This window comes from Adiantum capillus-veneris, chromosome 7 (genome assembly GCF_014529385.1).
Source record: "Adiantum capillus-veneris isolate H3 chromosome 7, ASM1452938v2, whole genome shotgun sequence".
Lineage (NCBI taxonomy): Eukaryota > Viridiplantae > Streptophyta > Polypodiopsida > Polypodiales > Pteridaceae > Adiantum > Adiantum capillus-veneris.
In genome coordinates, this window is record NC_140937.1 from 127,780,736 (window position 1) to 127,852,824 (window position 72,089).

Consider the following 72,089-nt stretch of genomic DNA (forward strand, 5'->3'; position numbering starts at 1 on the left):
ACATTTCCCTTTTGCGTATTTGATCATTCGAGACCCATCAAATACATCTCTTGGGATTGTTTCTTCTTTTCTTTTGTTGGGAGTTATATTCTACCTATACTCTTTCTTCTGTTGGGAGTTATATTCTTTTCTTTTGTTTGGAAATATTCTACCTCTCTTCTAGAACCGGTCTTGAGAGTTCAAAACCGGATCGGGACCCGCGTCTGTGAAAACCTCTCTCTCTCTCTCTCTCTCTCTCGCGCGCGCGCGCGCGCTCGGAAAGAAATGGGTTCAAGTTGAGCAGAAAGAAACAGAAAGAAAGCAGTCTGATGGTGCTCCAGCTTTTACCTCTGGGGTTTTTGGCGTGAGGGTACAGTCTGCGTCAAAGATGTCATCCACAAAGGAGCTTCAGCAACAGTTGGAACTTCGTGCTTCCGCTCTCAACAAGCTTCAGAAAGGTCTTGTACATATCCGAGTTTGAAGTTTGAAGGAAAACAAGCATGATGACAGAAGAAGCTTGTTTAGGTCATGTCAACCATTAGTCTCCCTTTAATTACTTGTTCCCACTTTTTGCAAACTGCAGACATAGCTAAAAATCATCAAGTAAGACGCCAATATACGATCCAACAGGGGGAAAATGAAATGGTGCAGAAGGTACATCCTGTTCCCTTTCATTCTGAAATGAATTGTCTCAGAGAGTGGATGCATTGATCTCGTCCTTTTGTATTAGGAGCTCGAGTTGCTTGATGAAGACACAAATGTTTTTAAGCTTATTGGCCCAGTGCTTGTGAAACAAGACTTGGTGGAAGCCAAGGCAAATGTCAACAAGCGCATTGATTACATCACTGGAGAGTTGTATGTCCAATCTTTTCTCACATTCATGAAAGCTTTAACTCTTCGAATGCTGGTCAACTTTGTCTTTTATATAGTGATGGAAGGTTGAGCTTCATCATGAAGATATCCATGCCTGCAGTCCGCATGCACTGAGTGAATATTTTTGCATGCCTGTGAGTGTGGACAAATATGGTTTTGGAAACAAAGAAGCATGTTGATCTTTATCAGGATGTTCGTATTTTATGTTTCAGGTTTTCTATAAAAAGTTGAGAGTGTCGCATATAGCATCCAACATCTTAGTTTTTTTTTTGAACTCCTTAGATTGTTTAGGTAGAAGGTAATGCCTTCAGATCTTGAGTTACAACATCTTCAGACACTTGGTATTTGGTATGTAGCCAGAGGTCTGGGCTCCAATGTTTCTCTTTGAAGTTAGAGTGGAAGGGGTGATGTTGACACCAGATGGTCTACTACTTTTACACTCGGTTCAGGAGTGGTCTCTTGGAGCAATAAGTGGCTGCTCTCTTTCATTGAGGCGGAAGATTGTACTTCTTGTTAGTGAAACTTGCGAGCTGGTTGACAAGACTTTGAAGTCTTGTTTTCCCATAGTAGACTTTGATTCTCTAATTCGAACGACCGGAGTTGTGTAGCTATTGTAAGCAATCTGGTGTTCGGTTCTAGGATCAAGCATATTAGAGATGCAACATGATTTTGTTTAAAAGGTGGTGTTGGATGGTACTTGTTTCGATGTTGTAGTTCACTTCGATCATAAGGTCTTGTTGGATTGCGATGAATGAGTTGAAACCCCCACATCCTCAGCTCTTGGGTGACGTATTAATCCAAGAGAGCTGAAATAAGCGCAATGCAACTATTGAGGAAGAGGTGTACTGAGAAGTCTGCAACATAGTCTGAAATCAGAAAGCACATATCCAAACAAGTAGAGTATATGTTGAGAAATGCCATGACCAGATGATGGTATCCTAGGTTGCATTTCATGGTTGTTGTAAGCTAGATTGGTCTTGCATACGCAAATTAACCCATTTTGGTCCACTATTATTGTACAGGACCTTTATTAGTCAATTGACCATTCTTTGGTCAAGTTACCCAATTTTTAGATGGGGTAGCACATTTAACATTTGTCATGCCACGCCATTATTTTGATGATGTGCGAGCTATATGAGCCGACATCGGCCTTTAACTGAGTGCTCCTTGCTAGTGGATTCTAGGTCATTCATTTTAGTATACAAGTGATCCTTGCCCCCTCATTCCCATTCATCCAATTCTATGAGCATTCTCAAAAGTTATTGAGTTATTTGATCTTGTCTCTCTCTCTCTCTCTCTCTCTCACACACACACACACACACACACACACACAGGTGCAGTGGAATTGAAATGGTGAAGATTTAGGTTTTACACTTCCACAAATCCTTTACTTCATTTCCTTGCATTAGCGATTCCTTTTAGCTTGAATGGTGGTTCCTTTTACTTTTCCCTAAAGAGAGGGAATGAGAGTGCGGTGGAGATGTGTAGAGGAAGAGAGAAAGAGAGAGAAGAGGAGAATGGCATTCGATGGGGTCCCAACCAACCCTCTCAAGGCCCTCGACACCGTTGCCGATGTGGTATTTGCTTAAGATTGCGTAAATATAATGTACACAATGCATTATGCAATACCTCAAGTGCAGAATCTACTTACTCAAATTGGGAGTGTTGCTGCGGTAACTCCTCAAGACGAGGCACCTCTGGGGCTGATTTGATGCACCTTTGGATCCTTCTCGATGTGAGATTGCAGATGGCCACGAAGGGTAAGATCTGGGGCTAAATTGCTCTCTCGATGTGAGAGGAATGAAGGGCTGAAAACGCAGATCTCTATTGTGCCATATTGCTGTCCACCAAGCCCAACAAAATAAATCATAAATACTTTATTAATGAATTGGACCAAGTGGTCAATTTCTGGGTGAAATTGTCGCACATCTGCCACCCGGGGATCCGATCGACGCGGGAAATGGCTCATTGGATTCCTCCAACCTAAAACTACATGTACGTCATGCCTGATGCCCATCGGAAGAGTAATAACATCTATCAAAACGCGTGTACAAACAATTTATGCAGGAGGGTTTCAAAACTGGAAAACCTTATCTAATGTACTCGTCCGGACACGCAAGTTCTGGGAATAGGCTCACAAAATCGTCGGTCTTAATCCTCCTAGGATTCTAGACACTCGTATCTAGGAAGAAGGGAAAATTGGCTCTGGAAGTCGATAAAGCATGTCCATGTGGCACAGAGAGCCATATGCACGTAACGTCCCTTACTGCTTAAGGTGTGGTACGGGTATCGAGCTGCATGGCCTCCTTGTATGAGGCTAGCAAATCCGAGTAGTGGGCTAACAATTTCTGGTCCACCCAAGCGGCATCATGTGTCCCTCGATCCTTGAATTTGAGGAAATGCTGCTTTACTTCCTTCTTATTGCCAAACTGAAATTGAAGCATTGGAAAATGCTTCGGCTTGATGACTTTGATTGGAACAATGATCTCCGGTGGGTCTTCTTTTGGATTGGTCCTTGTGGCGGCAGCTCGTCAGGTCCACTTTGAAAACTCGCTGTGCCTTTTGTAGATGCTCCAAAGGAACGGCCACGTGATGTCTCGGCTTTCGGAATTTGACCAATTTGGGTGAAACTGTCGCACATCTGATCGATGCAGGGAATGGCTCGTTGGATTCCTCTAACCTAAAACTAGATGCACGTCATGCCAGATGCCAACGGTAGTGTAATAACATTTGTCAAAATGTGTGTACAAACCATTTATGCAAGAGGGTTCCAAAACTGGAAAACCTAATGTAATGGACTCGTCCGACATGCAGGTCGTGCGAACAGGCTCACAAAATTGCCGGTCCTAATCCTCCCAGGATTCTAGACACACCTATCTGGGAAGAAGGGGAAAACTAGCTCTGGAAGTCGATGAAGCATGTCCACGTGGCACACAGAGCTATGTGCACGTGACACTCTCTCTCTGAGTGTTTATCTGTTCTCTCTCCATTTCTTCATGGAAGAAGACCGAGGATTGCTTGGAGATCCTACAACCCTCTTCGGGAGGCTTGTAGGAGAGGTTTCATCACGGCAAGCCCTTAGTTTCAAGGGATTTTTCTAGGGCAACAATGTGAATTCATAGAAACTAGCACGTCTTAAAGATACAAGGTTTTTATGAGCTAAGAGTGAATGTCTGCAACATTCTCTCTATGTGGAACCATGCGTATATGTCATTTGATTGATGCAGTAGTTGCAATGATGGTCAATATGCTTTCTTGAGTTCTGTTTGACAGGTATAAGCAAGATTACTCTTCTCTAAGAGGGACAAGGCCTCTAGTCCAAAATGCAATTGAAACAGAGTGTGTTGGGTTGTTGCTTTGAATGCTGTGCGATAAGCACAAGTAGTTCCTAGGATAGCACAAACCCAAGATGTGGGGTGCAGATGACACTTTTCACAAAATGATGATGTGGCATGTCCAACTGATGGATATGATGGATGGATAAAATGACTTTTTATAAGCTGTCCCAACTTATGGGGGTTTCGTTTGATGGGGATACAATGAAATAAAAAAAAGAAGGTGAGGACGTAGAAGAGATTTTTGTAAATTCCGTTGATGTGGCAGGCTGTTTGGATGGCCCACGAATCGCGCTGACAGTAGTTGACGTGGCAGCGTACGGATTTTCCGTGAATTGCGTTGGCTGCTGGGAGGGCTAGCTTTTGGGCCTGGTTGCTTTTAGAACTGAAGCTTTTCATGTACTGCTTTTGGAAGGCCATGGGTCTATAAATATGTAACTAGGGTCTCTTCCTCTCTCAGATTTGCCTAGGAGCATTGAGCAGAGAGACTTTGTACTTTGCTCAAGCATTAATATAAAAATACATATCAAAAGGGGTGCCAGACTCTGGGGCCAATACATCTGGGCATGGAACTACGCGGGCGGTGTTGTCTCTCTATTGAATTGTGATAAAGTGTGTGAAGTGTTTTAAAGTAGTTTGTCAAGTGTCGTGCCAGATTCTCGACTTGGGGTGTCGAAGTTCGTTGCAGTGGTATCAAAACTCAATCGATTTTCCTTCTACGAAGAATTCGATCCCTTCTATCGTGATACACATGGATTCAGTCGACGAATCCCGCAAGGAGCAAACTGTTGCACCTGACCAATCAGGTTCACGAGACAACAGGAAGAAGATTTAAATGGACGACGACCACCTTCTGTTGGTTCAGAAGGAGAGTATGGGCCACCTCGTCCCACGAAGCATGAACGAATGGAGATGCAGCGTTAACAGCAGGTTGATGACTGTGCTCGACAGATGCTCCAGTATTTTAAAAATCCCTAGTTCACGACATTTCTGACCAAGCACCCGATTGTGGCGTACAACCATCGACTCACCTTTGGAGCCCGCTCTAAAGAAAACACCTGCTCCACGGGTGTACACTGAAAATAAACTTGACGACGTAGTCGAGAGACGAGTCAACTGGCTCTTGAAGACCGAGACCAAGAAGCCCTAATCTTCTTTGATGGAGGAGCCAAGGCCAACTTTATTTCACTAGAATTGGCGGCAAGACTTGGAATTACGCCCAAGGAAATGGAGCCACAGGCCGAGACTGTTCTAGCGGCACCTGGACGGGATGTTGCCATTACACCTGTCATTGGCAAACTTTGTTTGCACATAATGTTCAGGCATGTTCAAAACAACACTCAATGTAAGTTATCATGCATGATTTACTTTGTGTGTGCGCGCTACACGTGTGCCTTAGGTAGATTCCATCCGTTCCATACACTAGTATCCATCTATATGTTTCTTCGCAAAAAGGTAAGGGAATATACTCCTTTATGCCTTTCAAGCATGTCAATGGCCATTCATACTTCCCCCCTTAGGGATAGAAGTATGTCTAGTCATCATGGTTTCGTAAACACAAGAACACGTGTCCCGTTATGTAATTATTAAATCGGAAAGACAACATAGGTAATCTTTCATAGATTTCTTGATTTGTGTACAAAAGCTAATGACGCTCTACCCAAGACTTTGACAAATAAGTAAAATAAATACCTAAAGCCAAAATAAATATTGGGATGACATTGGGGTAGTCACTTGAGATGTTGTAACTTTAACGCCCTCTCTGCTCATCGTGGACTCATGGAGGAAGGCCAAGTCGATGAAGAAGCTACCATGGACACCCCAACAGAAGGCCTTGGACTCTTGGATACACCTCGGTTATGCTACCCCCAACTTTTTACCTTAGAAGAATGCCATCTTGACCACTGTTTGCCTCTTAGAAAATTGAACGGTAGAGCACACTATGTTCATAATCCCCATTCGTGGACTGTGAAACATCATGCCCAAAATTGCCTAGACAATGGATGTTGAAACACACCTTGTACATAATCCGACCAATAACAATGGATTGGTGTACACATCTACAGTGTTTTTATACGTCGCGTTGGTTCCTTTCCAGATGCATGTGCCTTGAACTCCGACCCACGAGTTCAAACACCGACAACTTGAACTCCAAAACGTGGGTCCAAATTATTTGTAAGGAGCTTCATTTTCCGCTCACAAGCCTCTCCCTGGCTGAAGCTAGTTGCGGCAACTGCCACCTGACTAGAAAGTTGGTGTCGTCGCCACTATGGTGGCCACCACGTGTACCATGCCGATCTTCTTTGTCAAATCTTGATCACTGTATCTTTGTCAAGCTTGCCTCTGCCTTTGTCCTCTTGTGAGTTCTTGTTTTGCCTTTGGCTTCTGTAACAAACTTGGACACTCCAAGTCAAGATTCTACCGCGACGCAGCAGAGATCCACTTCAAAATAGTTCACAGTTCACAATTGATTCGACACGGCCCGACGGAGTTTTGTGCCTAGAGATGTTGGCCCCAAAGAGTGGCGCCCCTTTCGGTGTTTCTTTTTATATTAATCTTTGAGCAAAGTACAACTCCCGCGGGTGCTCTTTCTCAAACTCTGCGTCTAGATGCTCTGCCGAGGGAGCCCCCCTTGGGTTTCTTATAAAGGTTACAAGGGTTGCTAAAAGCAGAGCCCCAAAAGCTTCAAAATCAAAAGCTTCCACTTAAAAGCATTTAAAAATAAAGCAAATCCTCTCACAAGCCTAATAAAGCAACTCAAAGTTAAAGCAATTTTCCCCAAAAGTAGCCTGGTGTAGAATTTCCAGCATGCCTTGCGTAGAAACAGCAAGCCGTACAGCTCTCGAGATTTGTGCCGTAAAACGCGGAATTCTGTACAGCATGACACGTCAATACTTGGTGTCCATACACTGCTGCCACGTGTCACGTGACACATCCAACCCTATGTGTCCGTGGACAAGCTACAGTATGACCAGGTTTCAGTCAGTCAAGTCAGTCTAGAATAGGAAGTGCTTTGGCACTTTTGTGAGTCTGTTCGCAGACCGTGCATGTCCAGTCACTTAGATTAGATGCATATCCTTCGGTTGCACACAGCATGATCATCAGCATTCCCATCAAAATCCATCAAGGAAATTTTCCAGTGCATTAAACCTATTTCCCCTATTTTTGACATTTTTCACTTATTATTTTTAAGTGACTTTTGTTGGAAAGTAGGTAGGGCAATTTTGCTAAGATAATTTAAAAGCAAACCAGAGTTAGCACTTTTTGGCAGAAGAGGCAGCAGGAGCACTCGCTCAACAGGCAACTTCTCAACAGAACCCCCAAGAGGCCTAGCATTTTTGCATCATAGCAGAAGGCTAGCATTTTTGGACCAGATCAGCTAGCGTTTTTGCTCTTGCAGATTGTTGGCGATGCAAACCAAGCAGAAAACCCCAGCGTTAGTAGATTCTCCACAGCCTGACCATTTTCAGCCCTAGCGTTGTTGCATCTGCAAGGCACTTCAGCGTTTTTGCAGATCTTCGCGACGGAATCCCCACAAGCATCAGCGTTTTCAGTTTTCAGCTGTCAAACTCCACAGTAGAACCCCCGAACCTCGAAGATCTCACCTTCCCGCAGCAGTTCCTCGCCACACGGTCATATTCCACAAGGTTTATAGATTCAGCCCGGAAAACGCAGATTTCAGCATCTGCGTTTTCAGCGCGTCGTCGTCGTATCGTCATCATCGACATCGTCACCGACATAGAGTCATAATTCAGCAGATAAAGATTTGCAGATTCCAGCCATTAGCATTTTCAGATTTCAACCCGTCTCGTCATCGTTCTCATCGTCGCCGACATCGTCGGCAAGTCCAAGCATTGTAGAGATTGTGCAATCAATAGTAGACCTCTCTCGCCATAGAGAGTAGGGCCTTCGGAGGAGGGTTTGACAACATTCTGGTGTCGTATTCTTCTCTCTCTATCTCTTAGTCTCATACACCTTCACGCACAGTGTCCATTCACTTTGTTTGTCCATTGCACTCTCTTATTAAAGAACGGAAGGCTCTCCCTTCCCTAAGTAAAAGGAACCTTGAGCACAGTTCGGAGCACTCATCTTGAGCAAAGTTCATCATTCCTTCCGCAACACCTTACACCACGTCAGTCCTTTTGCAAGAATTCCGGGACTGCTAGAGTGTGAATGTGTGTACTGTTGGCTGCCCCGTCATTGGTTTGTGACATACCCCCCTCTTGAAAGCATTTTAATCGCCCTCGATTACGCCAACAAAACAGACAAAGGCCATAAACTGTCTTAGTAGACACTGACTGTTAGTACCGACGCACTAGGAACAACACATCTAGCACATGTACCAATCGACAGTCACATCACAGGACATCACTTGACATCACAGGACATCACATGACAAATCACATCCAAAATTCATTCGGATCTCAGACCATGATTAATCGGCAACGTATTTAGTAATCGCATCTAGATCCACTCGGGACCTCATAGATGCCCTATTAACTAATCCTTATTGCAATCACGTTATCGAGATCTTTTAGATCGAAATGCTGCAGTCATTTCGTCTATCGGTCCTGCATTTCAACAAGTCAATAACAAGTCAGTATCGGGAATTCCAATTCATAAAGCTATATAGCAGAATACTGTCAGCTCACAGTATCCCTGAAACTCAAAAGAGACATCAGTGACTTTAGTATCCAAAATCGGGGCAATTTGTTGACAAAGGAGTGGAGCAAATCCCCTCTTGTGCATACCCACTGCACCAAATTCCGCCCAGCTGAGTTTGGGGTTCCATTTATAATAGACTATGCTGAACCAAATGCTTCAAGGTAAAGATTCACAATCTGAGGAGTATCTGCCAGGTCCTCCTTCTCCATTCACTTCGCATCCAATGCGGAGTAGGTCTTGAATTTAACAAAGAACCGTCTTATCGCTTTACCTTCTATCTTTTTGTGCCAATATCTGTTCTGGAACAAGTATTTGCTCGTCTTTGTCCACTTCGGGTCGCTCATCTTGCTTCCCATCGTCGGGCACATCGCCTTTTAAAAGGCTTCAAGAGACTCGCATGAAAACATTGTGAAGTCTCCTAGTGTCAGACACCTTCCCTTTTCCTGAGATTTCTGCAAAGCCTTCCGGACCAAGTCCAAGTCCCTCGTGTTCAAAGAAAAATCTTATCTTTCGTGCTAAGGAAGGGTGGAACCTTTGTAGCAAATTCAATAATCTTAAATGGCACCTTCCCTATCAAAGGGTTAATCGTGTTTCTGTAGGCATATTCCACCAAAGGTAAAAACCCTTTTCCCATGAAGTCTTTAGACTTCAACAAATCCAGTACCACTGAATTAGCAACCTCTGATTTCCCGTCAGTCTGCGGGTGGAACGATGACGAGAACTGCAACCGCGTGCCAATGTTCTCCCAAATAGCCTTCCAAAACAAACTCGTGAATTTGGGGTCTCTGTCGGAGACAATCGTCTCAAGCATGCCATGTAATCTGAATATCTGGGCAATAAACAATCGTGCCCATGCTGTTTTTTTTTGGGAGTCAAAAATGAAATCCATTGCAATACTTTTGCGGGTGGGTATGGGTAAAGGCTGTAACAATCCCTGTGCTTTATGCCTGTCAAAACTTGACCTTCTGCGTACAAAATCGTCCACGTCCTTCTTGAGTCTCGGCCAAACAAAAGTATCTCTCCACACCTTTCAAGGTGGTAACAATGCCGCGGTGACCCGTAATAGGTGGACAATGGCATTCGGTTTAGAACCTTTTCCTTCAACGGATGTGTAACGCACAACATCGTTTTCTTCATCAAGTAGCCATTCTGAATGGAATATTTCGCTACTACCTCCCCATTCTGTATTCAACTGAATACATCTACAAAACTCTGTATCTGTGGCATATTGACCGACCATATCCTCGAAGCTTCTATGATGTATCGCGGAAATAGCCAGAACCAACGGCTTCCGGGACAAAGTATCTGCCACCAATTTCTTCTGTCCCTGCACATGGACAATCCGGAAGTAAAAGTGTGACCAGATGTTTGCCCACGCATTTGCTTTTCCGATAGCTGCTTCTATGACAAGTAGCGTAAACTCCAACCATCTGTGAAAACCGTAAAATCGGCTCCGAGTAGGTATTGTCGCCACTGAGTAAGAGCATGGATAATTACCAAAAGCTCTCTCTAGATCTATACTGTCAATTCCGGCTTTGAAAACAATCGGCTCTCATAGGCAATGACATGGCCTTCATGCATTAAGACTGCATCCAGACTACGACCACAAGTATCACAATATACTTCAAACGACTTCTCTGTGGGTGTCACCAGCGTGTGACTACTATCTATCCTTTTTGTTGATTTCTTTCTTATTATTTATTTACTTTCACTTTTTGGAAACACCCCTCGGGAAATCTAACTGCCCTGCATTGCATAGCTAGTGTGGAACTGTCCAGAGGGAGTCCAGGCCTGAGGGCAAGAGAGCACTAAGGTTGGACAAGGACTATGGTTAGCCAAGTGGGGTCATTGACTAGCCAAAGTGGAATCCTTTGCTACAGAGGCTACATTTCAATTCTGGGTGTGGCCACAGTGTACAAAGAGGGTCGGATGACCTAGAAAGATACAATGGCAGCATCTCCTAAAATTTAGGGAACTGCTATTTTGGGACCTGAAAATGTGTTGATGTCATTACCTCCGGAATGACAAGGGGAACATTTTCTTACTCTGCCATGAAGTCAACTGGGCAACCGGTTGGGATATTTTTAGACGGCAACCCCGAAACGGGAAAATGCTTATAAATGTGCCAAGTGGCACCTTCGGGTGCACTTGCCTCATGCAACAAGAAGTGGCGCTGAATTTAGGAGGGGGAGAGCCTCATTTTCAGTTTTTGTCACAGGTTAAGAGCTATGGAGTGCTTGCTTTCCCTCTTATGCACAGTGCGGTGCCAGGAGTGATGCCCTGCATGCTACGCACTGCCCTCTCTCTCCCCTTTGGCAGTATGTTATGCCCCTCTAGTGGGCTCTTCATTTGACCAATGTATAGTTGTGTGGGTTCATGCGCGATTGCCGAGGCAAGAGCCTCTTGCACAGGTACTGGATTAGCTAGCGGCTAATCCCCCCGCAGGTACAGGTGAATTTGGAGAGGTTTCACGCCAGAAATCTCGTCCGATTCAAAGGGCAAGTAGCCCTACAGGTGCGGGAGCTCGAGGACTTGCTACGGATGCAACCGGCACGCAAAACGGAGCCCGAAACAGTAAATTACAGCCTGCTGTGTATTTTTGCAGGTTTAGGGTTTTGGCCCTAAACGGACCCTAATACCCCCAGGAGGTTCGGGGACGCAAGGGGACCGCTGTTTAGGTGATCTGGCGCATTTTCAGGGCTGAAAACAGAGAATTCAGCGTGCTGCAGATTCTCGCCAAGTTTTGCAAAGTGCCCGCATGCGTCGGGAAAGTCATTCAATGCGTGGGAATACTGACTGTGAAGTGTCCTAGTACAGTTATGTTGCCGAAATCGGGCTGGAACAGTGGAAATTCAGCCGAGTTTGTGCGGGGCAGCTTGTAGGGAACCACAGCGTTTATTCCCTCTTTTGAACAATAAAGAAATACCGAAAGGGGCGCCTAAGTTAGGGGCCAATCTGGTGTCTGTCTACTCATACAGGTGCAATCTAGCAGCCTGTATCCCTCTCCCCTTTGTTGTGTCTTGAAAGTACAGGTAAAATAGACGACTAATAATGGGTGAAAGCTAAATCAAGGTTTGAAGTAAAGTGTACCGCCCTTTTGGATTGAACAGGCCGGTTACAGTGGGTCCCCACGAGAAAGGGACTCCTTTCTGTGTCAACATAGGCAAAGGGGTAAGCAACCTCTGCAAACTTTCTGATGAACCGCCGGTGGTAAGAACATAAGCCCAAGAAGCTTCGAACTTCATGGACATTCTTCAAATCGGGCCAATCATTAACAATGCAATGCTTAAAATGAACATATTGATCATAAAACTTAATGACTCAAGACTCAATACTCAATGATAAAACCAATGACCATAAATCATAAAACCAAGTAACAACTACAAACATCATGTCCATGGCATCAGCCAGAAGTCGGCATATACCATACAAAGCGAATCAAGATCCAAAACAAAGTACTGTGAAATACTACAATGCCATAATAACAATAAAAGTCTGTTGCAGCCTGTCCTCCAAAGCATGCACTAAGACATGCAGCCTCAAAAGTCTGTGTCAGATGCGGAAGATGAATCGTCGGTAGAGAGCAAGCCCCCATCATCAAGGACATTGCCCTCCTCATCAAACTCAGGGTCAGGCTCAACATATGTCAAACTCTGGTACAAGCACCTCTGCACCGCAAGCCTCCTCAGGCATGTCAGCAATCTCTGCATGGATGAGCCGGACAGCTTCATTCGCTCGCGTGTGATTGGAGCGAATAGGAAGCTTCCCCTTGCGAATACTCTCTCGTCTCACAGTGTCTGGATCTGGAGTCACCGTGCGTAGAGGAAGGCTAAGAGCTTGTGCACGTGATCTAGTCACACGACGATCTACGCTCTCAAGCTCTCTATGCAGCTCTCTGAGAATCTACTCCTGCTCGTCTCTGATCTGTCGGTCGACCTCCTCTGGTCTAGGATCATCTACCATTTTCAGCTCTGTTGCATCCACTTGTTGAGGAGTAAAATAAAGTGTAAATGGCTTATTTATGGCATATGCTTGCAGCTTGAGTCTAAAGTGGCCAACATCGAGATAATTTACCTGTTTGGGTTGCCCCAAAGAATGGTAACTCCGCACGAGCCTCATGTTAACTCTGCAATACACCAACTTCTCCAACTGAGAAGTGCTAAGGCGATTTCAAATCTTCATGTGTATGAGAGAGTAAGCACTCCAATTGTACTCACATGCTCCAGCAGAGCAATCCTGCTCAGTGCTCAACTGTGTGACATAAAAACACGTTTCATGCAGATGAAACCCCGAAACCACGAAACCTATGAAACGTTTTGCCGAAACGCATGAAACGGACATGCATTTTTTTATGAAAAGTTTAAAATTGGGGCTTTTTTTTCCATTTTTTTGAGGTCTAGCTTTAGTTAACAGATGATTGTGGTCCCTAAAACTTATGGTTTGTACTTTGCTAAATGAATCAATGATGCATCAGTTATGATTCATGAAACTAGTGGCTGTGTTTTAACTTTCATCAATACTGAACATCTCTTTGATCGTGCTCGCTTGAAGTCGCTTCTAAGCAGTGAGCAGTGAGCACGTCTCTCTCTCTCTCTTTCTTGTGGACATTAAAGTCTAGAGTCACGTGTGCTACATTGTAACGAAACGTTTCATGTCACACTGGTGCTCAAGCAAGAGCGCAATCATCAATGCACACAAAATTAGGAGAGTTAAAAGTAATATAAAGATGAAGTTGTTAAAAGTAGTATATACAATGGAATCATTAATTGTAGGATGCTAACCTGAGAAAGGTTATGAAGAGCAAGGCGTGAGAGGTTGGGAAGACCAACTCTCCCATACGAGTGCCACCACGTCAAAGGATACTTTGTGGCTTCCTTCCTCAAAGAAACTGCTCTCGTGAAAGAAGCGCCGATGCGCTGATGCCATTCATGTAGTTGGTGAATTCCTTGTCTATCCCAACCTGATCATCCTCAAAAACATGAGCCCAACATACCCTGATTGTTTTGTGCTGAGCAAGGTCTCACTCCATAGCTTTGGCGACCTGTAGAGAGGATGAAGCATGGCAGCCATCGCATGTATGGGACGGCTCATGAAAGTCCAGCGGCTCTCAACACATCCCAATAAATCTAGCGGCTCTCAACACATCCCAATAAATCTGATCGGCTGAAATATCAAAACAACTTGTCAATACAAGTTAGACTTGATGATTAAAACAGATAACCATTAGAACATGAGGAACCCCTTACCGATCAAGAGTCAACAGGGAGCATTTGGAAATGTGGTCTTTCATCTGCATAAACAGATGATAGACTAGTCCCAAGGTCGATCCCTCCATATGCGTCAATCGAAGGAGGACGTAGACTGGCTTGAGTGCCACTGAAAGAGCGTGCACTTCCTGCCAAAAGCTCTCATCAAGGATCTGTCTCTGCAAGTATTTTCTGATTCATCCCGCGGTCTTGACATGTCTCGCCATTTTGGATCCACCACTGTCTGGAGTAGTGGATCTCTAAGTTTGTAGAGCCTTTGTAAAACCAAGTAAATGTAGGCAAACCTAGTTTTTGAAGGTCGCACCATATCCAAAGTGCTATGGTTGCGGAAGATAGCACGAGCCTGATGTTTCTTGCGAAAGAATGTGGTGACCTTGACTACACCTGCAACTATGGGCTGCACCCATGAAAGTTTGCCAATATCCTCCATGAGCAAATCCAAACAATGTGCAGCACATGGAGTCCACACTATGCCAAGAAACTGTTGCTCGACCATAAATCCCATTGCCTTGCAATTAGCTGCATTATCTGTCACCACTTGCACAACATTCTCCTTGCCAACCTCCTCTATGGTTGTTTTGATGTGACCAAATATAAACTCAGCCGTGATCTTTTCCCTTGCTTTCCCTGCATCCACAGCACGCAAGAAATAGGTGCCCAAAGTAGAAGACACTAGGATATTGATTATGTGTCATCTGCGTATGTCGGCCCAACCATTTGAGATAATGGTGCATCCAAACTCCTTCCATCTAGCTTTCACAGGCGTAAGTGCCTTGTCAATTAAGGCCTTCTGTTCACCTAACATAGTGGTGCGCATCTTGGTGTAATCAAGACCTGTCCATGTCTCAGTAGGCCCAACCTGTGCAATGGCTTTTACCATTCTTTTCCACTGATCTGTGCGCAAAACATTGAAAGATATGTTGCACTCAATAAGAGTGCGACATATCTCCATCTCTGCCACCCTCTTTGAGCCAAGCTTGAGAAGAGATGCGACTAGGCAAAGTGGTCTGCGTTGGTGTTTCGGATGTACCTTTTTCACGTGGCAAGGAATCCTCATCTTCACCGCCAACACGTGCCCTCTTCCTGGAAGTAGGGGGTTGCATGGAGGCCGAACCTCCTCCCACCCCTGTCTCCGTACCTAAAGTCTTCATCTCTCCAACAAAAGCATCATGTAAAGCATCCTGTGTACTGGGAGCACCTCTCAAACCAGGAGCACCAACAGGAAAATACTCTTCAATAAGCTGCTCCCTCAAAGGTGGTGGTATTTTCTCACATGCACCAATCTGATCAGTGCCGATGCCCGTCAAGTGCTTTTTGACTCGCGTAATAGTGCTGGTGTACTGGTCCCCACAATACTTGCATTGCCATAAGCGTGTGCCGGAACCTTGCTGAGAAGTGGTCGTGATGATGCTCAACACATTGGTGTGGAGCGACGAGTTGGGGTTGGTTTTACGCGGCATAATGAATTCTGCACATTGCAAATGCAAAAGAGTGCACACACGAGGAGTATGGAGTGCATGGTGGCAGAAGCAGTACCTTTTCACGAGCGTAGCTCGGCTCTGTAGGTCTCTGTGCACTTCTCTGTAACACAACAGAGAGTCTTTGATAATACTGGCCGATTAAAAAAGCCTAAGGCTCTCTCCCCTTCACCCTATTATTGCAATCTGAAAGCGCCTCTAGCGTGAGTGGTCCGTGGAGAAAACGCCCATTTTTTTTTCTTGCCGTACTGTACCGTACGGAACGTACTGTATCGTACGGAAACGTTGAGTATGTACGTACGAATTCCACCTTGTGCCACGTTCCTCAGTTGCTTTCGAACTCTTTGGCCTTTCTTCATCCTGTTCTTTTGGTGCCTTTTTAGGGCACTTCGCGGAGATATGCCCAGTTTCCCCGCATTCAAAACACTTCCCCTTTTTGATGTAGCTGATCCTCTCTTGAAGAGTGAGCTGGGGTCGTGCATCCTTTTCTTTCTTTTCTAAGGTGCTCTTCTTCTTTCTACTTTTATTTTTAGAAGTCTGTTCAGTTCTCCGTGTCATGATCTCATCTGTGGGGTAAGTCAAATTGTCTGAATGAATGGCAAAACCCCGTTTCGCATGACTCATCAGTTCTTGGATAGAATCTAACTTTTGTTCTAAGCAGTGATCCCGGATCTCTGTAGGAAGTCCTAAGGTAAACCGCTCAATCTGTTCTTTAAACGAGATCTTCTTAAATGAAGAAGTTGGTAGAAAAGAGCTCCAGAATCTCTCGCGATATGCGTCCAATGTATCTTTCTTGGTCATCCGAAGATGGTTCCAAGCAGTTCGTATGTCGCGCTCGTACTCTCGAGTCAGCCATGAAGAAATAAAAAGTCTTTTAAATTTCAGCCATTTAAGTGGCGCTTTCTTGTTAAATAGAAGAGTAGACCATCAAGTAAGAGGTAGCTCTCCGAATCTTGGAGTGCTCTCAGTAATGTGCTCCAGAGAAAGCTATGTTAAACTAATTCTCGGACTTTCTTGCTTTTATCTTTCAGAAAGTCATACTGGTTGGCTTTATAAAAATTCTTCTTCCTTGCATAAAATCTGCTGTCGTCGGAGTCCGAACTATCCGAAGACGAGTCCTCTATAGAATTGTCCGAAACTAGGCGAGATTTATACTTCTTTGCCTTTTTCTTGCCCTTTCCGAAGCGTTGCTTTTTGCTTCGCTTTTTCCCTTTTTTTGTCTTCTTCGCTCGAGTCAGAAGAGCTAGAAGAATTGCAAAAGAAGAAGAAGAAGAAAAAGAAGAACTGGATACTCCTTCAAATCGCACACGCTTCTTCTGCTTTCTTGCTGAGGCAAAAGTAGATTGACGACCCAAATAACCCGGGAAGTCAGTTCCTTTCTTCTGCTTTTTGTCGTGCTTTTTGCTTTTGTTTTACGCGTCAAAAAGCTGGTTAATCCGTGTATCAACCACCTCGTCTAATTCTTGCTCTGTAAACGATAAAGCAACTCAAAGTTAAAGCAATTTTCCCCAAAAGCAGCCTGGCATAGAATTTCCAGCATGCCTTGCGTAGAAAAAAAGCAGGCCGTACAGCTCCCGGGATTTGCGCCGCAAAACGCGGAATTCTGTACAACATGACACGTCAGCACTTGGTGTCCGTACATTGTTGCCATGTCAGCCCTTCTGTGGGAATTCCGGGACTGCGAGAGTGTGAGTGTGTGTATTGTTGGCTGCCACGTCACTGGTTTGTGACAGTTTCGCATTCTTGAGCCAAATGAAATGTCTTCGCGTATTTATAAGAACGGCTCTTGGACCTTGTGGGTACTGAGGCAGCTAAATGAGCACTCGCCCAACGGTTCTCATCAAGCTTGCCTTGGACTTTCTTTTGTTTGAGATTCGAACCTTGCCTTGGGTGTTACAATTCTGAGGCAAATGCCTTGAAAACCTAGTACATGCGGAGGCGGCTAAGTTAATACTAGTCAATCCACTTTCCATAACCTTCAGTTGGTGTTGGTCGTAGTTGATGCCAAAGTTATAGGGAAACGAGCCCTTGCTTATGCCTTTACATTGTTTCAATAGGCACTGCATAGTAGCTCCAAAATGGCCCTCTACACCTTGCATAGCAGCCGTGTGTGTCCTCAACAATAGGCCGAAACCCTAGCCTTCAAGACGCTCTAAAAAACGTTGGCCAAAATTGTGGCATGTGGAGACCCTTACAACTTGCGTTTCAAAACTCCTTTGCTGCATTTCAATCCGGAATCGTGTGTCTCAAAATGTTGTCGATCGCAGATTCTTTTCATCGAGCTTTGATATTGTGTGAAAGTTGACGATACTGAAGCGTAGAGCAATGGGCAAAATACACTAGTGAGAGAAAAGAGCGTGTGACAAGTCAGTGACGTGGCACCACCAAATTCAGACCAATGGAATAGATCTCGGGTGAGGGACCTAAAGCCTAGTAAAGAGGAAGAAATAGAAGAATTCCCAACTTATGAAGTCATGCTGAGAGGCCCAAATTAGGATTAATAATCCTAACCTTCAACCAACTTATAGAACCTTGGCCGAGGGGCATTCTATTCTATTGCGAGGAGAAGTAGAGAAGGTCCCCTCGACTTGTACATTTGCGAATTAATAATAAAGACATTTCGAAAGGTGCGCGAGTCTTTGGGGCAAGTGTCGTCTAGGGGTGGACCTCCGCCAGTCAATGTCCCGCGTGGATTCTCTCTCTCTCTCTCTCTCTGTCTCTCTACAATATTTTTGAAGCACTAAAAGTGTTGCCAAGTGTGTAGATTGCAGTTATCTCTGTGTTTCCGTCGGATCCGCTTCACAAAGGTACAACTCCATTAGGGTCCAACCCTCTTGAGACTCTGCGTCCAGGTGCTCTCTGAGAGTGGCCCTTTTGGCACTTATAAACAATACAAGGGATCCATTCACGTGCACATGGCTGTGTGTGCCACGTGGACATGCTACATCGACCTCTAGAGCCAATTTTCCCCTTCTTCCTAGATAAGAGTGTCTAGAATCCTAGGAGAAATAGTACTGGCAATTTTGTGAGCCTGTTTGTAGGACCTGCATGTCTGGACGAGTCCATTAGATTAGGTTTCCAGTTTTGGAACCCTCTTGCATAAATGGTTTGTACACGTGTTTTGATAGATGTTATTACACTACGGTGGGCATCTGACATGACGTGCATATAGTTTTAGGTTAGAGGAATCCAACGAGCCATTCCCGGCGTCGATCGGATTCGCGGGTGGGCAGATGTGCGATAGTTTCACGAAATTGGAACCCCGGCCTCATTTAGTAAAAATCCTTTCTATGAATTATTTGTTGGGTTTGGTGGACAGTTTGCCTTACCTGGCCCTTAGCAGATTTGTATGTCAAAAACTGGGCCTATAAAGGGAGCATTGAGCCTAGCCTTGTGAAGCAAAGGAGAGCAACCAGCCCAGCGTTTTTGCTCAGAGCTGCAACCAGCAATCAGCCTGAGCATTTTGCCTAAAAACGTCAGACCAGCATAGCACTTGCAGATTTTCAGGAGATCAGCGAGCGTTTTCAGATTTCAGCCCTGTTTTGTGGCGGGAAACGGCGTGGATCTGCATTTGCTCTCTTCCCGTTGCGGTCCGGTACATGGAGCCTGTCACAAACTGGTGACGTGGCTGCCCGGTACACACATCCTCCCCGCAATGTACAGGCCGGAAATGATCCGAAATGCTGACGTGGCTGGCTGTACGGCAGCCCGGGAAATTGCGGCGCCAATTGCGGAAAAGCTGACACTTGGCAGGCTGTATGGACATCCGCTTTTTGCGGCGCTTTTGGTGGACAATTCTACGGCAGCTTTTGGGGCAGATTTAAGCTACGCAAGTTGCAAGAGAGAAAAAAAGCTTTTGCTTTATTTTACCAATAAGCCTTGTGAGAGGAAAATTGGAGTTGCTTTAAATTTTAAAAGAACTTTTGATTTTCAGCTTTTGGGCTCTGCTTTTAGCATCCCTTGTAAACCTTTATATTGGTAGCTTGGGCTCTCACTTCTCAGAGCATCTGGACGCAGAGTCTGAGAGTGAGTCCCGACTACTCGCTTGTACTTTGAGTTGCAGATTAATACAAAAAGAAATACTGAAAGGAATGCCAGTCTTTGGGGCCAATATCTCTAGGCACGGAACTCCACCGAGCCAGTGTCGAATCAATTGTAAACTGTGAACTGTTTTGAAGTGATTATTTGTGGTGTCGCGGTGGAAATCCGATCCTTTTTTTCGCGGCACTTATGGCTTCAGGCAAAGATCAATCGACTTCCTCTGCATCTGGAGATGCGGGAAGAGATCACAACGAAGATTCACGCGAGGAGTATGGCCCGCCTCGGCCTACTCAGGCGGAGCTCGAAGAGATGGAGCGTCAACAATTGATCGGCGATGCAACAAAGATGATGCTTAATTTTGCGAAGGACCCAAAATTTGCAAAATATATGAGCGAGACCTCTTTCGATGAGGTGCACTCACAATGGCGGCAGACCACAGAGCCACCCCTCAAACCGGGTCTCAAGAAACCTCCTACTCCTAGGATGTACACAGAGCAAGAATTAGAAGAGGTTGTTGATGCACGAATTGCTCAGCTTTTTGACGCGCAGAACAAAGCTAAAAAGCACGACAAAAAGCAAAAAAAAGGCACCGACTTCTCGGGTTATTTGGGTCGTCTCAGTCTACATTTGAATCGGCAAAAGCAGAAAAAGCGTGTTCGATTTGAAGGAGTACCCAATTCTTCTTCTTCTGACAGTTCTTCTAGCTCATCTGACTCGAGCGAAGAAGACAGAAAATGCAAAAAGCGAAGCAAAAAGCAAAGGTTCGGAAAGGGCAAGAAAAAGGCAAAGAAGTCTAAATCTCGCCCCGTGGTTGACAGTTCTACAGAGGACTCGTCTTCAGATAGTTCGGACTCTGACGACAATAGCTTTTATGCAAAGAAGAAGAATTTTTATAAAGCCAACCAGTATGACTTTCTGGAAGACAAAAGCAAGAATGTAAGAGAGTTGAAGGAAGGTGGACAGTCAATAAAATTTGACACATTTTTTGGTTATAGAGATGCTTCGAAGGCTTTGTCTTTTATACAGCAGTTTGACATCGCTTTCTCTGGAGGGCGTTACTCAGAGCACTCTAAGATTCGGAGAGCTGCCTCTTACTATAAGGGGAATGCTCGAACTTGGTGGTCCACCCTTCTATTAAACAAGACAAGGCCAGTTAAATGGTTGAAATTCAAGAGGCTTTTTATTTCTTCTTGGCTGACTCGAGAGTATGAACGCGACATACGAACTGCTTGGAACCATCTTCGGATGATAAAGAAGGATACAATGGACGCTTATTGCAGAGATTCTGGAGCTCTTTTCTACCCGTCTCTTCATTTAAGAAGATCTCGTTCAAGGAACAGATTGAGCGGTTCACCTTGGGTCTTCCTACAGAGATCTGAGATCATTGCTTAGAACAAAAGTCAGCTTCCATTCAGGAGTTTATGAGTCATGCGAAACGGGGTTTTGCCATTCACTCGGGCAGTTTGACCTACCCCACATATGAAATCATGACGCAAAGAGACTTCGACAAATGAAAGTAGAAAGAGGAAGAGCAATCCGGAAAAGAAAGAAAAGGATGCACGACCCAAACTCACTCTTCAAGAGAGGGCTCGCTACATCAAGGAGGGGAGGTGCTTTGGATGCGGGGAAACTGGGCATATCTCCGCGAAGTGCCCTAAAAAGGCACAAAAAGAACAGAACGACAAGGATGACGAAAGGTCTGAGAGTTCGAGAGCAGCTGAGGACCGTGGCAAAAAAAGCAAGATGAAAACAGGACTGGTTTTAGATTGCGTGGGTACTGATCCCAGCTGAAATCTAGTCTTTTCAGCTAGTCTGTTTGTTTACTCGATCTTTTTGAAAGAGTTGATCATGAGGATAGGACAAATATGTTTGAACTTGATAAAGAACGCTAAGATTTTCTCCACACTCATGTCGATTGCTTCTCAGAGGGCCTGCCAGGCGAGCTACCACTGGCTTGTCCTGAAGATCATACCATTGATCCGATACCTGGAAGCACACCACCGAACCGGCCACCTTATCGTGTGAGCTGAGCCCAAAACGAAGAGATTATGAACCAAGTGAAAGACCTCTTGGAAAAGGGTCTTGTCCAGCCTAGTACTTCACCTACTGCTCTCCAGTGTTGTTGGTTTTGAAGAAAGACGTATCTTGGAGAATGTGCATCGATTATAGAGCTCTCAACAAAATCACCATCAAGATCATATTTTCGATTCCTAGAATCGATGATATACTTGACCGACTTTAGAGATCCTCGTGCTTTAGCAGGATCGACTCGAAAAGTGGATATCAGCAGATCCGAATCGCGTCAAGAGACGTCTACAAGACAGCCTTTCGGACGACTTTTGGGTTATTTGAGTTTTTGGTGATGCCTTTTGGCCTAACCAATGCTCCTGCGACATTTAATTGGATAATGGACAGAATTTTTCGAGAGTATAGACTATTTGTTGGCACTTTCTTTGCCGATATCATTGTTTTCTCCAAGGATGAGGCGGAACATAGAGGACATCTGCTTCAGTTCTTTCAGGCGTTACGAGATCACAAGTTAGTGATTAATGCAAAGAAAAGTGAATTTTTCCTACCAGAGATACACTTTTTGGGACACATTGTGTCAGTAGCAGGAGTGTAGATGGATCCGGCCAAGATAGAGACTATCCGTGATTGGCCCGATTTGAAGAATGTCCATGAAGTTAGAAGCTTCTTGGGATTGTGTTCGTACTACAGGCGGTTCATTAGGAAGTTTGCAGAGGTTGCTTCCCCTTTGCATATCTTGACACAAAAAGGAGTCCCTTTCTCGTGGGGACCCACAGAGGTGACTGCCTTTCAGACAATGAAAGAGAAATTGACTACGGGACCAGTTTGGCTTTGCCGTACTTGCAGAAGTCCTTTGAAGTATATTGTGATGCTTGTGGTCGTAGTTTGGGTGCGGTCTGCAAGAAGGCCATGTCATTGCCTACGAGAGCCGATTGTTCTCAAGGCTGGAATTGACAGCACTGATTTATGAGAAAGAGCTTTTGGCGGTTATCCATGCTCTTACTCAGTGGCGGCATTACCTACTCGGAGCGGATTGTACTGTCTTCACAGACCATCAGAGTTTACGCTATTTCTTGTCACAGAAGCAGCTATCGGAAAAGCAGATGCGGTGGGCGAACATCTTGTCACAATTTCACTTCCAGATTGTCCATGTGCAGGGACATAAGAATATGGTGGCAGATGCTTTGTCTCGGAAGTTGTTGGTTCTGGTTATTTCTGTGATACACCATAGGAGCTTCGAGGATATGGTCGATCAGTATGCCACAGATACAAATTTTGTAGACATTTTCACACAGATACGGGATGGGGAGACATTAGCGGGATATTCCATTCGGGATGGCTACTTGATGAGGAAAACATGTTGTGCGTTACATAGCCATTGAGGGAAAAGGTTATGACCGAATGCCACTGTCCGCCTTTTACGGGTCACCGCGGCATTGCTACCACCTTGAAAGGGGTAGAGAGATACTTCTTTTGGCCGAGACTCAAGAAGGATGTGGACGAGTTTGTGCGCAGTTGCTTGGTATGCCAGAAGGTCAAGTTTGACAAGCATAAAGCATAGGGATTGTTACAGCCTTTGCCCATACCCACCTGCCCCTGGGAAAGTATTGCAATGTATTTCATTTTTGATCTCCCGAGAACACAGAGTAGTCACGATGGTATTTGGACTGTTATTGACAGATTTAGCAAGCATGCTCATTTCATACCAATGAAGAAAACAGTCAAGCCGGATCACTTAGCGAGACTGTTTGTGGCCCAGATCTTTAGATTACATGGCATGCCTGAGACGATTGTCTTCGATAGGAACCCCACATTTACGAGTTTGTTTTGGAAGGCAATTTGGGAGAACATTGGCATGCGGTTGCAGTTCTCGTCATCGTTCCACCCGCAGACTGACGGGCAATCGGAGATTGCCAATTCAGTAGTTTTAGGTTTATTGAAGTCTTATATCTCGGATCAGAAGACTCAATGGGAAAAGTATCTACCTTTGGTGGAATTTGCTTACAATAACACGATACATTCTTCGACGGGGAAGGTGCTATTTGAGATTATTTGAAGGTGTTGCGAAGGTTCCACCCTTCCTAAGCATGAAAGATAAGATTTTTGAAGCCGATGAGTACACGCGCGACTTGGACACGGCTTTTGTCAAGGTCCGCGAGGCTTTGCAGAAATCTCAAGAAAGACAGAAAAAGGCAGCAGATCGCCATCGTCGCGATCTGAAATTGAAGGAGAATGATTGGGTTTTGAGAAGGCGCCTGAGAAAGAAAAAGGGAAAGGAGAGGCTTTTTCCAAAGCTTAGTATGAGATACTACGGACCTTTCCAGATCTCCGAAAAGATAAATGATGTCTCCTTTCGACTGAAACTGCCTGGCACTTGGAGGATTCACAATGCATTTCATGTGAGTCTCTTGAAACCTTTAAAGGTGATGTGCCCGAAGATGGGGAGCCTGATGAGCAACCCGAAGTGAAAGAAAACGAGGAGATCTTTGTTCCTGAACAGATTTTGGCACGTAAGGACAAAAAGAATAAGGGTAAAGTAAGAAGGCGGTTCTTGGTTAAATTCAAGAACTATTCTGCATTGGATGCGAAATGGATGGAGGAGGAGGACCTAGCAGATTCTCCTCAGATTGTGAAACTTTACCTTGAAGCTTTTGGTTTAGCATAGTCTACTCCAAATGGAACCCCGAATTCAGCTTGGCCGGATATCTGGTGGAGTTACTCCACTCCTTTGTCAACAGATGCCTCGATTTTTGAATACTAGAGTCACTGATGTCTCTTTGAGCTTCAGGGATACTGAGAGCTGACAGTATTCTGCTATATGACTTTATGAAATGGAATTCCAGAAAATATGAAACTGACTTGTTCTTGACTTGTTTAAGTGCAGGAACAGATAGACGAAATGACTGCAGCATTTTGGTCTGAATGATCTCAATAGACATGGTTGCAATAGAAATTAGTCAATCGGGCATCTATGAGGTATTGAGTGGATCTAGATGCGATTGCTAATTGCATTGCCGGTAAATCATGGACTGAGATCCGAATGAATGTTGAATGTGATTTGTCATGTGATGTCGTATGATGTCAAGTGATGTCCTGTGACATTGTGTGATGTGACTGTCGATTGGTTCATGTGCTAGATGTGTGTTCCTAGTGCATTGGTACTAACAGTCAGTGTTTGCTAAGATAGTTTATGGCTTGTGTCTGTTTTGCAGGCGTAATCGAGGGCGATTACAATGCTTTCAAGAGGGGGGTATGTCACAAACTGGCGACGTGGTTGCCCGGTACACACACATTCTCCCCGCAATGTACAGGCTGGAAATGATCCCAAATGCTGATGTGGCTGGCTGTACGGCAGCCCCGGAAATTGTGGCGCCATTGCGGAAAAGCTGACACGTGGCAGGCTGTACGGACACCCGCTTTTTGCGGCGCTTTTGGCGGGCAGTTCTACGGCAGCTTTTGGGGCAGATTTAAGCTACGCAAGTTGCAGGAGAGAAAAAAAGCTTTTGCTTTATTTTACCAATAAGCGTGAGAGGAAAATTGGAGTTGCTTTAAATTTTAAAAGAGCTTTTGATTTTCAGCTTTTGGGCTTTGCTTTTAGCATCCCTTGTAAACCTTTATATTGGTAGCTTGGGCTCTCACGTATTAGAGCATCTGGATGCAGAGTCTGAGAGTGAATAATTCTGGCTCCTCGCTTGTACTGTGAGTTGCAGATTAATACAAAAAGAAATATCGAAAGGGGCGCCAGTCTTTGGGGCCAATATCTCTAGGCATGGAACTCCGCCGGGCCAGTGTCGAATCAATTGTGAACTGTGAACACTAAGTGATTATTTGTGGTGTCGCAGTAGATTCTCAACTTGGAGTGTCCAAGTCTGTTACAGAGCCCTTCCCTCGGCCATTCCCTCGTTGGCATCGAGTGTTCACATTGCTGTCCATCATCGGCATCGTCGAGATGTGCATTTTCAGCCCTGCTTTACGTGAGAGATTCGCTGCTTTTTACGCTCCAAATCTGCATTTTTGTAGCCAGCTCTGAACCCTCCAATCCTCTCACATCGGGAGTGCAAATCAGCCCTAGATCTACCCGTTGGTGGCCATCCGCAATCCCACATCGAGAAGGATCCAAAGGTGCATGCAATTGGCCTCGTGGGTGCCACGCCATCCGCAATCCCACATCGAGAAGGATCCAAAGGTGCATGCAATTGGCCTCGGAGGTGCCCCGTCCTTGTGAGTTGCTGCTGCGATAGCCATCAGTCGAGTCAATAGAGTCTGCACTTGAGGTATTGCATGTGTGTACATTCCATTTATGCAATCTAAAGAAAATACCACATAGCAACGGTGTGGGGGCCCTTGAGAGGGTTGGTTGGGACCCCATTGTGTGTCATTCTCCTCTTCTCTCTCTCTCTCTCTCTCTCTCTCTCTCTCTCTCTCCACATCTCTATTGCACTCTCTCATTCCCTCTCTTCGGGGAAAGGTAAAAGGAACCATCATTCAAGCTAAAAGGAATCACTAACGCAAGGAAAGGAAGTAAAGGATTTGTGGAAGTGCAAAACCTAGATCTTCACCATTTCAATTCCGTTGCACCTAACAAATGCTCTGACAGATGTACAAAAGCAGAGCCCCAAAAGCATTACCCCTAAAAGCGTTGGGTCCCAAAAGCATCACCCCCAAAAGCAATGGGTCCCAAAAGCATCTGCTCCCAGAAGCATGCAACAAAGGCTGCCAGGACCAGCTAGCACAAATGGCCAAAAACTGTACAGCAATGCCATGTCAGCATGGTCAACGGAATTTTTGGAAGTCCCAATCGCCCTCATGCTTTTGCTATTTTTTAAGGGTTTAGGCCCCTCGGCTGGTGTTTGTAAGTTGGTTGGGTTAGGTTTTTATTTAAAAACCCTAACCCCTTCTGTTTAGGCCTCTCGGCCACACATTGTGGGTTCAGATCTTCTTGTCCTCTCGGCCAGTTTCTTCTAGTTGGGCACGCCACGTCATCATTTTGTGACAATACATCTTCCTGCTTCTTCAGAGATGAAGCTATGAGTTGATTGAGAATCAATCATAACTACAATGGGTATGTCTCTAAGCTTTCCAAAAGCTTCCATGATTGCCTTACTTTAGCATTAGTACTACATTCAAGAACTTAGATGTCAGTAATAGTAGCCACCTTTGGTTTGGTTGGCTCCTCTGCTTTTGTCTTGTTATTCTTCTTGCACTCCCATGCCATGTGTCCTTTGCCATCGCATTGGAAACACCTTCCTCGGTTCATCTCTCGATTTCTTGCTTGTTGTAGGCTACTCTTTCTTGCTCGGGTTGATCTTTATAACTTGATGGTTTAGAAGATGTTTAAGGCTTCTTTCCTCGAGTCTCATCAGTATTTGCTTTCTTTGATGAACCTTCATTTGTTGAAGAACTCTTTCACTTCAACATCGACTTCATATCATAAGCTTCCGTGTTCAAGGCCGACTCCATTCAATCCTTCAAAGTTACCTTTCGTGAGACATGCATAAGAGGCTTCAAAAGTGGATGTAGACCGCCTTCAAATTTGCGGATAACTTCGTCTTCGTTACATTGAAATATTGGGAAGCCTTGAGATATGTATCTCAAAAGTGGTCATACACATTATTGGTGTACATTCCATTTATGCAATCTAAAGCAAATACCACATCGGTAGCGGTTTGGGGGGTCCTTGAGAGGGTTGGTTGGGGCCCCATTGGTGCATCTCTCTCTCTCTCTCTCTCTCTCTCCCTCATTTCTCTGACTCGTTGAAGTCACTAAATGGAACTATCAATAGAACAAAGTTTTGATTTCTTGATTCTACCTATTCTCTCAATTCAGTTGCAAATGACATGGTGTTAAGACTGTTTTTTAATTCTGGTTGTTCTTTATTTTTGGTTTTTGTTGAGGGTGCATTCTTTTGCTTTACCGTGTGATTAAGGGTCAGTTTACTGCATGCCCTGTTACAGAAGGCGTTTGGACAGCGTTCTGAAAGGTATGGAAGAGCAGCAAAATACCAAGAAAGATGAGGTCTGTATGTCTTCTTTAAGCTGATCACGTTGTCGTTGTTTCTGTTTCTGAAAGTGTTAGGTTTGCCTTGATCAGGTAATCAAGCTTCAGCAGCGAATTCAGGCCCTTCAGCCTGGAAAGGCAAGAGCTTGAGTCTTCCAGTGACGGAGGAGGGAGAGCAGCCTAGGCCCCTCTATAGAAGAGTATTTCTATCATGATCCTTTTGTGAGGATTGCCGATTCTGCAAACGCGTCGTGTGCAGAGTCCGATTGAGAAGAATCGAGAACTATTATGACTATCTTTTTCCAGAGATGTATGTTCTTGGCTTAGATTTTGCATTAAATCATTGTTTAGGGCTGTTTCTTAAAATCCTCTCAACTTGCCTTCCAAAGGCCTTCATGCTTATCTGGTTTAATCATGTATGATTTGGAGTAAGATTTCGGCTTTTTGCACATTATTGGTCATGAATTTCCCCCCCCCTCTCTCTCTCTCTCTCTCTCTCTCTCTCTCTCTCTCTCTCTCTCTCTCTGTGTACTTGCCAGATCTCGGGATTGGTTATGCCATTTCCCTCTTGAATAACAGGTCTTGAGTGCAACTCTCGTCAGATAGATCTTTGAGGTCTCTTGGGGTAGCTTCTTACGATGTTGAAAATTCTTCTCTCTCTCTCTCTCTCTCTCTCTCTCGTTTTCCCACATTTTTTACAGCGAGCTCTCCCTACGCACATTTCTCCCCAAACCACAATGTGGGTCTCAATTGTGACCGTCATTTCCACGATTCTTGGGCATCGAGTCACATACCAGCTCCACATACACCACATGATTTGTTTCTTTTGGTCCCATAGGTCATATTTGACCTCTTAGGATGATATGCAATCTCTCTGTCTGTCTCTCTCTCTCTCAGGTCTCTCAGGGTTGTTATTCTCTCTCTCTCTCTCTCTCTCTCTCTCTCTCTCTCTCACACACACACACACACACACACACACACACACACACATGCACAATGCATTCTGTGCACTAGGATCTTGCTGGGAATTTTTTTGCAAAAGTAAGAATCGAGTCCTTTTGCATGGGAAAGGGCTCTTTTTTGGGTTTCCTTTGTCTTTGACTGAGTAGTACCAATGTATAGTGATGTAGATAATGCTTGGTGGCTTGCTTGTAGATTGTGTGGTGTGGCAGCCTGAGCAACCATGCCCACCACTATAAAGGTTGTGAGGTGAGCCCCCTTTGGAGCTCACTTTCACTTAGTATTTCATGTGTACTTTCGTTTTGTTATTTTGAAGAATTGCATGTCATTAGCAAGTATAACTAAGAGAAGACAAAGGAGCAAAAGTTCAAGGATTTGAACTTGTGGGTTGTGTATTTCTTGGAAGGTTGTGGGTATTCTCATTATGGGACTTGCACACAAATTGCTTTTTTGATATAACCATATTAGGGGCTTGCGTGCTCTATTTATATAGATCATTGTACTTGTGAAATGGTTTGGGTGATTTCTTGTCTGAGGACATGCACAATTTTCTTGATTGTTAAAAGGGGGGAATCCCATGGTGGGGAATTGCGTGTATGCAAGGTGTTTAGACATTACCCAATGGTGTTTAGAAGTTTTCTCTAATTTGGAGGCCTGATTTAAACCTTTGATATTAGCTCGAAATATTATATTTTTCAATATGGTGATTTACCACCATTACATGGTCTGTTGTTTTTTTGATTGTATCACTCGCTATTCATGGCACATAATTGAGACTGATGATATTGTGCTATGATGTTCTCTATTAAAACATCACCGCGGTGTTTTCTTTGTATTATCACCCTGTTGTAGTAATTGCCATATATAAGGCACATGAAAAGGTCTCATTTCTTTATACTGTCCGATGATTCTTGAGCACTAACTTTTTGTTTTGCGGGAGCCAATATGGAACTGATTTGGTGTATAAACTAGATTGTTTAGAACTCACAAGGCTCACTTAGAGTCTTTCTATTGGATGGTCTATTGTTGCTTTTTTAAGCAAAAAGCCCTTTTCCGCTGAGCGGACATTTTTTGATCTTATGTCGATTAAAATAATTGTAAAGTATGCTTGCGATGATGACATTAAATGGGCCCTTGGATGGACATTAAATAGTTGTAAAGCATGCTCGGGATGATGACATTAAATGGGCTCTTGGATAGACTGTTCCAAAACCATACTATTTTTGGAATGCTTCACAAGATATTATTTAAAACTACACTTTGGAGTAGAGATGGTACTGTTGTCCTGAAATTTTGCACTTAGAATCCGTTTTGTTTTGAATTCATGCATGGAAAATATTCCTAAATTGAGAGGAATCTAGTCTAGAAACCCTATTAAAGAATTTTTGAAATAAATAAACAAATTTAAAGATAAGGAAACAATTTTAAATGCATTAAACATGCTTTTTCAAAACAGAGAGCTTAATTTTTTTGAATGGTACAAATCTAGTATTGTGAGTGACATCAACAACAAGTATAGAGTCTGTTGAGCCTTGCAAAATGCATAAAGGACTAATGAACGGTTGTCTTTTGTTTTGTGAATGCATGTTAAGATCTCTCTCTCTCTCTCTCTCTCTCTCTCTCTCTCTCTCTCTCTCTCTCTCTCTCCCCTGGATGGGTGCTATTCAAAAGAAGATCAAAGACCTTCAACTATAGATAATGAATGATTTCATCACTCTTGTACTAAACTATTTGGATTTTAGTACAAACACTTTATTGTTTTATGTCAATTGTCACTCATAACAATTTTTCTATTCCATTGTGACTATTTTATTTTAGATTAAACAAGAGTACACAATATACATAAGGTTTCTGTTTTTGTAGTTTCCATGACGTTTAGACCATTCTTGTTTTTGGATTTTTTAAAGGTTTTATCGCTTTTGGATTTTATTAGCCCTAGGTTTTATAGCCTAAAGAAATCTAAAAAACTTGGGTCTTTTCTTAGGGTCCTTACGTCCTTTATTGGCTTGACCGGTGAAAAAAGTAGAAGATTCAACTATCGTTTCTACATTATGTTTTGATCATAACCTTTGATTTTCTCAGGTTGAAGGAAACTTCAAACAAACTTCTCGCATGTGGAGATTTATGATCCTTTCACTTGGTTATAGTGCAACGATTCAATGTATTATTTCTTTGTGAGGTAGTTCATTTATATTACTTGCACTCCAGTTCTGAATCTATTTTTATATGAAAAAATAAAAATATTTTTATTTTTATTCTGAATCTATGTTTATTGTACTCCAGTTCTGAATCTATTTTTATATGAAAAAATGTTGATGTTGGTTCCCCTTTTGAGCTTAATATTTTGACTTACCTCTTAAATGTTTTGTATCTATTTTCCCTAATTTTAACTGCTTTTTTTTTTTGTTTGGTCTTAAGGCTACTCTATGCACCTTGTTGTCTTAGGTTGGTGCTCCAAGATTGCATACATCAGGTTTTGTTTGTGGGTACTTGAAAGATTTGATCAGCCATGCATTCAACCTAGGAAATTTGATACACTTTGGCACTTTGTTCTAGTTCTTTCTATTGGTATACATCTTGTAAACCAAATGGTTTTCTGGGATTGGTATGCTTATGGTTACCTTTCTTTGAATTGCTACATGGTGAAAATTGGTGTACCCTCATATGCATTCATATTTAGGTATTGTATAAAAAATAGACATATGTGTTGGACAATCTCTTAGCTTCTCATGAGCTTATGATTGGATTTTTATTTATTTTTATGTTTATGGCATGCATGACCTTAGGTTAAAACTAACATTGATCCACAACTTAAACAAAATTTTAACTCTTAGACTTTAATCATTAGCTGATTCTTGGCTTCATAGATTTGGCCCCTCTATACACACATAGTATCCATATCTTAACTCGACGCTATAGACACCTTTTTGAACCACCTAGATTGGTAAGTCCATCGTTTTGCATGGGACTTTTTGACTTAATTTTGATAATGTAATTGTTCCTTTGAGCTACTCGTAGGGAGATGAATAGATTTGGGGCTATAGTGATCATTCATCTTATCATGGTATCATCAATTTACTTCTTAGGACTCATTTAGTATGATTGCATTGCTCCCCTTTTGTGTTGTCATCTTGTAAATTGTCACCTCTAACCTTGCTCAAACTCTAAACTTTGACATAGCTTATGTAAACTGGTACCTGATTCTATAACACATGCTTTGTTGAATTGCTTGGCTTTTAAGCACCATTGCCCTTACATTAATAGGTTGTTTATGGGCCTGTCAATGTACTTATAGAAATTGATTACCTTATTGAAAAAGCTCATTTTTGAATAACATGGTACACTTGACACAAGTTGCCTATAACTTTAGATGGTATCAACATAGTCATGATCGATTTGTTTTGATTAGGATACTGTCCAATACTTCTTAGAAAACCTAGTCCATTATCCATTCTTCTACCACTGGTGGTTGTTACTGCTTTACTTAATGGAAGTGGTGCAATCTCCACACTTATTCCTTTTCAGCAATGATGGGTCGATGATTGATATTGGGCTTGATTTTTTGTGATTGAAGGAAAGCCTAACTTTATTGATTTTAATATGATTGTGAACGTGGGGTGGTGACCCGTTGACTTTGTAAATATAGCTTGGTACATTTCTACCTTTTTGATGAATGGATATGATATGAGTCCCGTTTAGCTTTTGTATATTCCATAGTCACATGAATTTGTAGGTGACATCAATTATAATTGTGGGAGTGCTTTGATGATAAACCATCATAGGATATATTTTAGTAAATTTCTCCATCACTCTCTCCCTCTCTCTCTGTCTCTCTCACATATAAGGCTAAATAGATCGCATACCAAAAATTTCTCTCTCTCCTTCTTTGCACCATAGCTTTGTCACCCTTTTTGAAACTTCTCCTCTACCCACTCTACATCATGGGTGTTTACTGCTTTGCTAATGGGTTCTACCCTTTAGTAGGGTGGCAACTTGGAGTGTTATATTGTCTCGTCCTACTGTAGACTCAAGGTATGGTGTTTTCTCTCGATTTGATGAGAATAGTGTATCTTCTTTCTCATGTTCTTTGACACTATTCCTTGTGAAGCATGAGCCCCAAGGGCGCACTTGTTTGCTGAATCAATGTCTTTCATTATTATTTTCTCATCATGATAATGGTAAGAGTCTGTTGTTGACATAGATGCGATAATGTATCATCTTGTTCTGCTTACAAACATTTATATCATACTAATATGTATATATGAATCTATGCACAGAAAATTGTGTGTATAAATCTATCTATCTAATTAATATGAATATATGCATTTATAAACTATGTATAGATATGTGCATTCATAAATCTATCTATATTTGTGTGTGTGTGTGTGTGTGTGTGTGTGTGTGTGAGAGAGAGAGAGAGAGAGAGAGAGAGAGAGAGAGAGAGAGAGAGAGAGAGAGAGAGAGAGAGAGAGAGAAAGAGAGAGAGACATTTTTGTGTGTGTGTGTGTGAGAGAGAGAGAGAGAGAGAGACATTTATAGTACACACATGCAAATGTATGTATATGTAACCAAAGTTCAAAACATGTGAGATCTTGTCATGATAGCACTAGTTCTAGCTCTAGAAGGTACTTTTGGGTCACTTTACCGCAAGTCGTCAAAAATCACTCTCTAGATCGTAAATTGTTTGGGCTTTGTTGAGATCGTTTTTGAACCAAAAATGATTTTTCAGTTCTATTGTGGGCAAGGTTTTCCAAAGATCCCTCATGACACATATGATGACTTAAACTTGCAATTTGACATTGGGATTTTAGAAATAATATTAGTGTCCTGATGTCTTCGCTCCTACTTTTGAACCCAAATTGAGCCAAGTTTTGGAAACTTTTTAAACAATCTAACCTCCTATGGTTTCTTAAGCTATAAACATCTAGTACATTTGTTGTAGCATGCTTGAGACTTCCTTCTAGGCCTTTGTACCTTAGTTCTGGTGAAATTTTAAGTTGGCATTTATCTGTGTTTAGAAAGGATTTGAGGATTAGGGAAGGTAAACTTGCACTTGATTTCCTTTGTGTAGGAGATGTGCTTGGACTCTATTCAATGTATAAATGCCAACTAAGGGTAAACATGGCAACACATACTGTGCCACAAAACCCTCTGCCACATAGATGCTAATTGAACAAGAGGGGATACATATAACAACTGTAAGAAGTGCTCCAATATAGGTTCACTAAAAGGTCATAAGACAAAATACCCAAAAAATTGGACAAGCTAATTTTTTTTTAGCACTTGCATGATCAAAGTTGAAGCTAGATGCAAAAAGGCAGCTATAAGCTTGTTATGCTCTCTACCTTTTTCATGGGGCACATTTGTTACTACCATTAGGAATGTTGGACCTTTGATGGTACTCTAAACTTTGATGATGGGGTTAGTAGCTCGCGTTTGGATGAGATTAGACTAAGTTCTGTCGAGAAAGGCAACCATAATTTAACTCTCACTAGTGATATAGGCAAAAAGCATCTCAAAGGGAAGTCTCGTGAAAGCCAAAGGTTGACAGTTTTCAAAAAGTGTATTATATCATGTGAGTTAGTTAAGGGAGTGTTAGGGAAATGGCCAAGAGACCAACCGGACAACTTACTAACCCATCCACTTACCATTATTCATTTATCATAATAGGATAAGGGAGTGCAATATATTGTTGTACTAAGATCCATCCAATCTCTATCTTGTCTCCTCCTCCACAACATGCACTATGTGCGTATTCATTAGGAAAAATATGAACCCCAAAGGGTCCTTGTGAGAGAAACCAATCAGATTTCAATCAACAATAGGACATAAAAGGGAGCGGGGGGGGGGGCATGGATAGCCCATACATACATACCTCAAAACTATATCATGTAGAATATCTATGGAAAGAGCTTGACAATGCGTTCCAAATGCACTATTGTCTGACAAATTTGAAGTTAAGATGCTCAAGTTATGACCATTAAAAAAAAAGAAGAAAAAACTGGTGGGATGGTGGCCACAAGCCCATTCTCATTGGTGTAGAGAGTATTCCAAAAGCATCTTTGACCCTAAAGGGTCCTTTTGGGGTTCATATTTTTCCTAATGTATTTAACTATTATCAAAGATTTGAGCTTTGGAGCACCAAGCAGCTACGCAGGTAGCGCTAAAGGTTTTTAATGCTAGCAAGAGAAAGATGTAGCATTGAAAAATATTTAGTGTTAGAATCAACAAGGCAATCAAGAGGCCCACAAAAGTGCATCACACAGAGGTGCTCGACACCTCAGTCTTGCACACTCTCATAGCAGAGCTCTTGTGAGCTCGTGGGCTTAGCACCACATAGCATACTTCATCATATCATGTTGTCAAGGGGATGATAAGCTCGTGTAGCAAAATAGGGCCAATAGCCCGTAGTATAGTGCACCACAACTGGTGAAAAGGGTTGTTGGAGCTTGGAAGCAAAATGCACGAGAGTGAATGTAGAAAGAGAGCCATTTTGGGAGCTCACATAGGAGTCAAGAGAGATCGGAGGTACTCACAGGGGAGCCAAAGAGTGAATAAAGGATACAAAGATTTGATTAGTGTTTTGAACCCCCGACCATGGAGAGAGTTTTTTGGCATCAACAACAGACAGGTGGAGTTCTCAGCATGAGGCTCACAAGGGGGCATCACATCTAACCTCCATGGATAGGCATACACACATCGGCATACAAAAAAATACACACATGCATGTAGGATTGTGTACGTAGGATTGTGTTTTTCTCTATGCTCAAAGATCATTTTTGCAAACATAAGATTTCGGCTTGATGTATACTTATGTGGATTGAGAGACTACATCTCTTGTGATTGTGTTTAGCCATGTATTGTCTTACAGGTCGCTTTTACAGATTTATAGATGCTATTGGATAAAAATTTCATAGCGATATCTTTACAGGGACATGTTACAAGTGCTTGCAATTTTTCTAGAGTTTGCAGCAAGTTTCACATCTTTTGTGGGAGTTTATTTGTATGGTTATGAGTTTGTAGTTTTGATTGCATATGAGCTCTTTTGTAAGCATTTATCCCCATGAGGATTTGGTTTATACTTGCATCTTAATTGGCACTTGTTTATGCACCATTTTACTTCCTACAACAATGATTATAGCGTTACATGTACGTTGAGTTGTGGATATTACCAATATACATCAATTGTGCATCCGGGATATATTGGTATTAGTAGCATTTCGGATAATGTCTAAGACTTGATCAGTAAATGGTCATTGCTGAGCTTGACCTTAGTCATGAGTTTTCGTTGAGCCTTTGGAGGGCTGTGGTAAGGTTTTATCGACTTGTGGGATTCTCGAATGTTGGGATACTTTCAGTGCCAATTAGGAAGAGGGTGGGGTGTAGGAGGGCCTCTTTATTTGCCATGAGCTTATGGAGGTGATTAACAATTTGACGAATAGGTGTATGCCATGTGTGCAAGAATGGTGGGTGTGTAAGAGATGTGTAAGGGTGGTCAAATGATACACTTTTCCCCCCAAAAAGGAGGTGCACAATTTTATGATTTTTGGCCTTCCATAACTTCCACATATGATCTCCAATTTGAGCAGAGATCATAGATAGCAATCTACGTGTCGAGCTCTTTCCATAGATATGCTACATGATATGGTTTTACCCGCTAGATTTTAAATTTTGTTTTGGGGGGGAACTTTAAATTCAAATAAACTAGCCGTTTTGCCTATTTGAATTCAAAAGCTGTCTTTTGATTACTTTCTTAATACTAAAGGTTTGACTTCTTTAAACTGCCAAATAAAGAGGCCCTCCTCGACCCCATTCTCTTCCTAATTCAGAGATAGGTTTTTTGGAGTACCCCTTATACGAGGCCTTACCATATGACATGTATAGAGAGGAATAGGTGCTTTTGACTCCGTGTTGGTAGTTGTTTATGGTTAGAGATTGATCAATGATATGCATTTTCTAGTCAATGGGTACCCTTTATGCGTATATTCAATGTTTTGATTGCTTTCATGCTCATTTTTATTTGAGATTTTACTCATTTTTTTGGGAGAAAACTTCATTGATTTTTCCCCAAAGCTTTGCCATAGTCTTCACACTTGGCAGTTATTGGTTCTAGCTTTGAGAAGGACATTTATAACATTCAAAAGTTCAATGGCACAAACTTCAATATCTAAAGGAGTAGATTCAAGACATTTTGATCCAAAAAGGTCAGTGAGAGCCATTGGTTGAAGGCCAAGAGGGTGATGGTTACACAAATGCCCAGTGGAATCACTTAATGCTAAAGCTAAATCTACTATTCGCTTATATCTTGAAAATTTAATGTATTTCACTATTGTTGGTGGTGAAGCTACTACCCAAGCCTTATGAGAGAAGTCATGTAGTAGCACATATGAGAGCAAGTAATAAAGTTTACCTGATGAAGAAGCTATTTGAGCTTTGTATGAAAGAAGATAGCATTGTTTCCAGACACATGAATGAGTTCAATATTATCTTCAGTCAATTGATGTCAAGGAATCAATTTTGATGAAGAGGCTCAGTCTATCTTCTTTTATGCTCTCTACCTTCCTCATGGGACTGCACCTTAAGGCAAGTTGGTCTATAATGATGTAGTCCATCGTTTTCTCACTCAAAAACCTTGTACAAAATCCTGAGCCTACCAAGAAGGATGATTCTTATGTTGTACAATCTTACAAAGATAAATATTGCACTTATTATCATGCCAAGTCTAAGGATCACAATGTTGGGGTATAGGCGCCTGTGCCTTGCCCGGCCGCCCAGAGTCTGGGCGCCCACTGACTTGTATACCTTATACATAGCATAAGTGTATAGGGGGCTGCTCACTCTTTGAGTCTCCCCACCCACATCGTGTGTGTCTCTCCTTCTCTCTCTCTCACTCTCTGTCTGTGGTGCTCCCCGATCCCCTTCAATTGGTATCAGAGCTATGGTGATCGCGGAGAGCACGACGGCTTTGAGAGCTTCGAAGTGATAGCTCGCTCGCTCTCGACGGTAGAGAGATTAAGAAAGCTTGGAAGCTTTGTGAGAATGCAAAGGGAGCTTGTGAGCTCATTTGAGAGTGATGTATGCTCTTGTGGAAGCTCAGAAAGGAGTGTGGAAGATTGTGTGTAAGTGAAGGTGCTGCCCTAAAACTGTGTGCGTAGTAGCACAATTTTCAGATTCGTTTTTCTCCTTGTAGAATGCAGATCTGAGAATTCTGTCCTTTCAACCCATCCCGTTTCGATGTGGTCTACAACTTTGCAGAAGAAACTTTTTGCAAATTCCTCACCGTTTTGCTGATACTCAACTCAGACTGACTGTATACAAAAATTCCAGATTTTCTGTTGTCGCATTGTGTGCGAGTTTGATGCACTTTTGGAAGCACGGGAGATGCTTGAAGTTGAGTGCATAAATTCTGAGCTGAAGATGCAATTGCAGCTTGTGTTAAGCTTGTGGTTTGAGGGTTTTTTGGTAGACTTGGGCAACGAAGTACGGAGGCGTTTACACACAACCGAAGCGGTCTCTTGAGAGACGCAGGTTTTTGGAGCACACAGGTGGAGCTTCTTTCACTGGTTTTCATAGGATACTTTGGCAGTGATTTTGTGCTTGGATTCATGGTCTTTGCGAATGGTTTGCATATGGTTATGGCGCATGGTTGATGCCCATTATATATGCATTTTGGCGAGCACTTTCAAGTGCCTGTGAGCTCTCTTGAGAGCATTGTTTTCGCATTGATCAAGTTTTCGGATTGCAAATCTTTTGGCGCTTGCTTATGCGCGGTCACTCCGTTGATGTACGTTGAGTGCGGATTGCCATTGTATGTGAAAATGTGGAGCCATTTTGGCATTTCTACTCATTGGCATTGAGTAGTGTTATGGTTTATGGTAGAGATTGTACTTGAGTTTTTTGCTCAGTTTTCATGGGAAATTCTGTCGGATTTTTCCCAGATTCTCGCCATAGTTTGTGATCGAGTGTTTACTCTCACTTTGACAGGTTTTGTCAGTTTGGACACAGTTTTGTGTTTTTGTATCCACTCTCGCAAGAGTGAGGAGTTGTGTATCTTTCTTTGCTTGAGACAGTGGTTTGCTCTCGGGTGGGAGAGTCTTGTGATCTCGAGCATTGTTTGCCATAGTTTTGCAGAGCTTATGCATATATATTGAGTGTAGTTTGATGCGCATTGATTGCTCATTGTATTGAGCTTGCAGGACAATGGTTATTTTTTGTTGATAGCCATTGTGCGTCGAAACTCTGACGAAATTTTCCCTGGAGTTTTATGCGTATCATTTATGTGATCTAGGTAGAGATTGCAGGTTGCACTCAGCATTTGCGTGCGGTGTTCTCTGCAGGTGGGAGATTTGTGCGTATGTATGCATCGATACCGCACAGTGTGGGCTTGGTGATTAGCTCACAGATTGCAGTGTGATACTAGAGCATGCGAGGCTTGTATTGACATTGCGGGAGCTCTATTTTGGAGTGTGTCTCACAGGTTTTACATTGTGTTTCTGGCCATATTTGTAGACAGTTTCCAGGTGTTGTTGGTGAGGTGGTTTTGCTATCTAGCTTGCTACTTGTGCTCATGGTAGAGACAGGTGATCGATCAGATTGTGACCTCTCACAGATGCGCGTGTTTGATGGGTCAGACTTTGCAGCATGGAGAGAGTGTATGCTTGATGCATTGACACAGCGAGGGTTGCATCGACCATTGAGTGGTGATGTAGGTAGACCTTCAAACATGTCTGATGATCAGTGGCAGGAGCTAGAGGAGATGGCACTATCTACACTCTTTTTGCACCTTGCGGAATCTGTATATGCTCTTGTTATGTATGAGACTACTTCGAGAGCACTTTGGCGCAGATTACATGAAATGTATGATAGATCTGAGTCATCATGGACTCGTGTGAGACATGTACATTCACGAGCACGCCGACAGGTGACATGTTGGTATTGTGGTCATTCTAGACACGTTAGACGGCGCTGTTTTCGTCGTATGCGACATCGTAGGAGACATGGCAGTCTCAGAGATGTATGTAGTGATGCCATGGACTCAGTTGCTTTGACAGTTGAGGCACATGTAGTGTCGGAGTATACTAGTGACGGGGATGTCACTTTTATCTCGAGCTATGCACGAGATGTTATACATGTGGATAGTGCACTCCCTTCGCAATGGTTGCTAGACGCAGATGCTATGTTTCATGTCACGCCGCATCGTGCATGGTTTTGTAGCTATTCTAGCGGGATGTTTGGCAGTGTACGTTTGACCGATAGATCGGTGCATGCGATAGCAGGTGCAGGAGATGTGAGACTGTCATTACCGAGTGGTGCATCTTACTTGTTACGACATGTGCGCTATGTACCAGATTTGACAGTGAGTTTGATCTCGATTGGTCAGCTTAGAGATTGTGGATGTCAGATTTCGCTACGAGAGCGAGATTTTGTGATGCATTTGGGTTCGCTAGTGATTGCGAGAGGTGCCATGAGTGGTACAGGTTACCCATTGCATGTGGATCACGTGAGAGACGGTGTTGTCTCTGTGATCATGCAGCCAGGTAGAGAGCGAGAGAGCAGGCGAGTCTCTTTTGCTCATGGGTTGCAGGGTACTTTGCATGGAGTGCAAAGTAGTGAGCTCATTGTGCACACAGTTGGGGCACGACTTGAGCAGTCACACAAAGAGGTGATAGAGTCGGACATGCATGCTTTGCTAGTGACTGAGCAAAGCAGAGAGTCAGTTGTGCAAGATACTTCTATGCAGGATAGACAGGTAGAGCGGTCTTGCTCTAGTGAGTCACGATAGGAGGACGTTGTGCAATAGTCTATGCATACGGAGTTAGAGCATGAGAGCTCTAGTGAGTCACAACAGATTGAGTGGTCATGTTTACAGTGGATGATTGCAGAGGAGGCTGAGATGTCAGCGATTATGCAGTCATTCCTTTCTATGCTCGACAGTGAGCATGGGGATATAGTTGTGCAGGATATGTCTTCCAGCAGACACCTAGAGCAGCTGGTTTGCTCTGACGTTGCACGACAGGGTGATGCGTCTTTTGCGGATAGTCAGGAGATGCATGTGGCTGACACGCCTTGTCAGTCAGAGATGCCTATTGCCAGGGATATATATGTTGATGCATGCTCCGTAGAGCTAGCAAGTCCCGCTAGCATTGCATCGGCATTCGGTGGTCTCATGTATGAGATGTTGATCTTGAGACCGGATATCGCAGCTGCTGTGGGAGCATTTGCAGTTGGGGTTGTCAGTCGTTTGTTGACTGATGATGGCATAGTGCACGAGGGAGATATGCAGGTATTGCGTACATACTTGCAGTACGTGTGCGGTACGTCTGGTGGTGTATGGACTTACACGGGAGCAGGACAGCCGGATGCACACGATCACAGCCAGCCAGTGGGCATCGATTGAGAGTGGTTTTCTCTCGCCTTTTGTAGTCTTTAGACTAGGTTCTCTTGCTTAAAGGCACAATCGCCTTTAAGTGGGAGGTTGTTGGGGTATAGGCGCCTGTGCCTTGCCCGGCCGCCCAGAGTCTGGGCGCCCACTGACTTGTATACCTTATACATAGCATAAGTGTATAGGGGGCTGCTCACTCTTTGAGTCTCCCCACCCACATCGTGTGTGTCTCTCCTTCTCTCTCTCTCTCTCACTCTCCGTCTGTGGTGCTCCCCGATCCCCTTCACACAAGAACTCTCATAGTAAATCTTGTGATTCCATGCATAATGTTGAGTGCTACTATTGTGATAAGAAAGTGCATGTGAAGAAGGATTGTGAGTGCTACTATTGTGATATGAAAGGGCATATGAAGAAGGATTGTCATGCTACACAAAGAGATAATAAGTCTTGAGAGACTAAGAAGTCTAACAATGATGCAAAGAGCAAGGTTAAGCTTGATTAAATCAACGTGGTAGAGTCCTAAGACTCATGATATTTTTGAGATGACTCATACCTCAAACATCTTGGTTTTGACCTTAGATTTCACTTCAAATTCCCTTGTCACACGTGATGCTAGTTATGCACAAAATTGGATGATAGATTCTGGTGCGTGCTACCATGTTGCATTGCATAGAGAGTGATTTTCCTTTTATGCTTTGTGTATGGTCCTTGGACTAGTAATTATTGAGGACTTAGAGTTGATCTACATGGATGTGAAGAAAGGCTTTTTTCATGGTGATCTCCAAGAGGATTTGTAAATGCAACAACCTGAAGGGCTTGTTAAACCAAGCAAAGAAGAGCTTGTATGTAGACATAGAAAGGCACTTTATGTCTTGAAGCACATATCCAAGCAATGCTATCAAAATTTCAATATGGGTTATCCAATCTCATGGATATTAAAGGAGTCAAGAGGATCACTTCTTTACACAAAGAAGCTCAATGATGGATCACTCATTCTTCTTGTGTTATATGTCGTTGACATGCTTCTTACTGGGAAGAACTCTCATGAATTGAAAGAAAATGTTTTTTCATACTTTTGCTATGAAGGATTTGGGATAATCTAGTTACTTTCTTAATATGTGTATCAAGTGTAACAAATCAATTGGCATTCTTGATTTGTCTACAGAATCCTACCGACATAAACTCTTGCATTGTTTCAATTTGCATTAGCAAGGAGGATTCTCCTAAACGCGATGTTGAGACAGAGATGGCTAAGATTCTGTGTTCCTCTATTGTGGACAGTCTCATGTAAGGGATGGTAGCTACAAGGCCAAACATTGTATTAGCAATGGGAGTGGTGAGTCACTACATGGCTAACCCTGGCAAGAAACACTGGGATGCAGTGAAATATATCCTCAAGTACATGAATGTTTAGCAAGCACTTGCTTACACTTTGGAAACAATGATGCATCTATCATTAAATACATAGATTTCGCTTATGCAAGGAATGTAGACAATAGGAGGTCTACATTAGTCTATGTTTTCATATTTATTGGAGGCACTATTTCTTGGAGATCATGTCTTGGAGGAGTTCTCTTGGAGGAGCTATTTCGTGGAGACACGTCTTCAAGATTGCATGTCCTCTTCCACCATATATGCTGAGATGTTGCAACATCAGAGGCCAAGAAAGAGACTTTATGGTTGGCATGTTTAGTGGGAGATCTAGACTAGGGTCATCACATTCTAGTATTGCATTGTGATAGTCGTAGTGCCATTGCTTTGGCAAGGAATTTTGTGTTCCATTTTAAAAAGAAATGCATTGAGGTGAGGTTACACTTTATACAGGATATGTTGACAAATAAGAAAATTGAGCTATCAAAGTCTATACAGATGACAACCTTGTATATTCTTTTATGAAGTGGTTAGACACGATGTGAGTTTCATGCTGCATAGAGTTGATGGTTGTGGAGTAAAGCCACTATAATGCTTCATAGTTGTACATGCTTTGTACATAGTTTTGTTTTGATCCACGTAGGCCACATTGACCAATAAGTGGGAGTTTGTTAGGGTAACACACTGGAAAACCCACTAACCCCTATTTATTTATCCTAATAGAATAAGAGAGTGCAATCCATTGTTGTACTAAGCTCCACCAACTCTCTATTTTGTCTCCTCCTTCTTTATAGCATGCACTATGTGTGCACTCTTTAGGAGGATTAGTTTTGTTTAAAAAATGTATACTTTATGTGTACATAAGAGGAGGATGGGGGTCTTATGAAGACAACCATAGTGTAAGTGTATCATGGACATAGGGATATTTATTAATAATCTCTTGAATGCACATGATATAGGTAACTTTTGATGAGTGATTGCCTCAAATGTGAAAGAAGTAACTCTCCTAGAAAATTGTAGTAGTAAGTCCCATGGTAAGATAGACATTGAGTGCTATAATTGTAAGTAGAAGGGCCAAATTAAAAAGAATTGTTGGAATTAAAATGAGGAAAGGAGTAAGAAGAGAAGAAAGGGCAAAGCTAAGGCTGAAGAGAATAATAAAGAAGGTTCAGGTAGTCAAAATTGTGTCATACATTCTAGCACATCATCTCATGTTACTTGCCTCGAGAGTGGTCCTCTACACATGATAGCAATAACAAAGATGTATGCCTTCACTTGGGCCAACTTTTCTCGTGACATAATTGGTGCAAGAGATATATGTTTGAGGCTTGCCAATGGTATACCGTTTGTTCTCACAAAAGAGAGGCACACACGATATTTTACAAAGAGTCTTATTTCTGTCGTGTAGCATTGCCAATGGTGATTCTCCATTTGTTCTCATGAAAGTGAGGCATGAGCTAGTATCTCACCAAGATTCTTAGTATTGCTAGGTAGTTGGATCATTATGGCTATCATACATGATTTGACAATGGCACATGGAATATTTAGAAAGTAACTTTTGTCTTGGATAGAGAAGATATATGTGGAAAACTTTTAACCGTTACATTGATGTTGGAACGATAATAGTTGTCTCCTCTAGTATGATAGCATGGTGCTAGTCCTCTATTGTGCTCTTAGTAGAAAATAACTTTGGGCTTTTTCTTGGATTTGAGTTTCTTGGGCGTTGTCTTACCTTGATAATATTAGTGTCTTGTGTGCTTGTTCTGATCCCCCCTCTCAATTATTGTATACCTTATGTTTGATGCAAAAGTATCCTCCACTTTGTCTATTCTTTTTTCTTATCTATTGTGTACTAGGATAAAGAAACATAATGCAGAAGAGGTCATTTGAGTAGTACCTAATGCTTTTTGGTTTTTTTGGTGCTGGCAGATGGTAACATAACTATTTGCTATTTTGAATTTCTTATGCGTGTCCTTATTTTTATTGTTGGTTTTATTTTTTCTCATGCAACTGAGGTCTATACCATCGTCATTTTGAGCTTGAAGATGATTATGGAGCTAATGGGAAAGAGATGTGGTTCATGAAGCATAATCACTTGCACGAAGGTTTCAAGTTTGACTCCTCCAACAACATCTTCTTTGCTTTAAGGACTTTGCAAAGAGATATGATTATAATGTCTGACCTTTACCATTCAAAGTTGAACATAGCTGTCATATTTTTCATTAAGGTGGATGAAAGTGAGATTTTCAAGGGGATAAAACTAGAGAGAACATCAATAACCTTTAGGAATATAACTCTTATGATTCAAGGTAACAAGATCCAATGAATTTCAATGTACAATAAAAGAAATGCTATTAATGATTGAATTCATTTGAGGTTGAGTCAATGGTTTGAATTAGGTCTACCATCACACTAGCATGCTTGAATTCATTAGGACACAACAAGCAAGGAAGGGACTAGATGTTGAGGGCTTTGGAAGGGAGAAGTGACACATTGGGTAGAACTAAAGGCATTGAAATATCTATATGATGTGTTAAAGGGAGACATGCCAAAGAGCTCTTGTATTCATTTCAAGGGTGTAGAAAAGGAGTGCAAGTCTATCTAGAATAAGACCATTATAGGGACATTAAAGACACAAATGCTTATGCTATTCTAGGTATCCTTCTCACACATGTATTATGTAGGATTATGAAGAACATAAGATTTGCATATAATTTGAATCCTCTATCAACTAGGGAGGCTACCATTAAAGTATTGAGAATGTTATTTCATACAATGTTCTTCATGGTGGTGGTAATTTTGTAATTGGGAAATACCCAAATATTTCATAGATAGGTCTTCGTGGTAAATTTTGTTTTTGGGACATACCCGAATATGTCTTCTAGTCGATAAATACAACCAATGGAAGACTCTACATAATAATGTGAAGTATTATGGAGATGATGGATCAATAAGAAATATGAAGGCACATGTATGGGAAGCATCTCTCTCTCTCTCTCTCTCTATGATAGGACTTGATGGTCAAAGAATGTCTTTTCCTAATAAAAGAAAGAGATAAAAAAAGTTAAAAATTCCATGGAAGATGCAGGTGGATCTGAGCAATTCAAACATGACATTGTAAGCATTGTTATAATTAATCAAGCTCGTTGCTATATTGACATTGACCCATCTTATCTTATTTTTCCATCTCGGTTCACATTTTTCCAAAGTATATTCTCTATAATCATACTACTACTTGGTGTATCAAGCAATACGGGAGCTTGTCCATATGGTCTACACAAGGTATAAAAAAATCCCACCATAAAGCAAGGATTTAAATTTCTAAGTACTAAGATATGGGGTGGTGTAAACAAAGCAAGTAACTCACTAGAAGTCTTCCAAGGGATTCAGGTGTGGGAATAGGTCACAATAAGCAAGACATATTCAAGATAAACTTAAAAATTGGTACTGCTTTACAAAGAGGCAAACAATAGAGATGAGGCATACAATAAAGCATCTATAAGTAAGAGGTTTCAATGTGGCTTGCCTTTAGAGAGAGACAAGAAAGAAAGTGTAAATGTTACAAATTTTGGCTTTGTTAACTAGACTCGTGCTTTTACTGGGTGGCCTCAAATGTTTTCCACTAAATATTTCCTTTGCACTTCAAAAATTCATCCTTCTTGTAACCTTGCAGTTGTGACTAGGAGAAATATGGACGTTGCATGAGCCATATGAGAATTCCTAATGCTAGGGGATTATAGTTAATCTTGTGAAGGGTTAAGGACACAAGGGTATTCATGAGGTTCTTTTTTAATAGGCTTCCCTAGCATTTTTCTCAGGCCCATGGGATGTGGACCTAGGAAGTCTTTTCCTTGCACTACCTTCTTGAAAGTGAAGGGTAAAAAGGTGATAGGGCATTAGCTAACTCCCTTCTTTCTCTCTCCTATGTCAAATCATAAAATATGTGTATAATTAAAGGCCAAAAAGTGTTTTTTTATTTTTCTTTTACTTTTTGCCTAAAAGTCCCCCCAAACCTATAAGCATACCAAAAAAAGCATTCTTTGACTCCCCCCCTTTTGTTCTTCCATCCATTGATTATTCTCCTTTGCTTCCATAGGATTAGCGGACATGTTGCTCAATGACATCTCAAACTTTGTCCCTCCATCATGTACTCCGCACACCACAAGTGTGCATGTTTGCTTGTCCATAGAGTTTGCACCAAAGGCTAGGCGTGTGTGAGCAAAGATCGTCACAACAACATTATCCTATTGGAGATACTAATGTCAACCTTTGGGTGGATGGTCATTTATACGATATTACCCTACGAGCTGCTTCCATCCAACATTGGATGTACCAATGTTAGGCACTTTAGCACAACACATTGGCATTGCAAGAAAAAAATGTCTTTTTAGAAAAAAACCCTAGGTGCTAGAGAACACAAGCACACATTCATATCCATCGAAGCATTTTATCACGAGGGTGGAGCACACAAATGATCTTGATGGCCACAAGGTGATTTATATTCTTCACTTGCTTTCATGTTTCTACTTCACACTAACCACTCACATTTAACATGTTGCAAGCCGCATACTTCACTCAAGAGGCATGTAGTGGATCGAGCCAAGAAGATGGATGCAACCTTCTCACCAGTTGTCTCAACACATGTGATGTGGTTATCATCTTGCATTCACTTGGTGAGAAGTACATTGATGATGCAATCACCAAAGAGTTGACGTGTAAGTTGGAAAATGTGGTTAGTGAAGGTGACATACAAAATTCTTGCAATGAAGTTTTGATCAACAATACACTACTATTTTTCAACTCCTTAAGCATGTCATACAAGAGCGAGGCATTGTGGAGAATCTGTCTTTGGTTTCTTAGAAGGTCAACCTTGCAAATGAGGCCACAAATGAAGATTTGATTTCTCACATTGAGAAATATCTATACATGGAGGATGCAATGCCTGCTTTGCTCTACGCTGCATGCATGAAAAGTATGAGGAGGGGAAACGCTATGCAAAACTAATTGGGATCTTTAGAGAAGGGGTTCCCTTACACAATGTGGAACAATATATTTGTGGACCTCAAAAGTCTTCAACAAGATATGCTTCATTATTGCAAGAAGGTAAAAAAAATTACTTGAGCATTTAGGTTGCATTTTCTATTCATGGAATATAATGGCTAAGGTATTTTCTCTATATGTTGTGCAATGATTGATACCAAGGCTGCATTTATGCTGAGGGCTTGAGAGGCTCATCACCAATCTAATGAATGAAGTCCTCTTGCAAACAAGAGGATGGGATGTAGTCTCGATGTAGCCAAGCCATCTCCCACACTATCTTTTCGTGTCAAATTGTAGAAGAACATATGGTGGCTGGGTGCTATTGACGTGACCAAAAAGACCAATGTAGTAATTTCATGGATTTTTGAGTGGATTATGGAAGTAATACACTCCTAACTTGTGGATGAGAAGTTTGAGGTCAAATTGTCTACCTAGCTTTGACGTAGAGTGGCACTTGGGTGGGACTTAAAGACCATGAAGCATTTGCTTGTCTGCAAACAAGGGGCATCTTCCCTCTACCCTTGTCCATTTTTCACACAGTGGTACAAGCCAAACTAGCGACACCCACAAAAGGCCTATTCACAAGTTGGTTCAAAAATTCCATTAGAAGTGAACAACGCAAAGAATGGTGAGGATTTTTCCAATGGGGATGATGGTAGGGAATGGGAAGTGTCTATCTTGATATGCCCCATGTGTAATGTGATCCAGATCATGCATTGAAGGATAAGTGTTGGAACCCCATCTTTTCCTTTCCTCCATCCAATGTGTAATTTTCTTACATTGCATGCTTTCATGTACATTTTTGATAGGCTATTGGAGATCCGCATTGCCTATGTATTGACAATGAAGCATGTGCACAACTTTAAGGAGGCCATCACCAAGGTGGAGAAGCTTCATTCGATTGGCTACCATAGTGGAAAGGTTTAAATTGTTGCTACAAAGAAGACATGTGAGGGGCACGAGATTTCCAACAAGTGTCCATAAGTGGTCAAAAAGAAAGATTTTTTTTGAAGAAAGATAATCTAGGAAACCCTCGCCAAATTGATGCGCAAAACAGTGATGACCATAGTGCATATAACCTTTGGGAGCTGTGGAAGGAATTCTACAAATCCAAGCCAACAATGACTCCAACGTAGAGCTTGCAAACAAGCACAAACATGCTTGTACTTGGGAAAACCTTGATAAAATGGTCAAGCAAATGTGTCTTACCAGCACAATACATGCTTGTGCTTCGGAAAACCTTGATAAAATGGTCAAGCAGATGTGTCTTACCAGCACAATACATGAGCAACACCAATTGTTTCAAGTAGTGTTGGTGGAGTTCACAAAGGTCTTCACTCTGGCTTGGGGTGAGAGCAATATCACATATTACATGGCAAGGAACATCACACATTACAAGTATTTTAAGTCGTTTATAAGTTTCATAAATAACATCACTCACTTGTGTGGACATAATGTCTTGTTTGCATATGGAAGATTCTTTATGGATCACGGCATTTTCAACACCCAAGTCATGGAGAAATCCCATTATTGAACTAGGGTGTGTAGTTTAAAAATACTCATCAGGATGGGGGTGTGGCACATTGCAATTAGTTGGAAGAGATATTTAACTGGTTCTTCCTCAAGAGGTTTTCTTGCAAGCTCATCAAGTGTGCACGATAGTCCAACATTGCAAAGGAAGTAAGAAAATTGCATTGTCAAGATTCAAGCCATAAGTGACGAAGATCACAAGGCCCCTCCAACCATACAACATGGTTCTAACAAAGAGCAAAGTAAGGGTCGAGGTCAAATTAGTGCCTTAAGATCCTCCATGTATGTATATATTCCTTCATTGAAATTTAAGTGTAGAAAGCACCCCTTGTAAAAATGAATGTTATAGTGTGAAAGGGCCCTTTTAAATTTAGACCATTATAAATATAGACCACTCATTATTTTCTTGCTTCTTTTCTCATTGTCACAAGTGACCTCCATAGGCAACCCATGGCATGCACAAAGGTACATCCACCGCCAACACACTGCCACAGGAGCAAGCACACCCAAACATGTCAAAGAGACAACGAGTGGTGCGGAGCAATGGAACTTTGAGAATAGCGGAATCAAGAGAATTAGAGTGAGCATTTTTGTGAGATTACTTTGAGAACATAGAGGGTGAACTTAATTGATGGTAGAAACATAAACATAGTACTTAATTAACTTGGCATGAACAGTACTTTTGCAAGATAGAGAGTATTAGATAACATGACAATAGTTTAGGACGGTCCCCCCTCCAAAAGCCGTTTGTATTATAGATTCTCCCATCAAGAGAGACTTGATACAATAAAATATTTGTGTTCCTTGTGACCTAGGTGATGCAATGAAGATGGAAAGCTTCATGCATCACAAGCATAACATAAACTTTGCAAAAAGCATTAACTATTCCAAGCCTCAGTCCCAAGGCCTCAAACACCTTCGAAGGTGGAGAGAGCTAGCGGGGAATGAGGGTAGGGAAGAGGAAAAAGAATCATCCATAGGAGAAAGAAATAGTTCCTCACTTATCATCACTCTTTTTGCTTAGCATAGCATAATAGCATAGTAATGAAGATGAAGAAGATGACAGCTTAACCATTGAAGCATGGCTCTTGGTCGGATTTACATTCCATAGCCAAGAGTGTTGGTGTAAGCTCTCCACTTCTCAACAAGCTTGGAGAAGGAGATGGAGCTCTTGCACTTTGCACTCCACACAATGAGAGAATGTGTGTGTGTGTGTGTGTGTGTGTGGGAGAGTATCCCCCCCCCCCCCCCCCCCCCTCTCTCTCTCTCTCTCTCTCTCTCTTTCATATTATTTAATTATTTCATTTGGACATGTGTCCTCTTTTTCTTCTTTGAGGGAAAAAACTTATTTATTTATTTTTCTGTATCTAAATTCTCATTGGACCCCTTTAAAGCCTATTCAATAGGATTCAAGTACATCTTGAGGGCCAAATGTGGAGGATCATTTGGACATGTGTCTTTTATGCTTCTTAAGATATCATATTTGAATTGAGCACTTCAAGCACCTAGTCAATTAAGCATGGAAACCGTTTATGCCTCTTGAGAGTTTATGTTTGAATTGAACATTTCAAGAACCTTAGTCATTTAAGCATGAGAAGCACCTCAAGCTTGGGCAAGGTTCCCACAAACACTTTAAGCACTTTAGTTAGCAAGTCGACAAGCACCTCATGCTTGGGTAGGGTTCCCACCTCAAGGTCAGCCCTAGCTTGCCTAAGGTCAAAGGACGTTTTAACACTAACTTTTGGAGGTCTTTAATGAAGCTAATCCTACTTAGGTCTTTAAGCTCCATCAGGTAGCATTTCTCTTTAACAGACCATCTCTCATTTAGACCCCTTTAACCTTGGCCCCTTGTTGAGACAGATCCATAAGCACATGTCTATATTCTAACCCTTGTTCCCGTTTATTCTCCCATATTAAATGATCAGTTTAGTATGAGAAAATCATTTGGATTGGTTAGATATTAGATTTTATGACATTACATCTCTCTTTGAAATCATAGTCGTCCTCGACTATGATCTAGAAGAGATAAAGTCTTAGTCATTAGTCTATGTTTCTTAGCGGGTAGAGGATCCCTTTTCACCCTGCGACATCATTTCAGAATGGATGACTAGTCCATTTGGTTCTTGGGAGATGTAGCTGCCATAAGCATGTCTGCTCTTTAGTCCATATCATACTCCCAAAGTAGAGTGACAAATTCTACTTGGTGTTTGAGTGATATCTTCATCACAAACATGATTCTAAGAATGTACTATTTAAATTTGTGCACAAAAGAAGATTAGTCTTATAAGACAAAAAATTATTCATTTAGAAAGCATTTACATTTGCTTACTCTAGAGCAACATTGTAAGCATTGACAAGGTTCAACTATCCTTAAGCTGTATTCCTTGCATCCATCTAGCATCTTCAAAAGGATAATTTTTGAACTTAATAGAATACCATCGGATAATCTTACCATGCCGTAGTACCTTGTCTTCACACCGGAGGATAGCTTCAGGTTGTAGCACCTCTTCTTGGTCTTTGATTTCTGGAGGGTCTCCAATAATTGGTTCTCTTGGTGGCTCTCCTTTGTAGGGCTTAAGTAGGCTCACATGAAAAGCATTGTGTATGAGCCAATGGTGTAACTTAGTTGATAAGCCATGTCATTGATTAGCTTCAAGATTTAAAAAGGAGCATAGTATCTTTTTGTTAATTTAGCATAATACTTTTGATGGCCCGTATGATTTTTGCCCGGTGTTTGTCTCAATTGAGTCTTGGGAAACTTAAGTAAAACCCAATCATTTTCTTTGAATGTTAAAGACCTTTTGTGCTTGTCAGCAACAACTTTTTGCCTTTGTTGAGAGATGTATATAGCCTTCTTAACCTTTTGAAAAAAATGCTTGTAGGTCACGGCTATACTCATCAGCAACAAAGATCTTCCCATGTACTTTAAGTAGCAAGGGACTTTTAGGTCTTACCTCTATGATCTCAAAAGGTGCTTTTTCCATAGTTTTATGGATAGTATTATTGTATGCATACTCTACAAGGGGTAAGTACTTCTTCCATTGTGAGTGTTGATCTACTTCTGTAACATAAATCTTTAATAGATCGAGTATTGTAAGATTGGCTATCTCACTTTGGGCATCCGTTTGTGGGTGATAGGCCGAAGAGAAATTCAATCTTGTACCTAGATTTTCAAAGAGACCTTTCCAAAAATTACTGGTCATTCTAGGATCTCTATTTGACACAATGGATGTTGGTAACCATGGTGTTTGAAAATCTGAGATATGAAGATGGTTGCCATTTGGTGTGCCTTAATAGTCTTTTTGACAGGAATAAAGTGTGCTTGCTTGCTAAACATGTCGACTATTGTCCATATTCTTGTATTCCCATGGATAGACTTGGGTAATCCAAAGATAAAATCCATGGATATACTCTCCTATGGTGACTTAGGGATTGGCAATGGCTGGAGTAATCCAGGTTTCTTCCCTCTATCATACTTAGTCTTTTGGCATACCACATATTTTGAAACATACTCTTGTATGTCCACTTTCATGGTAGGCCAATAGAAGTACGTCTCTACTCCTCGAAGAGTAGGTTGAATGCCTCTATGACCCACATAGGGAGGAACATGGGATTTATACATGACCTTCTCACGAAGGGAGTGGGTAACACATAGCCTATTGCCATGGAGAAGATAACCATCCTGCAAAGTGAATGGTTCCTCTTTCTTCCCCAAAGCAAGGGCTGACATTACATCTTTTAAGTCGGGGTCAATAGGATACTCATCTATCATAGAAGATAGATCATTGTGAGTTGCTATAGACACCACATTGACTTTTGGTCGTCGTGAAAGTGCATTGGCCACTTGATTGTGCTTACCAGCAATGTGAGCAATATGAAAAAAAAATTGCAAAAGAAAATTTGCCCACCTCATTTTTTTGTTGGAAAGCTTGGTTTGCGTCATGAAGTACTTGAGACTTTGGTGGTATGTTCGTAAAATGAATGGAGTCCCCAATAAATAGTGCTTCCATGTGTCTAGAGCATGTAGAACAACTAAAAGATCTTTCTCATAAATGCTCAAGACCCATTCATCTGTATTGAGCCTTCGGCTCTCATATGCTATGGCATGCCCTTCTTGAAGCAAGACTGCTCCAAAGCAATCACCACAAGCATCACATTGGACCTCAAATGGCTTTGAGAGATCCAGAAGCATGAGGACTAGTTGAGAGGTAAGCTTCTCTTTGAGCTTGTCAAAAGCTTTTTGCTCCTAGTAGTCCATGAATACTTAACGTTCTTCTTTGTTAAGTCATGTAATGGTCCTGCTATTTGAGAAAATTTTTCTATGAAGTGTCTATAGTATGCACACATACCAATAAAGCTTCTTAACTCATGTAGATTCGTTAGATTAGGCCATGCTTTTATTACCTCTAACTTCGATGGATCCATACGGATACCATCTTGAGAGATAATATGACCTAAGTATTGAATTTCTTTAAGGAAAAATTCGCTTCTCTTTTGGTTGAGAAAAAGCTTGTTCTCCCTCAAAATCACTTGGAGATGCTGCTTGTGTTCCTCCAAGGACTTGGACTAGATGATGATATCATCAAAGAATATTCCAGTGAACTTGCAGTAGGGTCTAAATATTCTATCCATCAAACAATTGAATGTGGCTGGTGCATTGGTCAGGCCAAAAGGCATGACTAGATATTCATAAAGATCAAACGTTGTACAAAACACGGTTTTTATGATATCTTCATCCACTATCCTTATTTGATGATAGCCACTTTTAAGGTCAATCCTATTGAAGTAGGTAGAGCCTTGTAGCTTATCAAACAGATATTCTACTCGAGGTACGAGAAATTTGTTTTTGATAGTGATATGGTTTAGTACTCGATAGTCCACACACATACGATATGTATTCTTTCTTTTGCACTAAAAGGTCTGGAGAACAAAAGGGAGAGGAGCTAGGCCTCACCATCCCTTTGTCTACCAATACTTGTACTTGCTTAAAGGAGGCTTGTTAGGCGGTGAGTTTCTTGGTAGGAGCTCAATTCGATGGTCATCATCCCCTCGTTTTGGAGGTAAGTCCATAGGGATATCATCGATGAAAACATCTTGGAATCCATTTAGAAAAGTAGACAAGTCTAACTCTTCTTGATTCCTACCATTTTCATTTGATAAATCATTAGCGTCATTAGTGGATTCTTTGACAAAAATCATGTACGCAGAAATCGAGCTTTTCATTGACTTATCAAAAGCTGGTGAATTTACAAGTGGTATAGTACGGCCAAACTCATTAGCATCTATATACATGCTCTTTCCCCTATAAGTGAAATAGATTCTCCTTTCAGGGAACTTCATGTTGGTAGCCATGCTGTTGAACCATGGTGCCCCTAGGATAGCATCCTCATGTTGGAGAGGAGAGATGAAAAAGTCTTCTTTGTCGACATAGCTTTGGACATGAAGTCTCAACTTCCCAATCAAGGGAGTAACGGAGGCTTGCTGTCCCTTGAAAGTTGTGTCAGCAGTTACAATATCTCCCATCTCAAAAGCTTGAATGCCCAACTTGGTGGCCAATTCCATTGATATAAAGTTGTGAGTAGAGTCAGGGTCAAACAAGATGAAGGCATCATGTTCCCTTACCTTTCCCCAAGCATAGGAGAGAGGTGATCCTTTGCAATGAGCATCCTCTTTTGGAGCTTCGGTGGTGGAAGCTCTAGGAGTCTCACTGCGAGCATTTCTTTTGGGGCAAGAACGATAGCCATGTCCTTGCTCCCGACACTTAAAATACTTATGGTCCTTGCAAAAATCTTCAAGCCCTTTGCCAGAGAGTTGGTCTTTACCTTTGTAAACTCCCTTCTCCTTGGACCAAATGTTGTTGTTATGTTATTGGAATTTCCTTGGGAAAGGGTTGGGGTCGGAGAAGATCTTGGCCAAACACCACTAATTTTGTCAAGTTGCATGTTGAATTGCAATCCCCAAGGGCCCAAAAGGGCATAAAGCTGGAAAAAAATGGTGGCCATAAGAGCACACATATTAGCCAAATAAGGAGGTTCAATAAGATTCTAAGTAGAGTTATTATATAATGAGATAACTTACAATATTCTTAACATCCCTCTTTCTAGAAATCCCAAACAGGAAGGAAAAAGTAAAGATGTCAGAAGTCATGATGAGGAGGTGGAATGAACGAAGATGATGGAAATGAAAAGGTAGAGCTGACCTATATATTCAAGAGATAGTATGCGATGATGGGCTAGCAAGATTTGGGTAGAGCAATAGGATTAGAGATAATGTATCTAGAGTAAACCCTTCAATTTAGGCTAACAAGAAACTTCCAAGCTCAAGCACAAGTGAAAATTTGTAATGATGGGCTAGCTAGATTTGGGTAGACCAATAGGATTAGAGCTAACTTATCTAGAGAAAACCCTTCAAGTTACGCTATCAGCCCACTCCCAAGCTCATGCACAAGTAAAAGCTACAAGCACAAGATTTTTAATGAGATCAAAAAATGCTTTTAGACCAACATTAGAAGCAAACATTGTAGAATGACAATAATTGTGTCTATTACTATGTTTGGGTATTTCTTTTCCAATAGTTAGTGTCTCTAGAACCATGCGCTCATCCAAATGTCTAGCTGTAGAAGGTGTTCTCGTGTTTTGAATACTAGTTAGAACTTCTTTTCATGACATTCTTTTGCAATAGATGCCATTTTGTGGGTGGAGTTGACCTTGCTTGATCAAGATTTGAATGATTTTGTTAGGAAATCTACACAACACATCAGTGTATGGTTGTGCTCCATGAGCACTTGGCAATTTCGAAGGTAAGAAATTTGTGCACATTGTAATAGTTGAGGGTGGCTCGATAAAATGAAGATTTTCAATCGTTTGCCTCTTTGAGCTTTCAAATACAAAAAGAAATGAAAAGAAGATTACATCAAAGATGTGGGCATTTTCCATTGGTCAAGCTAAAGCTATCTTTTCGTACACACACTCAAAGTCACACTTTGTTGCCTACAAGAGACTTTGTACATACTCTTTTGATTGGAAAGAGCACCAGTCCAAGATTACAAAATCGTCCACAAAGTGATAGTTTCCATGTAAACCAAAACATAGTTATATTGTAACTAGATATAGCTTGAAACACATGGGAATATGGTATACACTAGCAACAATTTTCCACTATTTTTTCCAAAGACAATTTTCTCAGACAGATTAAAGAATTTGGTATAAGATCAAGCACCAACAGATATTACTTGCAAATCTTTTTAAGTCCTGTCTTATTGTTGGGCTTAGCTTTTCTTTACATTAGTGGATGGATTGAGCTGACATGTAATTTACCACAGTGCCTTGACATGCTTATGATACACATGGGTTTAAACCTGTACCACACGATTGTGAGAACATAAAAAAAGAACACAAGAATTCATCTTTCGGTATACTCGTCTGCAGGTTTGGAACTGCCAAGCCTGAAAGATAAGACAGTACCTGCTCTTTTTGGTGAAGTAAGGAAAGAAAATGCAGCAGAAAAGCGTTTCGAGCGGCCACCGCTTGATTGCCTTTTGGTAGTCGGTGGTGAGACCGATGCCTCCATTTTTTCAGACGACCCAAATTTCGATAGCAAAGATTTGGGAGTTAGGAGAGGCAATCTGAAAGATAACAAGGTTGTCGCTGCATTATCTGATTCATTTTCTGTTGGTTCCTCTGAAGGTGGTTGCACACCAGTTTCTGATGAAGAGATCCTGGATGATGAGCACAGTTGCGCACTCATAACACCATCTTTTGTCGGTGTTATGTAAAGCTCTTTGCTGCATCTGCTGAAATACCCACCTTGTGACATCCTGCAAATAATTTTGTCCAGACGATCCTCGACATGCTTCAAATTGGAAGAAGGCTCTTCTGCTGCTAAAACTCCTGCATCCATACAGTCGTCAATCTTGGGCTTTACTTTGCAGCTCGTTGTCAGACGTCCTATTATAGATTCAAGCCTCTCAACAACCTTGAGAAGGTCCCCATCCAGTGCTTGATTTTCCTGTCAGGACGCATGGATGGTATCATGAAAAGCTTAACTGATAATGCAAGAATGCAATCTACCGATAAAAGATCCTTGTGCCTATGCGCAGTTCGCCAGAAATGAGAAATTCCTACCTGCAAGCCATGATGAACGACCTCTGCTCCACAACCTTCAGGAGAACCTGTGCAGAGACTGCAAGTTGAAGAAGCTCGGTTAAGCATCGAGAACACAAACAGTGGAAGATTAGGTTTTGAGCTATCCTCCTCAAAACACAAGATTATGGACTCCGGATGCACGTGCATAGATGCATGTCCCCCCCCCCCCCCCCCCGCCCCCACACACACACACACACACACACACACACACGCCTCTAAAGTTTATCAAAGCGCAGAGCTTGCAGAAGAATTCTTCAGAAAGAAAAGTACCCTTCTTCAAGAGAACTGAGAGAGAGAGAGGGAGAGAGACCTGCGCTCAGCAGCGAAGTAGCTATGGCGAGGAAGACGACGCAGGCCAAGCGGTAGCTCGCCAGGCAACCTGGGCTCATCTTCATCATAACCAAATGCCATTGGCAACGCAACAATATCATGACTGTTCTGCTATTTGGGCCCAGTAAGTAGTTAACGGTCATTTAAGAGTCTCTCTCTCTCTCTCTCTCTCTCTCTCCTCCTCTACGAGCCTCAGGACTATATGACACGGGCATGGGGGCATGGGATCTATGGTGAGAGCATCGAGCACCGTAGATCTTGTCGGCACCACAAAAAGTAATCTCGGGTATACTTTTTGTACCCGAGATTACTTTTGGTCACATTTGGTATAAGAGTAATCTCACGTCCATACCATCACAATAAACACGCGGGTACTCGTGGATAGGACATGGGACTCGCAAAGGTGAGGTCAAGGGTTCGAGGGTCGGCCGCGAAGTAATCTCTGGTACGCGAGATTACTTTGTCGCGCCTGAGATTACTTTGCCACGATCTACGGCTCTCCTTCATCCCACCGTAGATCCCACCCCTCAATGCCCGTGTTAGATAGTTCCCAGGCTCTACGAGCCTAGCCAGTCGAATTCAACTGTGCAGGTGCGTACGCTGACATGTCAAGCACTTTCCCTGGCCGGTGCATCACTGGCTGGCCCATGTAGCTCAAGCCTCGCCTTTCCTAGCCAGCGCAATGGCCCATTGCTTCATGATGTCCCTGCTCTTCCCACATGCTTCTCACCTACCTAGCATCTTTTGCACCTTTGATCCTCCCACTGTCTCTAATGTTGTGCTCAAGATCACTGCTATCACCGGCATGCCATTTTTTCCAACTGGTCATGCCCCTCGTTGTGCTCTCTCTCTCTCTCTCTCTCTCTCTCTCTCTCTCTCTCTCTCTCTCTCTCTCGTTCAACTCTCCTCGTCGGATAAATCTTTAAGGTCTCTTGGGATAGTTTCTTCAACGTTAAAATTCTCTTCTTCTTCTTGTGGACGGTGGTGCCACATGCACCACTTAGAGCTGATCGTGATGTGGAGATTTCATGGGCGGCCTACCTATATATTGTCTGCATCTTCAATGGTTCAAATCTAAGAACAATCAGCTCTTCGCAAGTTAGAAGAGCCCCAGTGACGTTCATTGTCGTTTGACGACGTTCACTCCATGAATTGGAACCCAACCACACACCTTGCCTTGATCTTAGGTGTGCTGTTCCCGCCATCTTCAATCACCACTCTCAGATTGGGGATGTGCGCAAGTCACAGGTGCAATCAGCCAAATGCACACCTCACCGCGCATGTGCGCAATGTATCTCTCAATGTGTGCACATGCACTCATGCGAATGGCCGCCCAGTTGAGAGTGAACGATCAGCACCTACCGGTAGTTTGTGCACATGTTGCACCTCCAACCATTTTTGATATTCTTGAGACCAAGGTCAACTCCATTTGTGGCTCTATCTGTTGGAATTAGGGTTGCAGAGAAACACACACAACTTGGAGAAGACGAAGGAAGCTCAAGGCACACAATAGAGAGTGTGTTACTTAGTGTGCAATGGAAAGATAGATAGCCCTAGAGTGATGGGCATATATACAATGCACGGGGGAAAAAACCTCCTAAAGAGGGAAAAAATGCCCCCGCGGTCCTAGTGTGTTCACACACATCACTACCACATGTATATGGTAACAAATCCCCCCTGAAGTGATGCGGTGAACGAGAGCTGGCACATGAGTAAAGGGAAGTGCCATGCCCTGAGGACAGAATCAGTCCACAAAGGGGAGTAAGCCCAAAGCTTTGCGGAAAGCTTCAAGCTTCTCACGAGACAATGCCTTTGTGAAAAGATCTGCAAGGTTGTCCTGTGTTGGCACATAAGCCAAGCTAATCGCTCCTGTTGAGAGCCTCTCCCTAACATAGTGGTAATGCACCTCAATGTGCTTTGTGTGAGCATGAAAAACTGGGTTCCTCGCAACTGCCAATGCGCTCTGACTGTCAGTGTAGATAGTGTTGGCAGTGTCCTGTCCAACACCCAAATCAGCCATAAGACATCTGAGCCATACACACTCAACCGTAGCTGTGAAGACTGCCCTGTACTCAGCCTCACAACTCGAAGTGGCCACAGTAGGTTGCTTCTTGCTCAACCATGATATACATGAACTGCCAAGCATGAAACAAAAACCACTTGTGGACACTCGTGTGTCAAAACAATCAGCCCAATCTGAGTCCGAAAAAGAATGTAAGTCTGGCGGCAATGATCCCCCCTTGGGATAAAACAAGCCAAGATGTAAAGTGCCACTAAGGTAGCGGAAAATCCTCTTGACAGCCTGCCAATGCTTAGACCCTGGGCTATGCATAAATCTGTTGACCTGTGAGATTGCAAACTGAATATCCGGCCTCGTGTTGCATACATAAATGAGGCAACCAACAGCACTTTGGTAAAGAGTGACATCAGCACGATCACCAGCATCATGTAGACTCAACTTCAAACCTGTTTCCATGGGAGTGGCAATAGGTTTGCAATCCTCGAGTCCAAACTTACATAGCAATGTCTCTATGTAACTTTTCTGACACAAGGCAATACCATCATCACACTGCTTAAACTGTATACCCAAATAATGATGCAACAGCCCCAAATCTTTCATCTTGAAAGTAGCATTCAAATCAGCCTTAAATTCAGCAATATGTCTCTCATTTGGTCCAGTGATCAGCAAATCATCAACATAAAGAACCACAATGAGAAGTACATCACCCTCACGCTTTACATACAATGTGCTTTCTATTGGACCATTACGAAAGCCTTGTTTGACCAAATGAGTGTCAGCTTTCTCATACCAAGCATGAGGAGATTGCTTCAACCCATACAAAGCCTTGTTACATTTGCACACTTTGTCCTCTTGTCCTTTTATGACAAAACCGCGAGGCTGCGTTACATAAACTTCCTCAAATATGTCACCATTCAAGAAAGCAGTAACAATGTCTGATTGATGTACATCCCAAACAAAATGAGTTGCCAATGCACATAGAAAACGCACAGTAGTCATACGACAAGTGGGAGCAAAAGTCTCTTCATAATCTATGCCTTTTTGCTATGCATAATCCTTTGCAACAAGTCGAGCCTTATGGCGATCGATCTCACCATCCGGCTTGCGTTTCAACTTGTAAACCCACTTCGTACCAGTGGCCTTTTTGCCAGAAGGCAAATCACATAAAGTCCATGTGTCATTTTCTATAAGTACATCATATTCTGATTGTATGGCAGCCATCCAATTTTCTGAATTTTGTGCTTCATCAAAAGTCAGAGGCTCCTCAACATCATGTAAGCTAGACACAGCCAAAGCATAACAATCTAATGCATAAGATGCATGGCGGGAGCCCGAACGAGTACGACTAGACAAAGGTGCATCCAATTTACTGTCACGCAATGTGTGCACCAGCCATTTTGGCATACCTCTAGCCTGCTTATTTTCAGCCCTTTCCTCATCAAGTACATCATGTACATCTGCATCAGTAATAGGCTGATCTAGAACATTTTCAGAAACCCCCATATGCTATACAATTGCCTCATTGGAACTTACATTCGTATTTCCACCATTGAAAAGAGGCAACAAAGTGTCATAAATGTCCTGTGAGCTTACATTACTGTCTCTAGTACATGACAGCAAGGGCTGAACAGAATCTTCCACAAACACTACATCCCGTGAAACCAGAATACGTTTTGTTTGTGGATGATACAACCTGTAACCTTTGCTTTCAACACTATAACCAACAAAAATACATTTGACAGCCTTATCATCCAATTTTCAGCGCTGCACTTGTGGCACTTTTGCCCTTATCACCAGAATTGCCAGACGAAGTACTGCCAGCAGAAGCATTAGGAGCAGAATTTTTGCCACTCGCAGCAGAACCATAAGAAGTGGCTGCATTACTGTTACCACCCTTTCTTTGAGAAGCAATAAAAGCCTGTTCAATTGCACGCTGCCTAGTCCTGTTTTTTCTAGAAAGTGACTCTTGCAACAACAATGTGCATAATGCATCAAACTTGACAACTTCAGGATTTCCTTGGGTCATCAGTCTCCAAGTACTAGCAAAAGTCTGGTAGGAATCTGGTAAGGCATCAAGAACAGTCTGCACAAGGGAACTGTCTGAAATGACTTTACCTGCAGAAATAAGCTGCTCATTGATATCCTTGACACTAGCAAGGAAAGTGTCCATATCATCTTCTCATGCATAATCTTCGACTCCAGCTCTTTACGCAGCAAAGCAATTTTAGCCTCATTGCGGCTTGCATAAAGACCTGCTAAAATATCCCAAGCCTGTTTTGCAGATTTTGCTGAACGGATGTGAGGAACAATGGTGCGCTTCACAGACAACGCAATCAATGCATAAGCCTGCGCATCCTTAACATCCCAACGAGCTTGTTCTGCCGTAGGCAAAACAACTCTAACAGCTGCAATCCTTGTAGCAAGACTTGCAACATCCTCAACATCGCCTACATCATCAGAACCAGAACGTACATCAATGCCCTGCACAATGTTCCAGACACCCTTTGACACAAGAACATGTTGCATCATATAAGCCCACATAGGGTAGTTGTCCCCATCCAACCTGTCCTCAGTAGCAAACATCTTGAACACATCTGTGTTGTTGTTGTCAGCCATGGTAAATGCTGCACCTGATGTGAAAACTACCCGATAATAGGAGAAACGGAGCGGGAACAACCTGTGCTATATAGCACAAACTGTAGAAGACTATAAGGCACCTGTAATGCAAAAAACGGCACTGACAGAAATTCTGCATAAAATGACGAAATAGCCTGTGCAGTACTGCTTGTAGTGGAAATGGAGGCCGAAATGAGCCCAAATCAAAATTCTGAGCAGACTGAAATCGGAGAAAGTGAGCAGGCGTGTGCTGGAGCAGCTGGCAACTAAGCCCGGGAGGACGTGACCTGCTCTGATACCAATTGTTGGAATTAGGGTTGCAGAGAAACACACACAGCTTGGAGAAGACGAAGGAAGCTCAAGGCACACAATAGAGAGTGTGTTACTTAGTGTGCAATGGAAAGATAGATAGCCCTAGAGTGATGGACGTATATACAATGCACGGGGGGAAAAACCTCCTAAGGAGGGAAAAAATGCCCCGGCGGTCCTAGTGTGTTCACACACATCACTACCACATGTATATGGTAACATTGTCCCCATGTTGCAGCCAATAAGGCCTCTTCCTCCATGTAAACGACTCTCATCGGGGGCGATTATTTAGGCTACCATTGTGATAATGGGATGGTGCGAGTGAGAGGCCCGATGGCTGGGTGCAAGGATGTGGTGGGCCTTTGGTAAGTTCACCAGTCTGAGTATCACATCCTACTTTAGTGCTTAGATTTTCATAACGTTAGAGCTTGCTTTAAGGGGATGCATGTGTAGTATCACTAAGATTATGCATAATGCGTAATGCTTAATTTGTGCAATGGCTGAACAAATGGATTGTCATTATTAGCATCATCATGAATGTGTGCTAGACTTGCTTCTTAAGCCCTGGATCAAGACCTCGTTGTAGCTTCCATGGACTTGTTGCAAACATCCAACCCATTTAGTTTTAATGTAATAAACCAATAAAAGGAAATGTTTTGGCTCAATGAGCAATGATGTCACATCATACCAATACCAATTTGACCAATTTTGATCTTTCTCATTGGTGGAAGGAGCCCTCATTGGAATGCTTTTATAAAGGCAATCCATGTCTTGGGACATTTTTGAGATTTCTAGGTCCTGCACTACTTGTAGGCCTTGCCTTTAAGGGCTACACTCGTTTGCAATGCCTTGAATGCATCAAGAGGATGGCATAAATATTGGATATCGCTCCATTTATATCCCACCATCTCACCATATCCTTGTTACGGTCCTTATTCTCAACACAATAGATTGGAGGTTCATGTTCTTGAGTAATTTTGCCACCTTCTCCCAGTCCAACAATGGAAAGAAGTCAACCTAATTAGAAGTACCAAACCCTTCGGTGGGATTTCCTATAAGAGTTGGTACTGAGGCCTTTGCTACAGAGGGTATAGCCTTGTTGTGGCTTGCTGACTCTTAAAATCATCTGTTAGATGTGTGAAGTGTGTGAAACTTTTATCAATGCACTAATTTGGTCCTATACTGTATCAAGGCATGTTTCTATTGCTATAAAATTGTTCCTTTTATCTAAGTCATACTCTACATCATAAGTGGGATCCTCAGGTGGGATCCTTCTCTATATTTTCCGTGTGAGCACCGGGAGGATGATTAACACGTTTGTTAGTAGGTGAGCCTTATCGAAGTCAAATTGGTGCATAGCTGATATGTCTACAACCATGGTGCATGGTCTGCTATCCATTAGGAGAACTTTGGACTCACTTTTGGGCCCTGTAAGAAGTTCGACGTCATCTTAGAGAGAGAAAATGAAAATGTTAGATAGTATTTTATTTTAGGTGATGTAACATTTAATGCACTAGTAACTTGTGTGTAGTGGAAATTGATAACATAGTGAGCCTTTCATTAAGAACAAGTTCCTAATGAGCATAGAGAGAGTACTTAATTTGAGAAAGCACATAGCAATTTACACCTAGCTAATTTTGCATTGACAATACTTGAAAAGAGAGAGAAATAGAACAATTGACAACAGTTGAGGACCGGATTTACATGGAGCCGGTCCCCCCTCCATAAAGGCTTTGTATTATAGCTTCTCCCATCAAAGGAGACTTTCGTACAATACAATTCTTGTGTTCCTTGATAAAATTTGTGGGTGCAATGAAAATGGAAGCTTCATGCACCAAATTATGCTTGAAAAAAACACCTAGTGTCCCTAGCCTCGGTCACAAGACCTCACACAACTTCAAAAATGGTGAGAGCAGGGAATGAGGAAAGATTGAGAGGAAGAAGGTGTATCTTACGAGAAAGAAGTATTCTCCTCACATAGTCAATCTAATAGCATAGCTTAGCTTACTAATTAGCATGGTAGAGTAGATGAGCATGCCATTGAAGCTTGGCTCTTGGTTGGATTTGCATTCCATAGCCAAAAGTTGTTGGTGTAGGCTTGTCATTAAATCTAATATCTAACCAACCCAAATGATTTTCTCATATTAAACTGATCACTTAATGTGGGATTATAAACGGGAACAAGGGTTAGAATATAGACATGTGATTACGGATCTATCTCAACACGGGGCCAATGGTAAAGGGGCCCAAATGAGAGATGGTCTGTCAAAGAGCAAGGTTAACTAATGGAGCTTAAAAGACCTTAGGGTTAGCTTCATTAAAGACCTCCAATGGTTAGTGTTAAAAGTCCTTTGACCTTAGGCGCTAGGGCTGAGCTTCAGGTGGGAACCCGACCTAAACTTGCCTTTGACCTTAGGCAAGCTAGGGCTGAGCTTGAGGTGGTAACCCGACCTAAACTTGCCTTTGACCTTAGGCAAGCTAGGGCTGAGCTTGAGGTCGGAACTCCACCTAAGGTGCTTGTCATGCTTGATGACTAAGGTACTTGAGGTACTTGAGAGGCTTCCCATGCATGGGGGGTAAGGTGCTTGAGTCAAAAAGAGACCCTACAAACTTAATGAGGAAGGTGCTTGAGAAGCTTCCTATGCATGAAAGTCCCAAAGTTAGGGGAATCTTTGACCTAACCTTCCACTCACCCAAAGGGCACCCCTTTTCTCAAAGGGCACATGGGACACATGTCAGATTCTCCTTAAGCTTAACCACATGGTGTGCTTGAATGCTATTGGTTGGGCTAAAGAGGGGTCCAATGAGCTTCTAATTCCATCCATCAAATATCGTGATATTTTCAAGCTCTCTCTCTCTCTCTCTCTAAGGGGTAAGGAGGACACTTGTCAAAAGACTACCCATGTACTTGAATGCATGCTACATGTGATTGGCTAGGGGGAGAGGGGTCCAATGAGCTTGTAGCATGTGGAAAAGTCACAACTCACCCCAAGCAAGCAAGGAGGGTGCTAGGGGGATATACACCACACATACACTCATTTGGGAGAGCCATTCTCACTTGGTGAAAGTTGAGGAACTCCACCTCCTTCTCCAAGCTTGTGAGAAGTGAGAGCCTACACCAACACTCTTCGCTATGGAATGCAAATCCAACCAAGAGCCATGCTTCAATGCTTACACTTGCCATCTTCTCCATCTTTATTACTATGCTATTATGTATGCTAGCAAGAAGAGTGATGATAAGTGAGGATCTATTTATTTCTCCTGTGAAATGTTTCTTCTTCCTCTTCCGTATCCTCATTCCCCGCTAGCTCTCTCCACCTTCAAAGGTGTTTTGAGGCCTTGGGATAGGTAATGCTTTCTACAAAGTTTATGTTATGCTTGTGATGCATGAAGATTTCCATCTTCATTGCATCACCTAGGTCATGAGGAACACAAAGATTGTATTGTACCAAGTCTCTCTTGATGGGAGAAACTGTAATACAAATGCCTATTGGAGGGGGGCCCTGCAGGGGGGCCCGGCTCCATATGAATCCGATCCTCAACTATTGTCATGTTCTCTAAACTCTCTCTCTCTTGCAAAAGTATTGTTCATGCCAAGTTAACTAAGTACCATGTTTATGTTGCTACCATCAATTAAGTTCAACCGCTATGCGCACAAAGTAATCTCACAAAAGTGCTTCATCTAATTTCCTAATTTCGCTACTCTCAAAATTCATAGACCGTTTCCATTACAAGGCCTCTACTTCTCAATGCTTGGAGAAGGAGATGGAGTTCTTCTTGCACACATGAGTTGTGTGTGTGTGTGTGTGTAGCATTGTGTTGAGTAAAATGTAGCCCCCCTCTCATCTTGGTCAACCCCTCTCGCTAATTGCTCATGCTGGCCTCCCATTGGCTCCTGTAAAGCTTAGCCAATCACAAATTAGAAGCATAGTTGATAGCCTTTTGACAAGTGTCCCCCTTTCCCCTTTTGTGAGACCTTTAGGTAATTAAATAACTCAATTAGACTCTCATTAGACCTCTTAGTCTTCTGGCCAATAGGAATCAGGCAAGCCATTGGGGCTGCTAAATGCTCATTGGACCCCTTGGTAGACTGTCCAATAGTCTTCTAAGGAGGTTAATTTCTATTGGTTCTTTTATCAAGCATTTTTAAATTGATTAGACTAACTTTACTCTAGCCTAATTCTCATTGGTCCACCTCTATGGCCATCCAATAGGATTTGAGGGGAGATTGGGGGCAACTGGCCTAGGAGCCTGACATGTGGCCAGTATTCCATTTGTGTAAAGGGGGAGACTTGGAGTGTGTGTGTGTGTGTGTGTGTGTGTGTTTCTCTCTCATCCCCTACTAAAAGGGCTCGCCCCCTCCTTCCTAGGGATGTGCGAAGACTTTTTAGTCTTCCCATGACCATCCAATTTTCCCCTTGCTTTGGCCATTGGATAAATGAGTTAATTTTTGGAACCTTAGCTTATGGAAGTCTTAATGGAGCTGAACCTTAGGTCTTTTAAGCCCCATTGAAGCACATTTCTCTTTTGTAGACTTTCCCCCTTTGGATCCCTATTTTCCCTCCTTTGGATCCCTCACAGAGATCGGTTTGGCAGCCTTACCAATATTCTAGCTTCTACTCCCTGGGTACTTCCCATATTAAATGATCAGTTTAACATGAGAAATCATTTGGGAGTATTAGATATTAGTTTTTATAACATTACCTCTCTCTTGAAATCATAGTCGTCCTCGACTATGAGGTAGAGAAGATAAAGCCTAGTCATTAGTCCGTTTGCTAACGGGTAGAGGATACCTATTTTACCCTACGACACCATTCGAGAATGGATGACTAGTCCATTTGCTGCTTGAGAGCCTTAGCTGCCGCAAGCATGTCTACACTTTAGTTTGTATCAGTCTTCCATAGTAGAGTGACAGACTCTACTTGGTCTTCAGAGGACGTCGTCCCCACAAACATGATCCTAAGCATGCATACTTATTAACATGTGCGCACAATAAAGAAAAAGAGAGTCTTATAAGACAAAATTTTTGTTCATTTAAATATATTTACATTTGCTTACTCTAGGGAATCATTGTAAGCATTGACAAGGTTTAGGTTATCCTTTAATTGTATGCCTTGCATCCATCTAGTATCGTCAAAAGGATAATTTTTAAACTTGATAAGATATCGTCCGATAGTCTTAACGCCTCGTAATACCTTGTCTTTGTGTCAGAGAATGGACTCGGGTTGCAGCACCCCTTCTTGGTCCTCGATCTCCGGTGGGTCTTCAAATAATTTCTTCTTGAGGTGGCTCTCCTTTGTAAGGCTTGAGTAGGATCACATGGAAAGCATTGTGTATGAGCCAATGGCTGGGAAACTTGAGTTGATAGGCCATCTCATTGATTGGCCTAAGAATCTGGAAGGGACCATAGTACCTTTTTGCTAACTTACCATAGTACTTTTGGTGTCCCGTAGGATTCTTGCCCGTTGTGTGCCTTAATCGAGCCTTGGGAAACTTAAGCAAGACCCAATCATTTTGTTTAAAGGCTAGGGCTCTTTTGTGCTTATCAGCATCAGTCTTTTGCCTTTGATGAGAGATGGATATAGCATCCTTAATCTTTTGGAAAGATTCTTACAGGTCTCGGCTATATTCATCTGCAACAAAGATCTTCCCATGTACCTTGAGTAGCAGGGGTTTTTGATCTTCCCTCTATCACCTCAAAAGGTGCTTTTCCCGTGGAAGTATGTACAATGTTATTGTAAGCATACTCCACTAAGGGTAAGTACTTCTCCCATTGGGACTTTGATCTATTTCTATGACATAAGCTTTTAGTAGATCAAGAATTGTTAGGTTAGCTATTTCACTTTGGCAATCCATTTGGAGATGATAGGCCGAAGAGAAGTTTAGCCTTGTACCTAAATTCTCAAAGAGGCCCTTCCAAAAGTTACTGGTCATTCTAGGATCTCTATCCGACACTATGGACATTGGCAAGCCGTGGTACTTGAAGATTTGTCATATAAAGAGGGTTGCCATTTGATGGGCCTTGATAGTCTTTTTGACAGGTATGAAATGTGCTTGTTTGCTAAACCTGTCTACTGTGGATATCCCCGTATTCTCATGGATAGACTTGGGCAATCCAAAGATAAAATCCATGGATATGATCTCCCATGTTGAATTAGGGATTGGCAACGGTTGAATCAATTGAGGTTGCTTCCCTGTATCAAACTTCGTCTTTTGGTATGGCACACATTTTTGAAACATACTCTTGTATGTTTGCTTTCATCGCAGGCCAATAGACATATGTTTCTATCCCTTTTAGGGTAGACTGAATCCCTCTATGTCCCACATAAGGAGGAGCATGAGATTCATACATTACTTTCTCATGTAGTGAGTTAGTAACGCATAGTCTATTGCCATAGAGAAGATAACCATCTTGTAGGGTAAATGGTTCTTGCTTCTTCCCTAGTGCAAGGGCTGAAATAACATCTCTAAAATCGGGATCGATAGCATACTCATCTATCATAGAAGATAGATCATTGTGAGTTGCTATAGATATCACATTCACTCTCGGTCATCTTGAGAGTGCATCGGCTACTTGATTATGCTTGCCAGCTATGTGGGCAATATGAAAATGAAATTGCAAAAGGAAATTTTCCCACCTCATTTGTTTATCGGAGAGCTTGGTCTGCATCATAAAGTACTTAAGGATTTGGTGATCCGTTCGCAGAATGAAAGGAGTCCGCATAAATAGTGCTTCCACGAATCTAGATGTTGAGCCAGCAGAGGATCACACCCGCATTTTTGCTCACGCCCATCATTTTGTAACCATTGATTGTAATAAATGTCTTTCCGACATTAATTTTGATTTGAGCCATTCATTAAGTAACGGGACTCAATTGAGTTTCCAGCTTGTAATCCCGACGTAATTTCACCTGCTTATGTAAATAATTAGAGATGTTCTCACCTCCAAGGCTGAGGTATATAAGCCAAAGTTTTGTAACCTAAAGGGAGATTCAATTATTAATCAAGGTGAGTTTTGAGCGCTGTGACTGTGTCTGAGAGAGAGAGAGAGAGAGAGAGAGTCTTATCTCCTTGCTACGCGAGCTACGGAGCCGCCATTGGAGAAGCGACACCGCCATTGTGTTAGCAACGGCGAGAGCTACGCACAGATACCAAGAGTGCGCGCTATCGGCTTCTATGTGTGGTAAGTTCCTACGAGCTTCGGTGTGAGTTTTCTTCCAACTCGTGTGTCGGAATAGAGCGTGCAGCATATCTATAGAACCACAACGAGTAGAGCTACACATTCGTACCATCGGGGTCAAGTTTCGGTCACCTGTAATTTTCGGCCTGTCTTCATACGCGTTTACCGCACGGAGTGGTTATAGGTTGATTTTGCAGTTCAAGTCTTTAGGGTGTTGTTCTTACCTAGTGTATAGACTTCCCCTTGAGTTTGAGATCGATTCGATGATTCTAGATCCTGTTTCGTATAGCATTCGTTCGTAGTACGGATTTCAGTCACTTGCGTATTTTAGAACTTAGATTTGATTTCCTTGGTAGTGATTGTCATTAGAAGGTCGAGTAGGTGATTTGACACCCACCTAGTTGTTTCCATGCGCCTGCGGGTCAAGCTCCGTCCTCGTCTGACAAATTCTGTTGTTGGTTGAGTTCTCGCTATTTAGCTTCCGCTAGCGGCGTAACCGCCTTAACATTTGGCGCCGCTGCCGGGGACGAGAGCCCTAAGTAGGTGATTTGACACCCACCTAGTTGTTTCCATGCGCCTGCGGGTCAAGCTTCGTCCTCGTCTGACAAATTCTGTTGTTGGTTGAGTTCTCGCTATTTAGCTTCCGCTAGCGGCGTAACCGCCTTAACATTTGGCGCCGCTGCCGGGGACGAGAGCCCTAAGTAGGTGACCTTAGACTAATCCTACGAGGTGAGTCGTATAAACTACTTTGTATACTTTAGTTAGAAAAGATCTAGGAGTGGTGGACTCCGAAGATCTCGAGAGATACTAGGAAGTGGGGTATTCCTGGGTCTTCCGTGTTGACAGTATTTTTAGTTTAGCTTAGATTAGATTGTTTTTGATGGTGTTTAAGTGGTTGTTGACATAAAAAGCATTTGCTACTCCTTGTGTGGTAGTAAATCTCTTTATATTTTCAATTGCAAAAAATCCATTTTATGATTAGAAGTAGCTTAGGTAGGGCCTGATTTGATCCTGATCTAGAGCTATCAATTGGTGTTCTATTTGCTTGATGTGTTTGATTGCATGTTAGATCACTGAAAAAGTCTCTTTGGTAGTGAAATATGCAATAAACAAAGTTCAGAAAATTTTTCTGTGTAACTGATTGTTGCTGAGCACTTAAAAGAGCTATTGGAAGAGTTCTGTGCTGAAAAACTGGAAATCTGCAACTTTAGACATCATACGCGTATGATGTCTTAGGACCTAAACAGAGACTAAAATTGAAAATTTGACATTGCCAGAGTGTTTAGAAGGGGGGTTTTACCCTAAGATCAACTTAAAACAAGAGCATTAACACTCAAAGAAACCCGAAAAGACAAGTCGGAGTCCAAGAAACGCAAAGAATAGGAAATTTTGGATTCAGATCTTGTTTTTACATTCAAACCTGACAAAAACACCTGAAACTCAATTATAAACATTGGAGAAGGCTTAAAACCAAAAATAGTCAAAATCTGGGACAAAAGACATCATACGCGTATAATGTCTTTTGGCACATCCACTACTTATTTTTGAAATCTGACCTGACAAGATTGTTACAAACACTGTTGAAAGCATAAATATCAAGTTTGGACCCAAATTGATGAAAAAGACATCATACGCGTATGATGTCTTTGACCTAATTTTGGACATATTTTGATACTTTGCTAACACAGATCCATTGTAATAGCTGTCTAGAGGTTATATTTCAAGTTTCATCCCATTTGGATCACAATTGACCCAAAAAACAAGTCAAAAGCGGAAAATTGCCAAGAAAAGCCTGAACTAGCCATAACTTGCTCAAACAGAGTTCAAACTGAATTTTGTGAGTGAACAGAGCATAAAGGGGTCACTGAGAGTGAGCATAACCAAAATAGTCAAAATCTGTGAAAAAAGACATCATACGCGTATAATGTCTTTTTCAGCATAACTGCAACAAAATTCTCACTTGATGAAACAGAAGTTGTCCAACTGACAAAATTAAACAGTTGACCAAGTATCAGTCAATTTGGATCAATTCTGACCACAAAAACTTGGGGAAAACAAATTGCCGAGACGGAAAAGCTACAGTCCTTTAGGGGAATTGATGAATTTGAGATCGGGCAGGAATCTACGGAATAATCAACCAAAACAAGGGGAACCAGCAAGTGTCATATCAACCGAGGGAAGCGTAAACCAAAGTTGGGTGCAACCATTAGAGCCTATCCTTGAAGGAAGTGTTTCTGATACTTCTTCGGAGAGGTCTTACGAGATTTTCACCGAACACTCGAACAGGAACAACAGAGAAAATATGGCAGCAGGATCATCAAACCCTTCCGCCACCATGAAGCTATTGTTCATAAAATACCAGTACGACAATGAGCAAGGTGCCAAGATCTACAAAGATGGAATGGACCGCTATTGTGTAAAGATAGAAGATAGACCTAGTGAGTTCAAGGACTTAGTGCCTGTGAGCTATAGCGGAGATAGATATCTAGATGACGAGGGTACCATGTACTTGGTAGTCCTAAATCCTAACATTGTGGACAAGTG

General features: G+C 42.2%; 2 protein-coding genes and 1 pseudogene across 4 annotated transcripts; 1 reads left to right on the forward strand and 2 right to left on the reverse strand.

Annotated features, from left to right (window-relative positions):
- The first annotated feature begins 220 nt into the window (after nt 1–220).
- Nucleotides 221–28,112, forward strand: PFD6 (prefoldin 6). The gene is made up of 5 exons (XM_086516493.1): nt 221–437; nt 563–633; nt 710–834; nt 27,621–27,681; nt 27,757–28,112. The coding sequence occupies exons 1-5, from the start codon at nt 368–370 to the stop codon at nt 27,811–27,813; spliced, it is 384 nt and encodes a 127-aa protein (XP_086372619.1). The 5' UTR covers nt 221–367; the 3' UTR covers nt 27,814–28,112.
- LOC147454596 (uncharacterized) lies at nt 12,392–12,971 on the reverse strand (annotated as a pseudogene).
- Nucleotides 28,113–54,133: 26,021 nt separating the features above from the next.
- On the reverse strand, nt 54,134–57,584 carry LOC147454597 (uncharacterized). 3 transcript variants are annotated; one of them, XM_086517366.1, is made up of 6 exons: nt 57,401–57,584; nt 57,070–57,127; nt 56,921–56,953; nt 56,752–56,835; nt 56,410–56,663; nt 54,134–54,927 (listed from the first exon to the last, which is right to left on the reverse strand). In XM_086517366.1, the coding sequence occupies exons 1-6, from the start codon at nt 57,561–57,563 to the stop codon at nt 54,878–54,880; spliced, it is 642 nt and encodes a 213-aa protein (XP_086373492.1). In that variant the 5' UTR covers nt 57,564–57,584; the 3' UTR covers nt 54,134–54,877. The 3 variants fall into 3 exon arrangements, with proteins under 3 accessions (XP_086373492.1, XP_086373491.1, XP_086373490.1); XM_086517365.1 differs by having other exon boundaries at nt 54,147–54,927; nt 56,410–56,953; nt 57,401–57,560; XM_086517364.1 differs by lacking the exon at nt 54,134–54,927 and having other exon boundaries at nt 56,083–56,953; nt 57,401–57,559.
- Nucleotides 57,585–72,089: the final 14,505 nt, after the last annotated feature.

Bases quoted from the DNA above. Each gene is read 5' to 3' on its own strand.
- LOC147454597 (XM_086517364.1), bottom strand. From the start codon at position 57,501: ATGGCATTTGGTTATGATGAAGATGAGCCCAGGTTGCCTGGCGAGCTA. The intron at 57,128-57,400 runs GTCTCTCTCCCT...TTCAACTTGCAG, and splicing joins TACTTCGCTGCTGAGCGCAG to TCTCTGCACAGGTTCTCCTG. The intron at 56,954-57,069 runs GTAGGAATTTCT...GCGTCCTGACAG, and splicing joins TCGTTCATCATGGCTTGCAG to GAAAATCAAGCACTGGATGG.
- PFD6 (XM_086516493.1), top strand. From the start codon at position 368: ATGTCATCCACAAAGGAGCTTCAGCAACAGTTGGAACTTCGTGCTTCC. The intron at 835-27,620 runs GTATGTCCAATC...GCCCTGTTACAG, and splicing joins GATTACATCACTGGAGAGTT to AAGGCGTTTGGACAGCGTTC. The intron at 27,682-27,756 runs GTCTGTATGTCT...TGCCTTGATCAG, and splicing joins AAAATACCAAGAAAGATGAG to GTAATCAAGCTTCAGCAGCG.